The sequence below is a fragment of the Rhinolophus sinicus genome, linkage group LG02 (assembly GCF_036562045.2).
Source record: "Rhinolophus sinicus isolate RSC01 linkage group LG02, ASM3656204v1, whole genome shotgun sequence".
NCBI classification, from domain to species: Eukaryota; Metazoa; Chordata; class Mammalia; order Chiroptera; family Rhinolophidae; genus Rhinolophus; species Rhinolophus sinicus.
Genome location: NC_133752.1, coordinates 109101287 through 109171391, shown reverse-complemented (window position 1 = coordinate 109171391; position 70105 = coordinate 109101287). Strand labels below are relative to the sequence as shown.

Below are 70105 nucleotides of genomic sequence, written 5' to 3'. Positions count from 1 at the left end.
TTTATTGGGGAACAGTGTGTTTTTCCAGGATCCATCAGCTCCAAGTCAAGTCGTTGTTTTCAATCTAGTTGTGGAGGGTTTCCATATACTTTTGATTTTTTCACTTACTTATAGGTCTGATCAGGTATTTGTTGCCTCGATAGCCAATGTGTGACGGGAAGAAGAGTTCCTACTAACAGCAGAAGCATAACTGTGGCCTTGGTTGTTGTTCACCTGGTGACTGTATAATCAAAGTTGACTTCATTCACTGTTTCCTGGCAGGAATCTTGTTTAGACAATTTTCCATTTTGTAAGGACTATTTTATTTGATACTAGAGAAGGTAACCTGTATGTCTATTTAACTTATCACACGTAAGCTGCAGGACAGTGTAATGTGCTGAAAATACTTGATAGAGTGAGTCCCCTACTATTCTCTTTGCATCTGAGTGAATAACAATATAGACCGCACTGGACACATGGATATCTATCATTGTGACAGAGGGAAGACACCAAGGTCAATCCATATCTATATGTCACTGAATGTAGTAATCATATCCTTTTTTTTAAAGATAGCAATAATTTTGGATATTTTCCAATGTTAATTTCTGTCGTTGGAAATCCACATGAGATCCTCTTTCAAAAGGCATCAATTGACATGCTTGCCTTTTACCTTAAGTCCTTTCCCTGGGATTAATTTGTAGAATCAGATTTTGAGTCACTTTTTTTATTGGATGAAATGTGTGCAATCAAGAAAACTGTCTATTCTAAAATCATCATTTGTACACATAGCATAAAAATCAAAAGAGTCTTATTTGCCAAACTTGTCTCTTCTTCGCACTAGTCTTCCAGTTAGACTCCCATCCCAGCCTCTTGGTTCTAGGTGTGGCCATGGAATGAGCAATGTCCACGTAAATGCAGGTGGAAGTGAGGTTTGCCTTGTGCAGGTCTGACTGTGAAAAATGTCACCCATGAGGTACTATTTTCTCCTTTACAGAGAGCAGGATGAAACCAAGCACCACAGCCATATTTGAAGCCACACGATGATGATGACAAATCCAAAAAACTGAAGGTACCTGAGTTCCTGAATTTCTTTTTGGAGGTAAATGAATAAGCAGACTCACCTGATATTTGAAAGCCTGTGTTGAAATAAAGATACATTTGTGTAATGTTCCAACAACCAATATTTTCAAATTTATCTGTTACAGCAATTAACTTTAATTTATAGAAATCTGTAATAAAATAATGTACTGAAGAAAGAGTTCTGTTAAAAGTTTAATTTCTGAGGATGGATGGGGTGATAGTTGCACAGCAATGTGAATATATTTAATACCACAGAACTGTGCACTTAAAAATGGTTATGATGGTAAATTTTATGAAGTGAATTTTACCACAGTAATAAATTTTTTTTAAAGATTTCACTTCAATTTTTAGAATACCCTCTGAATATTTTAAAAGCTTAATGAAAATTGTAAATTATAAGATTATTTATTTAAGAAATAGAGCATGGTCTTCTCTCTAAACATTATTTTGGAATTTCAAGGTGTGCAATATATTTTAAATATAATCCCATGATTTTGTTTTCCGATATTTCATAGGGAATGCAAAAACATGAATTAGCCAGTAGCCCTTGTTTGGATGGTTGGGGAGCACGGAGGAGGGGAGGAGCTGGGAAGGGGTGGTTCTTTATATGCAGGAAGGGGCCTAGGAGTACGGAGCCTGTGCCTGCAGATTCCCAGTCCGGAGGGTCTGTGCTTGGCCCTGGGTACTAGTGGGACCCAATGTTGAGGGGCTGGGGTGACTCTGCCTGCCTGGGGACTATGCTAGGCAGTGGGGAAGAAGGAAATATGGCCCATCTTTGTTTCTGAGGAGATTCTCCATTCTGCTCCAGACACCGGCATCTTCTCCTTTCATTCCCACCTCTCCAGATGCTTCTCCACGGATTCGTTGCCAGCATAGACTCCTCTGCCTGGGGTTTAAGGTTTGAAGTGCATCATAGCTCAACTTTGGGCCCTTAATTTTATCTCTAACTTTAGTGTCTGAAATAGAGTCATCTCTGGTGTAGGGGTAAAGTCATCTCCCATGGCCAGGTCTTGGGCTGGGATGATGTCTTCTGGGATGTGGAAGTAGGATGTTCTTTCTAGAACACTTGGGTTGATGTGGGTCCTGGTCAGGTGGCTCTATGGTAACATAATGAGGCTGAGCCACTTGTGTAATTTGAATGCAATGTCGGTTCTAGGAGCTTGACTTGTGAATATCTTTTATGCCAAGGGGCTGTGGATGCATAGCTAAAGGTGTGGTTCCCATCTATCATACTGTCAAAATGGACCAAAGCACCAGAAGCCAAGTGGCACAATGAAAACATCCCCTAAGTGTGACTAAATCTGAAAGTTTTCAATAGTCCAAGGTTTTGCCCAGATGGCTAATTAGAAGTGTACTGTTACAAATAGGTTTTAAATCATATGGACTGATTTGGGTGTTGCTAATAGGACATGAGGTTATTTGCCAATTAAAATATCTGTGGCTGAGTTTAGAGCTCCAGCATTAACTTGTAGGCAGGGCCTCCAATGTGGCCAGTTACCATTGCCCTTTGCCTCAGTCGTTGGCTTGGTAAGTGATGGGCAAGTTTGTGAGGTCTTTGGGTTATAGGGTTTATGTTAGCCAAACTTAATGGCATGTGGGCCTCAGCATCTGCCATGTTTAACTGAAACAATGTCTTACTTGGAGAGTTTGGGCCTCTGGACTGACCAATGAAAGCACCTGGAACAATAGCACCAAGGTCACAGCCAGCAGAATGGTGTGCAGCTGCACTTGACAAGATTTTGTTGTCTGAGCTCATTTTCCTGCGGCATGTATTCTTACCAAGGAAGGGTTGTCTGGTTTTATCATTATGGGATATGGTGTTGATTTAATTATTATCTCTGACAGTGATTTTTATTTACAAAGTGAAGTTTTTTATCTCCCTTTTTTCGTATTCCACAATCTATGAGAATGGATCTGGACAACTAATTTTAATTTCCTGGAGGGGATCAGAAGGAGAGTTCAGATTAATTATTGACCTATTATAATTAAATATTCAGGAAGATGTTTTATTGTTGTTGTTTTTGGGGTCTGGGGTTTTCTTGGTGTGGGGGCAGAGCCCCAGAAAGTAGTTTCCAGGCTCTTGGCCTCACGTGGAGGGGTGCTGGCTCGGGTAGTAGATGGCCATCAGCTGTGGCTGATTGGCCGTCAGCTGTAGCCATTGAGCCATTAGCCACTAATATAACTGCTGCGGCTACGAAGGAGAGCCGAGGAGAGTGGAGGAGAGTGAAAGAGAATCGTCGGTGGGTTGCAGACAAAATGGACAGCAGGTCGCACGTCCAGTGAACCCAGCCTCCAGTGAGACCGTAGTGGTATGACTCCCCTACCTATGGCTCCGTGGGTGTTCCTTTTTGGCCTCACCATATCCTGCGTTCTTGTGTGGGGAGTGGGAGCAGAGACCCCGCCTGACACCCTGCACGACAAATGGCGCAGCGAGCAGGGTATGGTGTCGGCTGAAACTCCCCGGAATGTACTGGAGCAGTTTACACGTATAAAAGCTCAGCTTCGTAAGCGGAGTATGGTGCCGGCCAAAACCTACCAAAGCATGGTGGAGCGGTTTGTTCGTGTGCGAGCCCAGCTTCGGGAGGCCCATGAGGAGCGACACCGGGAACGGGAGGCGCGGTCTGCCTGGGAGACTCGAGCCTCCAGCTGGCACACCACCTTCTTGGGCATAGAAGACGGTGTCCTCCTTTTGTTGATCTGCTGCGGCCTTAGGATCCGAAGCTTGTGGATAGCTTACAAGGAGGCCTCCACCCACTCAGACACCTGCCACGGTGAGCAAGATTCCGACCAGGTAGGAATGGCGTCTGACTCTGGGCAGGAGGATGTATGGCCCCCACATAGTATATGGTGTTTGGTGGCCACTGTTCTCAAGAGTTGGACCCCCAAGGAGGGGTGGGAGGACATGGACGGCTCTCCGGCCAGTGTGGAGAGGGCCCTGCGGGCTCTGGCTGAGCGGTTGCCGGAGGAGGAGAAGGCTACAGCCGGCCGCGTGTGCTGGATGTTCCTCAAGGCCTTGAGTCTCAACACAGAAAATAGGCTTAATGAAGTGGCCTGGGTGCCAAACCAGGTGTCCCGGTTGGAAGCGCTGGAAGCCCAGGTCCACCTGTTAGAACAGGGGCCCCAAGGTGGAGACTCTGAGGCAGAGGCGGAGGAAGCAAGTGGAGACAATGTAGCTCCCAACCCCCAAGCCCGGCCAATCTTTAAGCAAAGGGTAAAAAAACGAGAGCAACCTTTGGGCCCCGGGGGCGTTGTTGCCGGCAACCCAGCTGTGACTGAGTTCACTACCTACACCCCTTACACTCCCACTGAGTTGCAGGAGCTGGGGAGGCGGTACAGACAGCGCCCTGGAGAGCCAGTCTCGGCTTGGCTGTTACGTTTATGGGATGAGGGAGCAGACAACATTCTCTGCTCCCCAGGCGAGATGGAAAAGCTAGCCTTCGTGACAGTGCATCCGTCCCTGCGACAAAGGTTACAAAACTGCCATAGGTTGGCCAACAACCAGGGCAACCATTCTCTAATGCCGTGGCTCACGGCTGCGGTACGCACCGTATGGGAACAGGCTGGCGAGCTGCCAGACACTGTGAGTCAATGGCAGTCATATACAGAACTTACACAAATAATCCGTGAAATGGGTATGAGACATGCTATTTTTAACCTCAACATGCAGGGCCCAGATGACGAGCTTTTTACTGCCAGCATGAGAGATCTGGTTTTGGACACTGCACCTGCAAGTGCTTTTGGATCCTTGGTTGCTATTCTTACACCGTATGTAGGGCGACGGATCCATGAAGTTACAACTGCCATGGCCACCCTAGGGGATGTTGAAAGCCGGAGGCGAAGGAAGTTAAGACAGGAGGTCCGCACAGTTGCGACCTGGAAGCCCAAACCAAAGGTAAAGGGGCGAGGTCGCGGGCCTCAGAGAGTAACACGCGCACAGATGTGGCATGACCTCGTGGCAGCAGGGGTTGATCAGGAAAAAATAGACCAGCAACCCAATGCACTCCTGCTTGAACTTTGGAAACAGTTGCGTCCGGAACAACAATTCCGGAGAAACATAAAGGAGGAGTCTGGCAAAGCGCGACCCGTGTCCCTGCAGGACTTCATGCAGCCGCTTGAGGCCGACTCCTTGCAGCTTGATTAGGGGTGGGGCCAAGGTACCCAGTCAGAGGGGACAAGCAGGGACCGGAGGCCCCACGTGGAACTGTCCATACATTGGTCCCCTTCTAATGTGCAGAGGGTTTTGGCCCTAGTTGACACTGGTGCTGACTGCAGTCTCGTTTATGGGAACCCAGAACTGTTCCCCGGACCAGCAGTCTGCATTGATGGCTACGGGGGAAAAACTGTGACTGTGAAAGCTGTTTCCTTACCACTGGGTATAGGAAGGCTTCCCCCTCGTACCTACAAGGTTTATGTCTCCCCCGTTCCGGAGTATATTCTAGGGGTGGACGTGCTACATGGCCTCAGCTTACAGACGTCGGTGGGAGAGTTCCGTCTCCGGATCCGGGTGGTGAAAGCGGTGACACGCGGGCATGCTCACCACCCTCCTCAAGCGTTGCCACAGCCCTGGCGCGTGGTTACAGTGCGACAGTACCGCCTGCCAGGAGGACAGGAGGAGATCGGTCGTACAATATTGGAATTGGAGAAGGCACATATTGTGAGGCCAACGCACAGTCCCTTTAACTCCCCAGTATGGCCTGTCAAGAAGCCAGATGGGACCTGGCGAATGACTGTGGACTATAGGGAGTTAAATAAGGTGACGCCACCCTTGCACGCTGCAGTGCCTTCAATTCATGATTTAATGGATCGTCTGACTGTCCGCCTGGGGACATATCACTATGTAGTGGACTTGGCCAATGCTTTTTTCTCCATTGACATTGCACCCGAGTGTCAAGAGCAGTTTGCTTTTACGTGGGATGGGCGTCAGTGGACTTTTCAAGTCCTTCCGCAAGGATACTTGCACAGCCCCACTATCTGCCACGGGCTTGTGGCCCAGGATTTGGCACAGTGGGATCACCCATCCTCTGTGGCCTTGTTTCATTATGTTGATGACATTCTGTTAACCTCAGATTCTCTTTCTGATTTAGAGCAAGCAGCTCCCTCTCTTCTCCGCCACCTGAAGTCACGCGGCTGGGCGGTGAATGAGGAAAAGGTCCAAGGCCCTGGCTTATCCGTCAAGTTTTTGGGTGTTGTGTGGTCGGGTAAGACAAAGGTTATACCTGAGGCAATCATTGACAAAATACAAGCCTTTCCCCGGCCGACCAAGGTCTCCCAACTGCAGATGTATTTGGGTCTGCTAGGATATTGGCGGGCGTTTGTACCCCATTTAGCACAAATGGCAAGGCCCTTGTACAATATGATAAAAAAGGGGGCCTCATGGGATTGGACTGAGGCTATAGAGCAAGGCCTTCGTTGCCACGAAACGGGCAGTGCAGCAGGCACAGGCTCTGCAAGTAGTGGACCCAGGCCGCCCATTTGAACTTGATGTTCACGTAACCCAAGAGGGGTACGGATGGGGCCTCTGGCAACGGCAGGAGCGTCTCTGGTTGCCAGTGGGATTTTGGTCCCAATTATGGAAAGGAGCGGAGGTCCGCTACTCTCTAATAGAGAAACAGCTGGCTGCTGTGTATGCAGCCCTAGTGGCCACAGAAGCCATCACAGGAATGGCACGCGTGTTGGTTAGAACAACGTATCCTGTCCAGGGGTGGGTCCGTACGTGGACCCAGGGACCCAAAACGGGGGTGGCACAGACCACCACCATCGCCAAGTGGGGTGCCTACTTGGAGCAACGTAGCACCCTTAGTTCAAGCCCTTTGAGCACAGAGCTACAACAGGTCCTGGGGCCTGTGGAGCTTGTAGCCCAGGCTGAGCCAAGTGCTCTGCCTAGAGGGGAGGACTTGGAGCCCTCGCCCTACAAAGAAGGACAGTCCCCAGTACCTGAGGATGCCTGGTTTACCGATGGTTCTAGCCGAGGGGCTGCAGCTGTTTGGACGGCTATTGGTGTGCAGCCCAAAACAGACACCATTTGGTTTGATACTGGGATGGGCCAGAGTAGCCAGTGGGCTGAATTACGGGCTGTGTGGATGGTGATCAGCCACGAGCCTGGGCCCCTAGTTATTTGCACTGACAGCTGGGTGGTGTTCCGGGGCCTAACGCTGTGGCTGCCTACATGGAAACACCAAAACTGGTTGGTGGGACACCGTCCACTGTGGGGTCAAGCCATGTGGCAGGACCTCTGGGACCTAGGGCAGAAAAAGGAGGTGACCTTAATGCATGTCACAGGTCACTCCCCCTTAGTGTCCCCAGGTAATGATGAAGCAGACGCCCTAGCACGGGTACGATGGTTAGAGCGGGCTCCTGCCACTGATGTGGCCCATTGGCTGCATAGGAAATTACAGCACGCTGGAAGCCGAACCATGTGGCAGGTGAGCAGACGCTGGGGCCTGCCTTTGAAATGGCAGGAGATAGCAGATGCCTGCTATGACTGTGCCGTCTGTGCCCAGGACAGCCCCCAAAGGCGGAGGCTCCCCTGGGAGACACAGCAGATTATGCGAGGGAGGGTGCCCCTCACTCGCTGGCAAGTGGATTACATTGGACCCCTGCCTAAGGCCCGCAATGCGATATATGCATTTACAGCAGTGGACACTGCTACGGGGTTGATGTTTGCTTGGCCCTGTCCAGCTGCGGATCAGCGGCATACAGTGGTCGCCCTTACACGGCTGTGCGCCCTCTATGGGCGCCCCCAAGTCATTGAAAGTGACAGGGGTACCCATTTTACGGGGCAAGAAGTGCAGCGCTGGGCTGCCAGGATGGACGTGCAATGGTTGTTTCACACCCCGTACAATCCGCAAGCAGCTGGCATGATTGAACGTTATAATGGTCTTTTGAAGCAAGGTCTCTGGGTGTCAAAACACCCTCCCACGATGCGTGACTGGGCCTCGCGTCTATGGGACGTCCTGAGAGTCCTGAATGAGAGACCACGGAAGGGAGGGCCCGCGCCAGTAGAAGCTCTGCTACATCGAACGGCCGCTCCCATTCAATTACAAGTTACCACCAGTGAGACTCTGTTAAAGCCAGGCTACGGCAGAAATGGAACATTTTGCTGCCAGCACCCACATGCTTGAAAGCAGGGGAACGGCAGCAATGGACTTGGCCCTGGCAGGTCAAAGCGCCCCACTGTCGGTGGTTGGGTCTGATAGCCCCATGGGGGGCCGGTTTGACTCATGATTTGCAAGTGACGCCAGGGGTGGTGGCTGAGTGGCCACCTCAAGTGACTGTAGTATACAGAGGTCCCGATACCGGGATGATTTTGCGAGGAAACTATGTGCTCTCACTATGGCCTATTATGGGGTCCCCTGTTCTGTTACATGTTGAAACTATGCAAGGGACCCCAAGCACTGCCATAAAGGTTTGGTACCACAAACCGGGAAAGGTGCCCGTGGCAGCAACCCTCCTTTCCCAGGACAAGAAGCTGGCATGTATCCTCCCAGATGGAAGGGATTTGCCATTGTTGGTTCCTAAGACTACCGTTTCTTTTCGTCCGTAGGTGTCAGTAGGCTAATATGGCACAGGGACCCTCGCGGAAGACGCTTGTCACCTAGATTGTGAGGCGAGAACCTGTAGGGGTGGAGTGTGGGGACAGAGCCCCAGAAAGTAGTTTACAGGCTCTCGGCCTCACGTGGAGGAGTGCTGGCTCGGGTAGTAGATGGCCGTCAGCTGTGGCTGGTTGGCCGTCAGCTGTAGCCATTGAGCCATTAGCCACTAATATAACTGCTGCGGCTACGAAGGAGAGCCGAGGAGAGTGGAGGAGAGTGAAAGAGAGTCGTCGGTGGGTTGCAGACAAAACGGACAGCAGGTCGCACGTCCAGTGAACCCAGCCTCCAGTGAGACCGTAGTGGTATGACTCCCCTACCTATGGCTCCGTGGGTGTTCCTTTTTGGCCTCACCATATCCTGCGTTCTTGTGTGGGGAGTGGGAGCAGAGACCCCGCCTGACACCCTGCACGACACTTGGGTAGTGTAAGTTTAGGCTCAAATTAGTCCCATATAAGACCACTACCTGGCACATAGGACAATCTACAGAGTTAAAAGGTCCCAGGAGAATATTCACCCTTGATCTGGCCTCCAGCTCTTATGGGATGGGGACAACACTGAAAATTTAGAAAGATAGGGGGAGCCATATTAAATCGCTCTTTATTTACATGGAGGCAAAAAATAACCCCCTTTAAATATAGGAAAGGGTGATGTGAAAGTATTTTTTAAAGTTGGGTTATTAGTCAACATTTTCCAGAGAAGCAGGCTAGCAAATCCAAAAGTTACAGGGAGGGCTAGCAGGCTGTAAACCAGGGGAAAGAGTGCTATATTCCAGTCTAAAGGCAGTATGCTGTACAGCCAGGAAGGGCCAATTTTACAGATGAAATCTGAAGGCTGTCTGCTGGATAATTCCCTCTTGCTGGGGGAGGCTGGTGTGGGGGCAGAGCCCCAGAAAATAGTTTCCAGGCTCTCGGCCTCACATAGACAGGTGCTGGCTCAGGTAGTAAATGGCCATCAACTGTGATTGGATGGCCATCAGCTGTGGCTAGTTGGCCATCAGCTGTAACCAGTGAGCCATTGGCCACTAATATAACTGCTGTGGCTACGCTAGCGGAGAGGGAGAGAAGAGAGAAAGAATGGGGGCTAGCAAGAGGATGGCGGCTGGGCTGGCAAGCGTGGATGGCGGTTTGCGGACAGTGTGGATCCAGCCTCCAGTGAGAGTATAGTGCCGCCAGAGAGAATATAGTGGTATGACTCCCCTACCTATGGCTCCGTGGGTGTTCCTTTTTGGCCTGGCCATATCCTGCGTTCTTGTGTGGGGAGTGGGAGCAGAGACCCCGCAGGCCGCCCCGCATGACAGATGGCGCAGCGAGCAGGGTATGGTGCCAGCCAAAGCTCCCCGAAGGACGGTGGAGCAGTTTGTGTGTATGAACACTCAGTCTCAGGAAGACCAGGAGGAGCAGCTGCCGGAGAGCTGGACCCCCGTGGAGGGGTGGAAAGATGTGGACGGTTCCCCAACCAGCACAGGACGGAGAAAGCAAAGGTCGTTGTGGCCCTGTGGGCTGGGAAGTTCCTGCTCAGGCAGCCCAGATGCAGGACTTATAGTCCCAGGAGGTAACACTTGCTGAGTCCTCCATGGGAGATGAGGGTGAGGTCACGGTCGTCCCTCACTCCCAGGACAGCCCTGGCGAATGACTATGGACTATGGGGAATTGCCTTCCATCCCTAATTTAATGGACAACTTAACTGTTTATTTGGGAACTGCTGTTAGTGGAACTGGGGGATATTTGCTTTTGTCTCTTGACTGGCCGCCATTGAGAATATGTAAGCACCTTGATTGTGAGTCGCTGTTGTTCCAGCAGGGTACCCCGAGAGGCCCAGAGAGAGTGGCAGTGCCCTGAGAAGCCCTGGCTGTGTCCAGGAAGTGTGGCTGTGCCCACAGAGTGTGGCAGTGCCCTGAGAGCCCTGGCTGTGTCCAAGAAGTGTGGCTGTGCCCACAGAGAGTGGCAGTGCCCTGAGAGCCCTGGCTGAGTCCAGGAAGTCTGGCTGAGCCCTGAAGATGCCCTGGCTGTGCCCAGGAAGTCGGGCTGTATCCCAGAGAGAGTGGCAGTGCCCTGAGAGCCCTGGCTGAGTCCAGGAAGTCTGGCTGTGCCCTGAAGATGCCCTGGCTGTGCCCAGGAAGTCGGGCTGTATCCCAGAGAGAGTGGCAGTGCCCTGAGAAACCCTGGCTGTGTCCGGGAAGACAGGTGGTACCCTAAGAAGTCCAGGAAGTCTGGCCGTGCCCAGAAGTACTGGTGGTGCCCTGAGAAACCCTGGCTGTGTCCGGGAAGACAGGTGGTACCCTAAGAAGTCCAGGAAGTCTGGCCGTGCCCAGAAGTACTGGTGGTGCCCTGAGAAACCCTGGCTGTGTCCGGGAAGACAGGTGGTACCCTAAGAAGTCCAGGAAGTCTGGCCGTGCCCAGAAGTACTGGTGGTGCCCTGAGAAACCCTGGCTGTGTCCGGGAAGACAGGTGGTACCCTAAGAAGTCCAGGAAGTCTGGCTGTGCCCTTAGAAACCCTGCCTGTGCCCAGAGAGCCTGGTTGTGTCCAGGATGTTGCGTTCACCTCCAGACTCCTCGCACAGGTCCCCTCGTGGAAGACGCTTGTCAAGTAGATTGTGAGGCGAGAGCCTGTAGGGGTGGAGTGTGGGGGCAGAGCCCCAGAAAGTAGTTTCCAGGCTCTCGGCCTCACATAGACAGGTGCTGGCTCAGGTAGTAAATGGCCATCAACTGTGATTGCATGGCCATCAGCTGTGGCTAGTTGGCCGTCAGCTGTAACCAGTGAGCCTTGGCCACTAATATAACTGCTGTGGCTACGCTAGCAGAGGGAAGAGAAGAGAGAAAGAATGGGGGCTAGCAAGAGGATGGCGGCTGGGCTGGCAAGCGTGGATGGCGGTTTGCGGACAGTGTGGATCCAGCCTCCAGTGAGAGTATAGTGCCGCCAGAGAGAATATAGTGGTATGACTCCCCTACCTATGGCTCCGTGGGTGTTCCTTTTTGGCCTGGCCATATCCTGCGTTCTTGTGTGGGGAGTGGGAGCAGAGACCCCGCAGGCCGCCCCACATGACAAATGGCGCAGCGAGCAGGGTCTCCCGCATGACAGCTGGTCTTTTTGTTCTACTCAGGCCTTCAACTGATTGGATGAGGCCCACTGACATGAGGGAGGGCAATCTGCTCTACTCAAAGTCTATTGATGTAAAAGTGAATCTCATCCAAAAACACACTTACACAGAAACACCCAGAATAATGTTTGCCCAAATATCTGGGCCCCTCCTGGCCAGCCAAGTTGACACATACAATTAATAATCACAGTTGCTGTGAGTTAGTCAAGGGGCCTTGAATTAAGAGGTATTTAAGGCCTGGGGTGGGAAGAGACCCATTAATCAGACTGGAATCTGAAAAAGAGCTATTCGGGGAGACCATATATCTCTTCATTAAACCAGCTCCCTGGGAACTATGAGGAACATAAAGGTTCTACTTAATACCTTTTTAAAGAGTCCAGCACTGTGTGTTCTGAGAAGTGAAATTTGTGCTTTGGTTACTACCAGTGATGTCGGTAACTCTGAAGGGAATAAGGAGCATCCTGGCAAGGCCTTGTACGTGGCCTGAGCATATGTAAATTTTGATTTATATTTTGGTGTCTGTAAGGCAGGAGATTCCAAAGTACTTTACCCTGAAGAGAACAACTCTCAGGCAATGGCCGAAAACTTTGTAATAAGTGTGCAGATGGGGTCATTTGTTGGCAGTGCTAAGATGACTGCCTTAAGTTTGATCATTTATTTTGATCCCTGGTCCCGTCCTTTGTCAGGGATATCTTGGCTAAGGGCTAGAAGGAAGCAACATTCCACTGAGCTCCACTTGTGATGGTGGCAATGCTGTAGATTTCATTAATATTCTCTCAATTCATCTCAAGGGATGCCCCAGCTATTCAAAGGGCTTGGAGGAGGGGTGACCTCCTCTGGCACTGTGGCATCTGGCAAGGGAGAGAGGACAGGGGAGTCCAACTGCTCCTGCAAGTGGAATATGCCAGAAGGCCCAGGATTGCTTCCATTCTGTCTTAAGGGGGACTTAGTAGCTGTGCTGAGCTCATGGGGTGCTTTTTGTTTAAAATAAAGCAAGACTGGGCTGTTACATGGAGAAGCAGTGGGGACAATCACCCCTTTATTAGGTCTTATATAAGTTCTACACCTTAAAGGCCCTGTTTTAACTTACATTGGGCCATGTTAACTATTTTAACTGGAGGTCCATGTCATCAAGCTAATTTATAAATACCAAAGACTTATTTTAATTACTCATTGCATTAGAGGACTGATGTCTAATATGGGATATTTTAGGGCAATGGGTACTATGACTATGGAAAATTTAGGCAAGGCTATAGTTAAAGTGAGGCATACCTATTTTTCTCTGTTTTATATGTAGTGACTTTCCTAAGATTATAGGGGGTACAATGTTTAAATTTAGTGGGATCTCCTGGTAGAACTGTAATTTGAGCCCCAAAATTGATTAAGACCATGAAGCTTTGTCAATTGGTACATCCTAGCAGATGTTAAAGATAATTTAGAACCTGTGCTGTTGAGGCACAAAAGCCAATCAGTGACCCTTTTATTTTTTTGTCATATAAATTCTTTTAGTAAATTTTTCATTTACAATTGAGTCAAATTATGGACCTTTATAAACACACGCACACATATGTCTATAAAATTTATTTATCTATTTACTTTTTATTTTCTACCCTGTATCTATGTTTGATTTTTTTTTCTTTTTTTTCTCCTTTGTTTGTTCATTTTAGGCTTTTAGCTGCCTGAGTCTATGATTTCTAGTTTCTGTCTCTGATTAATAACTCTATGCGTGGACTTTCTAGGCGCCCCCGTACACAGTCATTTCCCTTTCCAAATCTTCCTGTCCACTTCCCAAGGACTGGGATTTGCACTTGGAGAGCTGTAACAGCCTCTTCTTTGGCAGTGCAGTTAGCCTCTGCTATGAAGTACAGTCCCTTTGCACTGCCTTTTTGGATAAAATGTTTTAGAATGGCTTCTATTTCTAGGTAGATAAAATTTTAGTTTCTGTTGTAGACTCTGTCTGTCCCAAATTATTTTGACTCTTTGAGTGTTTACCAGGTAAATGCTTGGTGGTCCCAAGTGGCCGTCTGTAGGTGGTGGCCTCTCTTTTCAGGGTGTCCTAATTGACCTTTGAGGGGTCTAGATCTACTTTTCACAGAGCCACAGTGGCCTCATCATTATTTAGGGGCTCCAGCTTTTGAGCATAAGGCCCTTGGTGTGCTGGTAAGCAGCAGAGCTCAGAAAAGGCTGTGAGCATTGGCCAGTTTTTATTAAAAGGCCCACGAACATTGTTCAAGTTCTACATTCCTGAATCAATAGCATGCCTTCCTCAGGGGTCTTAGGAAGGATAGGGATGGTGTCCCCCACTTTCCTTTTTCATTAAGCTTTGTGCCACTGGTCTCCATCTGTGGGATTTCTTCTACACTACTGAGCTAGGTAGCTAGACATACAACAACATAACGATCACGACCCTTACCACAGGACCCTGGGTGCCTTGGTCGCTGGGATGCCCTCATGTTGGCCCTGTGAATGGCTGGAGACAGAGTAGCCTCCCAGTATACTGTGGAACAGGCCAAAGAAAACAACTCTATTACAGAATGTAAACACTTTGTTGGCCCCACCACCTGTCAGTGTTGCCTGTGAGGCTGCTCAGACCCATCCCATGGTACCTGGAAGGAGCCATGCTTCACTCTCTTCAGAGGAGCCTTTCAACAGTCAGAAGCAGCCAATTCATTTGAGCTGCCCCCAGGTGCTCTATCCTAGACACTTGACAACTTGGCTCAGATAGGAACTATGGGAAGACTCTGTGTGCAAGTTCCACAATTTGTGGAGGGTATACACAGCAACATCTGGGAGGCAATACAAAGCAGCTGTGGCCACAGTAGTCACAGGCCAGCTAGCAGTGAACCTGCCCTGGTTGCCACTGCCATCTGGAAGAACCTGTTAAGAAGTCAGGAGCAGTCTAGTAACATGTCATTTGGTTTGGACCAAACCACCCTGCTTGCTGGGACAATTGTTTCAATAGGTTTTATTACATTATTTAGGCATGGTAAGACCAATAGATCAGGGGAAAACTGCCTATTTTACTTAACGTTCCCAATAGAGGAAGTACACTTTGTGTGGGGGCAAGGGGTGGGGTGGTACACAGAGAATGACTGAAGGTGAGGTCAGGAGGCAAATGGAGAGGGTGAACTGTGGGCAAAGCCTTTATGATTTTTTCCTTGGGAAGGAATAGATAAAGCAGGGTAACCAGGTTTAGGATTGGCTAGTCTAAATAATTTCAGAGGGCTCAAGGACATAGGAGCTGTCCCTAGTTGACCGGTACCTGGTCGCGAGGTGATTAGGGCAGGTGGATGGTGCCCCAGAGTGTGAGAGCCCATGAAGGAGGTGGTTGGAGGTGTGGCCTTAATTGGCTGCTCAAGAAGGGGGACTAACTGGCCTCTAACCAGGGCTTCAAAACCAAGTCAAGACAGCATTTATAAAAACTATATTACAAGAATCAACTGGTCTTGCAATTTGTTCCACCAAGTGCTCTGTAGTGAGTTGAATAGTGTTTTCCCCCAAATTCATGTCCACCTGCAACCTCAGAGTATAATCTTATTTGGAAATAAGATCTTTGAAGACACAATTGAGTTAAGATGATGTCATGTTGGATTAGAGTGGGTGTCGTGCGGGGGACCCTGCTCGCTGCGCCATTTGTCGTGCGGGGTGGCCTGCGGGTTCTCTGGTCCCACTCCCCACATAAGAATGCAGGATATGGTAAGGCCAAAAAGGAACACCCACGGAGCCATAGGTAGGGGAGTCATACCACTATGGTCTCACTGGAGGCTGGGTTCACCGGACGTGTGACCTGCTGTCCGTTTTTCTGCCAACCGACCAACGACTCTCCTCCACTCTCCTCGACTCTGCTCCTCTACTCTCCTCGGCTCCCCTCCGTAGCCGCAACAGCTACACCAGCGCCCAATTGGCTAACTGGCCACAGCTGATGGCCATCCACCAGCCGAGCCAGCACCCCTCCACGTGAGGCCGAGAGCCTGTAAACTACTTTCCGGGGCTCTGTCCCCACAGTGGGCCCTATATCCAGTGACTGTTGTCCTTACAGCCAGAGGAGAAGACACAGAGGCACACAGAGAAAGCAAGCCATGTGAAGATGGAGACAGAGATTGAGAGGTATACCCACAACCTAGGGATGACAAGGCTGGCCAGGAGCCACCAGAAGCTAGGAAGAGGCAAGGAAGGAGTTTTTCCTAGAGCCTAAGAGGAAGCATGGCCCTGCCAACAACTCAATTTCAGACTTCTGGACTCCAGAATGTAAGAGAAAAAATTACCAAGTTCGTGGTAATTTTATTTTTAAAAATCTGTATTAAAAAAGTACAGATTTTGATACCAGGAAGTAGGGTACCCCTATATCAAAAGTACTTCAAAATGTGGAGCTGGCTTTGGAATTGGGTAATGGACAGAAGCTGGAAGAATTCTGAGGTACTGATAGAAAAAGCCGAGAGCCCCTTGAAGAGAAAGTTGGCAGAAATAAATATGGAGTTAAAGGTAATTGTGGTAAGAGCTAAGAAGAAGTGAGGAGCACTGTAGAGAAAGCTTCCATCCTCTTAGAGAGTACATACACTGTCATGAACAGAATGTTAGTAGAAATATGAATGTCAAAGCTGCTTCTGGTGAGGACTTAGGAAATGAGGACTGTCATGCAGGGTGGCCTGCGGGGTCTCATCTCCCACTCCCCACATAAGAACGCAGGATATGGGGAGGTCAAAAAGGAACACTCATGGAGACATAAATAGGGAAGTCATACCACTATATTCTCGCTGGCGGCTGGGTTGGAGACACAGGGAGCAGGAGCCACACGATCCGCAACCTGCCTTCCACTTCTCTGCCAACCAACCCCACTTGCTAGCTGCAGTCCGTTGTGCTAACTGCAATCCACGCTTGCTAGCTCAGCCACTATTTTCTTGCTAGCCCCCATTTGCTGCCAGCATAGCCGCGGCAATTATATTAGTGGCCAACGGCTCACTGGTTACAGCTGACGGCCAACTAGCCATATGTCATGCGGGAGACCCTGCTAGCTGCGCCATTTGTCATGCAGGGAGTCCTGTGGGGTCTCTGCTCCCGCCCCCCACACAAAAACGTAGGATGTGGCTAGGCCAAAAAGGAACACCCACGGAGCCATAAGTAGGGGAGTCATATCACTATATTCTCACTGGCAGCATCCGCCTCTCTGCAATCCGCTCTTGCTAGCTCAGCCACCATCTTCTTGCTAGCCCCCATTTTTCTGCTAGCATAGCCACAGCCGTTATATTAGTGGCCAATGGCTCACTGGTTACAGCTGATGGCCAATTAGCCACAGCTGATGGCCATCTAATCACAGTTGATGGCCATTTACTACCTGAGCCAGCACCTTTCCATGTGAGGCCGAGAGCCTGGAAACTGCACTCCTGGCTCTGTCCCCACAGTTCCTTTTTGGCCTCACCATATCCTGTGTTCTTGTGCAGGGTGTGGGACCAGAGTCCCTGTATGACAGCAAAATGCAAGAGGAAAGAAGTAAATTGAGGAAGGGACAGATAAGAAAAACGAAGCCAGTGCTTGATGATTTGTGAGGTTCTCAGGCTATCCAGACTACCAAGGATACAAAAATTATAAAATTCACTGTCGGAAAGTGTGCTCTGGAAATAGGGCTAGGGGTGTGGCTGGACTGTAAGGGTGAAATTCAGGGAATCAATAACGCAGTTAGACTTAGCTAGTTTGCAGTTTAACTCACCACATAGCTCGCTGTCTATTATAGATAGCTGTAATCAGACTGAGTTTGTTTGCAGTTTGATCCATCCTGATATTCAGCTTTTTCCTCTTTGTTTCTTCCCTTACTGATTAACTGAAGAACTCTGTCTTCCCTTTCTCAAGGCTACCCATATCTTGTGAATTCATTTAATTAACAGAATCCTAACCTGAAGAGAGTAATTTCTTAATCCTCACACACCTGGACACCGGAATTCAATTAACTCTCTTGCAGTATTTACTGGTGACGCATAAAGTCCCAGGCCGAGGTGGCCGAGTCCAAGTCCGGAGTCCGGAAATAACATCATCTTCAAACAGACTCGACCCCAGGAAGTGATGTCAGCCCTCAAACCTGACAAACTCCCCTTTTCCTATATAAGAAAACGCTAACCTGAAGTTAGGTGCAGTTGTCTATTAGGTGCATTTGCCCCAGCAACTCCCCCTGTCTGTGTTTCTCTCATTACAACCTGTAGCAGCTGTCCTCTTTGGATACTACCATGGGCATTTTCTCTCTGTCTTAACTGTAATAAAACCATTCTTTGCTCTCCCACTTTGTAGAGTCTTATGAGAATGCTTTCACCTTTTGCAAATGACCAGGGGTTAATTCCACAGCAGAACATAGTTTTTTTCCCTTATTTTGGTCTCTGCTATTGTCTTTGGGTTTTCCATAGGACTTCTTACATAGCTTCAGAGCCTTGCAGTTCTTTTTTTTTTTTTTTTTTTTTTTTTGTCTTGTTCTTTTGTTGCTTTTGGTTTATATACCACATATCAGTGAAATCACATGGTTCTCTGCTTTTTCTGTCTGACTTGTTTCACTCAGCATTACTCTCTCAAGATCCATCCATGTTGTCACAAATGTTCCTATATCATCTTTTCTCACTGCCGAATAGTATTCCATTGTGTATATGTACCACAACTTCTTTATCCATTCATCTATCGAAGGACATTTTGGTTGTTTCCATGTCTTGGCCACCGTAAACAAAGCTGCAATGAACATTGGAGCACACGTGTCTTTATCTCTAAATGTTTTCAGATTTTTTGGGTAGCTACCCAGGAGAGGGATTGCTGGGTCATACGGCAATTCTATTCGTAATTCTTTGAGGAACCTCCACACTGCCTTCCATAACGGCTGCACCAGTCTGCATTCCCACCAACAGTGTATGAGGGTTCCTTTTTCTCCACAGCCTCTCCAACATTTGTTACTATTTGTCTTGTTGATGATAGCCATTCTGACTGGGGTGAGGTGATATCTCATTGTGGTTTTGATTTGCATTTCTCTGATGATTAGTGATGTTGAGCATTTTTTCATATGTCTATTTGCCATTTGTATGTCCTCTTTGGAGAAATGTCTCTTTAGTCCTCTCCCCATTTTTCAATTGGGTTGTTTGTTTTTTTGTTGTTGAGTTGCATGAGTTCCTTGTATATTCTGGATACTAGCCCCTTATTGGAGGCACTGTTTGCAAAAATCTTCTCTCATTCAGTTGGTGGCCTCTTTATTTTGTCGATGGTTTCTTTTGCTGTGCAGAAGCTTTTAAGTTTCATATAGTCCCATTCGTTTATTTCAGCTTTTACTTCCATTGCCTTTGGAGTCAAGTTCATAAAATGCTCTTTGAACCCAAGGTCCATAAGTTTAGTACCTATGTTTTCTTCTATGCAGTTTATTGTGTCAGGTCTTATGCTTAAGTCTTTGATCCATTTTGAATTAACTTTGGTACATGGTGACAAATAGCAGTCCAGTTTCATTCTTTTGCACGTGGCTGTCCAATTCTCCCAGCACCATTTATTGAAGAGGCTGTCTTTGCTCCATTGTATGTTTTTAGCTTCTTTGTCAAAAATTATCTGTCCATATTTATGTGGTTTTATTTCTGGGTTCTCAATTCTATTCCATTGGTCTATGTGTCTGTTTTTCTGCCAATACCATGCTGTTTTGATTATTGTGGCCCTGTAGTACAGGCCAAAGTCAGGAAGTGTGATACCTCCATTACAGTTCTTTTTTCTTAAGATTGCTTTGGCTATTCGGGGTCTTTTGTGGTTCCAAACAAATCTGATGATTTTTTGTTCTATTTCTTTAAAATATGCCATTGGGATTTTGATGGGGATTGCATTGAATCTGTATATTGCTTTGGGTAATATGGCCATTTTAACTATGTTGATTCTTCCAATCCATGAGCACGGAATGTCTTTCCATTTCTTTGTGTCTTCTTCAATTTCTTTCAAAAAAGTCTTATAGTTTTCAGCATATAGGTCTTCCTTTTGCAATTGCAACAAAAAGAATAAAATACCTAGGAATAAACTTAACCAAGGATGTGAAAGACCTTGCAGTTCTTTAGGCTATAACCCCTATTATAAGAACAAAACCTTAGTAGTGTGATGGGAAGGGAGGGGATGAGTGTTCTATAATCCTGTGATTAGGTCTCAGTCTTTTAGTGAGCCTGTGCCTCTGGTCTGTGACCTTCACAAGTGCTCCTCAGCTTTTTTTTTTTTTTTCCCTTACCTTTATGTGACAAAGAAAGGCTAGAGGGAGCTGAAGTTGGGCATTTACCTTCCTCCAGGTTGGGTAGGCTCTGGTAACATACTTTCCTTAAGGATAGGACTTTGTTAAAGAGAACTGAGCACTCTGGGAATATTTCAAAGTGGTCACTTTTCCCCTCCCATTGTCAGACGCACAAGGGTATTTCTCTAGTCTTGACCCTGAGAACCTAGTAGGGTTCCTGGGGCAAAACCCACAAGAGGGTGAGTGTCAGTTAGCCTTTAAGTTTTCCTGCCAGGTGCTGGCTCAGCGGCAGCTTCTGAACCTAGTAAGCTATGACTCTCAGTATTCGATATTCTTTCTAGTTTTCAAGGCAGTGGTTTGCCCTGTGGCTTCAATTTTCTCGTGGATCTAAGAAGAGTTGTTGAATTTTAGTTTATTCAGTTTTTCTCTTGTGAGGACAGGAGTGATGAATTCCAAGCTCTTTGCATGTGTTAAAGAAAAGAATTCAACTTAGAAATCTAATTGGCTTTATTGAGCGATTCATGAATCGGGCAGCGTGCCATCTAGCAACTAGAAGGGTGCTCTGATGAGCTGTACAAAATGGAAGGATTTTCTAGGCAGAGAGAGGGTGACACTAAGAAGTTACGAGTGGATCATTTCAGGCAAGGACACTGTGGGGACAGAGTCCCATAGAGCAGTTACCGGTTAGCCATTAGCCACTGATATAACTGCCATGGCTAAGTTAGCAAGCGCGGATTGCAGTTAGCACGGCGATTGCAGTTAGTAAGGTTGGTTAACAGAGAAGTGGACGGCAGGTTGTGGATTGCATCGTGTGGCTCCTGCTTCCTGTGTCTCCAACCCAGCCGCCAGCGAGACTATAGTGGTGTGACTCCCCTACCTATGGCTCCGTGGGTGTTCCTTTTTGGCCTCACCATATTTTGCGTTCTTGTGTGGGGCGTGGGACCAGAGACCCTGCATTACAGGGAGTCAGGGAGGCCTTATAATGCAGATCTTATCAGGTCTTATAGGTTTAAAATTCCACTCCTGGGAGAAGCTGAAACTGCAATTAGGAAATTTTGGTTGGGTGACATAGCAAAAATGGCTCCATTTTGGCCTGTTTCTATTTTTAACACATGCCAGACCAGAAACCATTGTGTCCTATTTTACCGTTCACGCTTAAAATTAACATGATTATAAAAGTAGAGCAGTTCTTCAACTAATGTCCCTTTCAATTTAATGGTAATAAGATGCTGTAGACTCTTAACTCTTGTTTGTATCAATTAGCCTATGGTAACATTGGTTTCCTTATATGATGTTTCACTGCAGTTCCAAGAACTTATCATCTATGTTAAGTAAGAACTTACTGTAATGTCTCCCCCCCACCCCAACCCCGGAAAGTCTGTACGGATAAACGAGTGTTGTGCACTCCTGGGAGCGGGACCCAGCGTCCCTGATTAACTGAGCAGACCAGGGGGAAGAGGTGGAACGCTGAGGAAGGCATTTATTGACTCCTGTTTGTAGGTTTGGCTCTTCTTTGGGTGGGCAGCTTGCACGTGTGACGGGAGAGGGGTCATTTAAAAGTTTGAAGCTATTTCCATGAGGGAGTGGCAAGTTGGGATTGCTCAGGTGGAAAGAACGCTATACACTGAACCACAAGGGAATAAAACCCCGCAATACTACAGAAAGTTAAATTGTCAGGGCCCTCTTCCAACCTGCTCTCCGCAGTCTCTTGAGGTGCGCCTGACTTGGCTCAGCTCTTTTCCGCCAATCCCCTCTGCTTTGGGGGGGCGGCCCACCCGCAGGTGTGTGGGAGGGGCCCAGCAGGGGTCGCCTCTACAGGGAGTTTGACAATGAATTTTGAATATTTAAAATATTCTTATTTAATATTTAGATATTTATAACATTGTTCACATCTGTAATGTATATGGTATGTAACATAGTTGAGCCATTGACAGAGAAAAAAACTAGCTAATGATGTGATGAATATGGACATTTCAATCAAAACACAGAACTTGGGGCCCAGACCTTCCCGGGCTTCAGTTTCTCCAGGTTTAAATGGAAAGACCTGAGGTGTTTTACTGCCGAGAGTCACGAAAAACAGGCTCCTAGCTACAGCTTCTGTTCCCATACCGGGAGTCGAACCCGGGCCGCCTGGGTGAAAACCAGGAATCCTAACCGCTAGACCATATGGGAACTGCCGAGTTGGCTTTCTCTTCGAAGTATTACATCATTTGAGGAGGCGCTCACGTTTAACAACGGCACACCAGCAGGCTTGCTCCGCCTCTGCGTAAATTCGTGCTGACTGCGGCTGCGCGAGCCGCAGCTCCTGGACCGCTTCCTCCGGAATCGGGAATCCGGTAATACACCCGGGCCAATCCTGGCGCGGGCAGTCTTCCTGAGCTGGAGCCCTTGCGGGTTGTAGAGCGTTGGTTGTCAGTACCATGCGTGTTTGCAGACCTCGCCGGGAGCACGGCCATACCCGAAACTTAAAACTGTAAATGCAGGGAGGCTATTGCTTGACTTTCGACATCAACTGACACCAAAAGTCTATGCAAAGGGCCCCGCCGGGGACCCGGGTTCCACGTGAGTTCCATGAACAGCAAAAAATGTGGTGTCTTGTATTTATTTTGCCTTCTAAATCTCACTGGTTAGCGCTTCGTTGGTAGCTGAAATTCAACCTTTGTGTGTGCAGAGCGGGATGTCTTTTTCTCCAGTCATGGGGTTTCCACTTGAGTGCTTCGTTTAGGGTTTTCACTGACAACTAGAGCTCAACATGGCCAAAAACCAAAAATGATCCCCCCCATTCCAAGCGCAAACCTGTCCTACAACGATTATAGCATATGTTAAAGGTTTAAGAATTAAAAGTCTGGTACCTGTGTGTTAGCTGACAGTAAGAGCAATGAAACAATATGGTATGGGTATACACTGGGATTAGATGAAAGAAAAAGGTGGCATCTCAAATCAGCAGAAAGGGTGGATTCAACAACACAATATGTGGACCTATGGTAGAAAAGACAATTGGATGAAGGACTCACCTCACACCTGAACTGAAACTGTAAGTTCTTGAGAAAAATTGGAGAATTCCTGTATCATCTATTACATTTATAACCTCAAATCCAGAAATCATAAAACAGCTGATAAATTCAACTCTATTAATAAAATTGACTAAAGAAACACACGAGTTTGGTGATGGTTACTATAGCTTTCACTTTAATTATGTTATTCAGTTGTTTTTTGTTGTTCTGTTCTTTTAGCTAAAAAGTTTTTTAAAAAACCACTGTAAGCAAAGTTAAAAGACAAACTGAAAAAACTATTTACATCACTTAGTATATTATGAACAAAGGGCTAAATTTCCCCAAGTATAAAAATTAGCTCCCAGGAACTGATAAAATATCAATAACCCAGTAGAAAAATGAAGCAAGGACACAGAGTTCTCAGAACTGGAAATATAATTGGCCCTTCAACAAATTACATGTTCAGCTTCACTCCTGGAAGGATAAAGGCAGGTTTTTAAAACCTGAAAGGTCTCTTCCTAGAATTCATTTGAAAATCTAGGTCATATTTTTTTCACTTTCTGGCTTAAAACCTGCCAAGGGCTGCCCATCTACACAGATGTTTGTATTTTTTATTCATGTGGAATCATCCTCTTCTGATCTGTTAGCCATGCATGCTTTTTTTCCTCCATCAAAGTCAGTTTTGACAATCTAGGGCAGGGGTGTCCAAACTGCGGCCCGCGGGCCAACTACGGCCTGCAATCCATTGTTAATTGGCCCGCAACAAATTCCCAAAATAGTTTACTTAAATAAACCAGGTGAGGCAATACGTACTTCACCTCGAATGAGTGGCCCGGCTGCTTATTTTACCACATATGGCCCTTGGTGAAAAACGTTGAAAAAAGTTTGGACACCCCTGATGTAGTGGAACCGAAGCACCTACTTCTTGTCCTTCCCGCCACAGCTGTGCAGCATGTCACCTATACTGATTTATGCTGAGGTTGTTCTAGTTGTTCACTAGCGTAAGCTAACCTAACAGCTTTGCACCTGTCCTATACATGTGTCCTAGAACACAGGACTAGAAGTGGTTTCATAGTGGTGACTTTCAATATCCCTCAGTTTGCCTCTTCAAACTTTCACACCTAACAAAGTTGGAAACACGCAGACCAGAGACGTTTTACAGAGGGGAATTCAGGCGGGGGGAACAGGGACAGGAAGGCCTAGACAAGGCAACCACACGGAAGAACAGCTGTGCTCATGGCCTGCCTCTGGCCACAGGTCAGGCGGCCCCGGACTCCAGCTGCTTGAGTGTGTCCTGGAGCCCCCGGAGCTGGCTTCGACCCCAGCTGATGCGGATCTGAAGGCTGGCCATGTCTGCAGCCAGCTGCAGGCCTAGAGGAAAGGGAGAGATTGTCACCGTGGTATCTGTGCTGTGACACACGATGGAGGGGACTCTGCAGAGCCTCAGGGACTGGAAAGGCTCCAGGCCTCTCTGGCCTTTGCACGATTCCTAACACTCCAGGTACAGCGTGGCACTAGCTGCTTTAGAACCTCATGGGACCCACACCCTTACCTCTTTCAGGTCTTTGCTAAAACGTCACCACACCTCAGAAAACGTCCTTGGCCCCCTTCTATCACCCACCAGCAGCTAAAAATCCAGATCATAACACTGTCTCATGCCCTTATTTTCTTTCTTCCATTATCACAGTTCCTTGCTGCTCTTGCCCTCACTCCCTACCCATTTTCTCTGCTCCACACGCTAGATTCACCTCAAGGTAGCTTTTGGCTGGTGCCTCTGCTACCCAGTCCTCTGGCCAGTACTGTCTCCAGCCTACCTGCATAGTTGGCCACACATCTGATCCCCTCCATCCAGGAAACACTCTCCTCCTGGCTTCTGGGACACCTCACCCTCTGGGTGTTGCTCCTGCTTCACTACTGCTTCTCAGTCTCCTCTAATGGTTTCTCACCTTCCTCTTCCTCACTTCCTGTCCATATTCCAGGCTCTCTGCGATCTTACCCCACCTCAGCTTTAATGCTGCATCTATGTCAGCAACTGGGGAATTTAAACATCAGTGTTATATGGTGGGCTCCAGAATTTCTCTCTCCAGCTCAGGCCTCTTCCAAATTCCAGATGATATGCTCAAATGCCCACTCAGGATCTCCAACACACAGCACTGGGAACACACCCACACCCAACTTCTTATGTCCCCTCGGCTGCTGCTCTGCAGCCTTCGCACACCAGGTGAGGGCAGCTCCATCATCCCAGGTATTCTGGCTGGACACTGTGGGCTCATCCTTCACTCCTCTCCTTTCCTTATTCCCAAACTGATCTGTCAGCACATCCTGGGGGCTTCTGCTCTCAACACACACGGGTTCCTTCACTTAGCCCCTCCTTCAACTCCACTTGCATCTCAAACCTGGATGCTCCCTGGCACCTGCTTCATCCCTCTTGCCGCTTCCAGCCCAGTATGCACTGTCACCCTGCTAGCCCACCCCGTCACTCCCAAAGTCCTCCTCAGGGCCTACACAGCCCTGCGTCCAGTCCTGTCTGACCTCAGCTCCAGGTACTCCCTGTTGCACTCCAGCCCACAGGCCTCTTCTCTGCCATGCCAGACCCTATGATCTCACCTTTAGGCTTTCGCCCTGGCTGGTCTCTCCGCCTAGAACACTGTTCCTCCAGGTCACCCACAAAGCTCCCTCCTTCATGTCTTCAAAGAAGCCTTCCCAGGCCACCCTTCTTAAAATAGCTCCCTCAGCCCACTTCTGTCCCACTCCATCCACCATAGCCTCTTATTTTTCATAACAATTCCCATTACTTATCTGCAGGTTGTCTTTCTCCCCTCAAGTGTATAACATTCTATAAGGGATGTTTGTCCCGTTTGTTTCCTGCTATATCCCCAGCACTTGTATCATAAGCCTGGACCATTGCCAACACCCAATAAATGCTTTTAGAAAAAATAGCAGGTATGCAACAAAAGTCTGCAATGGAGAAAATCTGCAAAGCCCTTTGAAGACTAACCCCAGCTTTAGCATTAGCGCTCAAGTGCTCCCAGTAGGTAGAAGGTCCAAGTTTGGACCAGGGCTGCACGGCTGACACAGAGTACACTCACCCTCCCGGAAGCTGGCTTGGGCCTGCCGCAGACTGTGGGGAACCAGGATTCCAAACCAGTTCAGAGGGTCCTGGGGGGCTGGGGAGGGTTCTGGCTCCGGGGTTCTGGTGAGGCCCTTGCGCCTGCGCAGAGCTACAGAAAGAAAGGGTAGAGGTTGGGGTCTTGTTACCTGGCCCTTGTCTTCCAGGTCACAATGTTGAACTTGATCTAAGCTCATGATTCTGGAAAATACTGATGGTTGGAAAATCCCTCCAGCCTTTTATGTTCTGTAAACCAGCTTACCACAAAGAACCACCCTTCCCCACCTTATGATTCAGGTGAGGGTCTGTCCAAAATTGCTCATTACTCTCATAAAACCAACAGATGACACCCTTGTTTACCTGTGACAAAGCCACACACTGACTTTTCCCATTTTGCCTAAACATGCTCAAAGGCCAGACAGCCTCTCCAACTCTGTGTTCTCTGTCTCATGAATGATTAGCAAAGATTAAAACTTTGTTCTCCTGAAACTAGCTAGACAGAGATACACATTTTCTGTTCATTAACTGAGACTTGCCCTGATTGGCAAACAACCCCAATTGTAAAGAACTTCGCCTATAACTTGTCTATTTCTCCTTACAAAAGTCAAAGCCAAAACCACCTGCTAACAGTCTGATCTTTAGATCTAGGGCACTCTCTCTATCGCAACAACCTGAATAAAATCATCTTAATTGCCCTGTGCATTTTGTGTTTGCCATCCAGAAAGGGCCAAGACGTAAAGGAGAGGGCGGCTCACCTGCCTCGCGGGGACCCACGTCCTCTGGAGTCTGGGCGCTGGCTCTTACCACCCGAAATTTCTGGAGACCGTTTTGCGTCTCGCTAAAGAACGAAAAGGGAGAATGGACGTTGACAGTCCGGCCTGGGACACTGCCCGCCCACCCGTTCCGCCGTGCAAGGCTCCTCCTCACCTGGTACAGACGCAGACCTGGGGCTCCATGCGAGAGGCATACTGTAGGGGCCCTACCGACTTGGTACCCATGGCGTAGCGAGCTTTGGAGAGCGAGAGCCAGCCCTGCGGAGAGAGGAGAGGCGGTGAAAACTCAGTTTATCTCGGTGTGCCAGCCCGCCCGCCTGCCCGCCCACTCCAGGCTTCCACCTCCTCCACCCGGGCGTTCAGCGCCGCCCGCTTCGCCTCCAGTTCCTCCAAGTCCCGCAGCAGCTGCAGGAGCAGCGAGTCCAGCTCGGCCCGTAGGTCCGGTGCCGCCATGGGCCCGTAACACTCTGGTCTGGAGTCAGCCTCCTTCCAGGTCGCCCAGTCACCGCCCTCCGTGCGGGTATTTTGGCCAATAGCCGCGCGAGATCCGCCCCCGAGGGGGCGTTCCCAGCTGTGGGCCCACAGTGTGGAAGTCACCCGGTCACTGCTTTTAAAGGCAAGCGTCTTTTGAGTAGCATTTCGGAACTGGTTAGCCGCTTTTACCGTTTAGCACCCAAAGCGGATCAGCCAGTCAGACAGTCGGCGAGAGCTGTGGGTGGTTCCGAGTCGCTTCTGGAAGCGGCCGCTTTAAAAGTAGGGCTATCGCTGTGGCGATGGAAGGAGGCGTAGCAGCCATTTTAAGGGAGAAACGGCTTTAAATTTAATTCCCGAAGGAGCCGGTAAGCGACCCCATGGTCAAATGTGCTGCTTTTACAGTCGTTGCACTATTTGGAGCCGCCAATACTATTTTAGCGGTTCGTCATCTTAAAGTTGGGCATCCGGCATAGTGGCGATAGAAGGTGGTCACTGGCCGACATCTTCATTCACGGCTGTCCTAGACCACGTGACATCTTGACACTCTCTCCGCCTATTGGTTGGTCCAGTGAGCGTGCGCTTCCTGACTGACCCATCTTAACACTGGGCATCCTTGACCGCTGCTACTTTTAGTGAAGCCTCTAACGACCCTCTTGGTTGAGGGCGGAAGTGAGGGCTGCGTTGCGCAGGCAGCGCCTGCAGAGTTTCCTGGACCCACGTGGAAGCGGCGTTCAGGATGGTAGGGATGTTTGAGCTCTGGTTTTGGTGGTCGGGGGTTCGCGGAGGGCTGGGGACGTGGCCTCTGAGCTCGGGGGTGGGTGGTTCCAGGGCCCAGGCGTGCTTGGCGAAAGAGTGGCTGACCTGACCTGCTGTTCCCCAGCTGCGCCGTGAGGCCCGCCTGCGCCGCGAATACCTGTACCGCAAAGCCCGCGAGGAGGCGCAGCGCGTCGCCCACGAGAGGAAGGAGAAGGTGCGGCGCGCTCTCGAAGGTACTGCCCCGCCGCTCGGCGGCGCCAGACCAGTCTTTAGAAAGATTGGGTTTGCATTTTAAAAACCCCAGGGAAGGAGAGACCAAGTGGTATAAAACGCGTTTAATTAGCTTTTCTTCGTGGTAGTATGGCCGGGAACATCTTTTCGAGTATTTGTTGGCCATTTTCCTTGCCTGTTGGGTCTTCCTGTTGCCTTGCAAAGGTACTCTCCGTAGGATGGTATGAATTACTTGTGCTGCAGTATCCAGATTTTACAGCTTGCCTATTAATTTTGTTTACAATGTGTCTAGTTCTCAAATTTAAAATTATTACCACGGTCCTATAGACACTCCCCACATCCCTATAGATATTTCCCACATCTCTGTGGTTTTTCATCATGCTACCTTTTTCAGTACAAGGTAACAAGCATATCTTACTGTCTTTTGGCGGTATTATGATTCCCTTGCATTTTTAAAGTGTTAATCCGCGTGAAACTTAATTTTATTTGCGTTGTAAATTAGGAATCTAACTTTGCAATGTTTTCCCCACGTTCTGTTTGCTATACAAATGAAGAGTCTGTCACACATGCCTGATTTTTAGTTATCCTAATAGTGTTAGTTTTTGTGTCGGTGAAGTTTTGTTTCCTGTCTGATGGTACATGGACTCAATGTCTCTGATTATTTTTAATTCACTTTGATGTTCCTAGGTTTTAGATAAATAAAGTGTCTGGTTTTGTGTACATATGTTTACGTTAAGCATATTAAACACCTGTGACCTATCCGCCCACCTTAAGAAATGAAAAATGATCATCATACAGAAATTCAGGGATATTTTCCACAACTTACATGATCACAATATTGAATATTGTTTAGAAATAAACTGTTTCCTTGCTTGTCTTTGCGCTTGTGTCATACTTCTTTATATTCCTAAATCATAGTGGTCGATTTTTAGTTTTAAAGGTAGATTGTACATATTGTTTTGCAGCTTTACGTTTTTGTTCAGCAGTGTTTCTAAAGTATGTTGAGTGTAGTGGGGGTTTCCTTCAGGTGAATATCTTCATGTGCAAGAGTTCCTCCAGGGCACACTGGAAAGAATGCTGGGTCCAAGGGTATTCTCATGTTCAACTCCATACTGCAAAGTACACATGCCTGTAGCCTGCCCTTCGGCTGGCTGGAGCTTCAGTTCACAGAGCATTATGATTAGCAGGAGTTTTTGTTAGAGGGTTTCAGGATTTCTGGTCCACCTTCATACAGAAAGAGCAGTATGTATTCTTTAAAAATTAATTTGTTAATTTTTTTTCTAACTACAAAAGCAATACATGCTTGTGATTAAATATTTTAGAAAGCCTTCAAGCCATGAGACTCAGAAACCATAGAAAATGAAATCTGTAACCATTGTTAATAGCATGTAGACAAAAATAGTTTTGTCTCCCCACCCCCACCCCCAATAATTATGTATCATCTCTCTGCTCAGAAAGGAGTAAGAACGGTATTTTTTCCATCAAGTTTGTAAGCTACAGTGTTGTATTAACTGAGGGCTCCATGCATATGTCTCACTTGCCCCTCTATCTTCCCCTGCAGAGAACCGCCTGATCCCTACCGAGTTACGCAGGGAGGCTCTGGCCTTACAGGGATCCCTGGAATTTGACGACGCTGGCGGTGAAGGTGACGTTCCCCGACATTGGGCCACCTCCTTCCTGCACTCAAGCCCACTGGACTCCATGTCTTTTCTCAAGCACCTTGAGAAAAAGCTTTGCGATTCCTGATCCTGGAACTGTGCCCCAAGAGTCCTCATGGCTCTGCACCGATGGCACCTCAGGGAGCTCCCAGTTCCGTTTAGAGACACATACAATATTACTCTCTGCTTTGCTTTGTCTGTTAATTGTTCCCTTCACTGGAATGTGAGTTCTGCCATGGCAGGATGCTGTACATTTTGTTCACTGCAATTTCCCTAGCGCCCAGCACTTCACTGGCATCCAGGTGCTTCACTCATTGCGTTATTCAGCAAATACGAAAGGAATCACAGATGTTACAAATAACTTGTTCTAGAGATAGGAGTCTGTTCCCTTTGATCTTAATAGAATCTGACTTATGGTGACACGATAGCCACTAGCCCTGTGTGATTTAATACAGCTTCCATAACTGAAATTAAATCAAATTGAAAAATTTGGTTCCTCAGTCATACTTGTGCTTGTAGCCAATGTGGCTGGGCCCACCCTCTTGCCTAGGGTGGGTGTGGAATATTCCATCACTGGAGGTACTTAGATGGTGCTGTTATGGATGGATTCGTCCACCCTCAAGTTAGTGTTTCACTTCTCAAGACATTGTCACATTCTCGCTCATACTTCTCACAGGTGTGACCAACCATGTGGATGACGAGTATCGATGGGCAGGGGTTGAGGATCCCAAGGTCATGATTACTACCTCCCGAGACCCGAGTTCCCGCCTCAAGATGTTTGCAAAGGTACCAATAGTGGGGAGTGAATGGGAGACACCCAGTTACCGGGCCAGGTCCTAACCAGAGCCCATATGCAGGAGCTGAAGTTGGTGTTCCCAGGCGCCCAGCGCATGAACCGTGGCCGCCATGAGGTGGGGGCACTGGTGCGAGCCTGCAAAGCCAACGGGGTCACCGACTTGCTGGTTGTCCACGAACATCGCGGCACACCTGGTAAGGCTGGTGGGTGGGAGCAGGCTGTCTGCTGGGGTGGCGTCTGAGAGCAGATGTGGTCTCTGACGGCCTGCCTGGCCCCACCAGTTGGGCTCATTGTCAGCCACCTGCCCTTCGGCCCCACTGCTTACTTCACACTGTGCAATGTGGTTATGCGGCATGACGTCCCCGACCTGGGCACTGTGTCAGAGGCCAAACCTCACCTCATCGTGCATGGCTTCTCCTCCCACCTGGGCAAGCGGGTGAGTCTTGAGCCGCAGGCATGGGACAAGGTTGGGGGCAGGGGTTGTCAGGCAGGGCATTCCCCTCTTCTTCCCTGTGCTCCAGGTCTCTGACATCCTTCGTTACCTGTTCCCTGTGCCCAAAGATGACAGCCACCGTGTCATCACCTTCGCGAACCAGGATGACTACATCTCCTTCCGGTGTGTCTCAGCTGGGCTCTGGGGTGATACCCTGACCTCTGTGTCCCTGTGCTGTTTGTTGTTGACTCACAGCTGCTCTCTGCCTCTCGCTCTTGCCCACCTCCCCAGGCACCACGTGTACAGGAAGACTGACCACCGTAACGTGGAGCTGACCGAGGTTGGGCCTCGCTTTGAGCTGAAGTGTGAGTTGGGGGCTTTATGTCATGTCTGGTGGTGGGGACATGGTTGCTGTATAGGTGACAACATTCCTGTTCTCCTCTACTAGTGTACATGATCCGCCTGGGCACGCTGGAACAGGAGGCCACAGCTGATGTGGAGTGGCGCTGGCACCCCTACACCAACACTGCGCGCAAGAGGGTCTTTTTGAGTGCTGAGTGAGCCCACTCTTCAGTCAGGATGTGGACTTGGACCCAGGAAGTGGGGGAGGTCAGAATAAAGTCTCTGCCACACCCCCTCTTTTGCCTCTGAGTAGCTTGGACAGGCCCGCTGTCAGTGAGAGTGTGGAGGACTGTCCGTGGTGCCCCCTCAGGAGGGGACCTGACGCTCAGGGACACTCAGGCCTGCTGTTAACACTGTGTCCAGGACAAGGCAGCCTGGTGTGCTGGCTTGCCCCTGAGCCACCAGGAGAGGTTGATGCTGCCCCTGAGAGATGTAGTGCTGCTTTCAGTTGGGAGTGCAGGTCCTGTGCTAGCTCGTCATCTGGGAGGGGGCATGGGTGCAGTTGGCAGGGCCTGTTGTGTTTGCTGCGAACGAGCCTGAGACTTGGGACTGACTCAGAGGACGGGACCTACTCAGTGCTCAGCAGGCTCCCTCTGCCTGTCCCGGTACACAAGCACACCTTTCCATTCACTAGGGACACAGTGACACTTTAGGGACTACCCACCATACATACCTCTAGCTCTTGTCAGGGAAGGGTTTATCTGACGTCACACAGGAGGGCCAGGGCTGCCCAGGAGAGACTGGGGTCTTCTGGCCTTGTCACACTCATCCACTTTGTCCTCCCTCTCTGCCCACTTCCATTGTCTGTACCCAAGGGCCCTGGTTTTACACACAGTGGGTGCCAGGACCCTACAGGATGCACACAAGTTGAAATCCATCACACCAGATGGAGACAGGCCTATGGAGAAACAAGTCAGGCAGGGCACGAGGGGCGAGGCCTCTGCAGGTGCTCTGAGAGCTACATGATGGCATGAAGTAGCAGGGGCCACCTGGCTGACCCAGGCAAAGACCCTGCAGTAGACAGTGCTCTTCAGGGCTCCAATGAGAGTAGGGGAGCGTATAGTGCCCACTGGGCTCAGCATTCAGAGAGAACAGGATGGGACCTAACAGGATGGCTGTGACATCTGGCTGCGCTAATACTAGTACAGTGAATTCCTTCTTCAGGGCCTCTCCCAGCTTGCCACAGCCTCACTTCACAAATGAAGACAATGCCATTAAAATATTTTGTAAGTCATGGAAATTCCAAAATACAAAAGGAGAGTAGTATGATACCGTGCCACAAACTGAATGGCTTAAAACAACACACTTATTCCCAGTTCTGGAGGCCAGATGTGGAAGATGAAGGTGTGGGCTCCACCCCCAGCTCCTCCATTCCATTGCCGCTTCAGCTTCTGGTGGCTGCTCCTTGATGTTCCTTGGCTTGTCACTGCATCACTAGTCTGCCTGTGTCTTCACTTGGCTTTCCTCTACTGTCTGTCAAGTCTCCACTGCATGCCTCCTACAAGGACACTTGTCATTGGATTTATAGCCCTTCGTAAAATCCAGGATGACCTTCATTTCACATATGCAAAGAACTATTTTCCCAAATAAGCCCACATTCACTGACTCTAGGGATTAGGCTGTGGGCATATGTTGGGGGCCACCATTCACCCAACTGCCTGTCCCCATACTAAAGGCGGGCTGCAGTAGGTGTGGGCCTCCTGCCCTTCCTGTCCTGTTTGCTTGCACCTCATGCTGATGTCACAGAGCCGTGACAAGACTGCGTCTGCCGACAGAGTGCCTAGGTTAGTGTCAGTTGGTTTCCCAGCACACAGCAGGCCCTTAGTCACGTGTTTTGTTTTTTAATGTGAACATAGACATATGTAGAGCGGGACTTGGCACTGGGGACCAGCTGCTGGCCAGGGACAGACAGAAAATAAGATGTAAACTACTTATGCACTTCTTGTGGCCTCCACTGTGTTAAGCATTTGAGTGTAGGTCTTTCCAAATCCTCAGAGAAGCCGACACCTCAGGCTCACCGACCTTGTTGGACTTTATGAAGGGTAATCAGGTCCATGTGTGCTCAGCAGTTGTGTTTAGCCGTTGGGGATGGGTGGCATCGAATGCTGGTGACATTGTGGGGAAACGGGTCCCCTCATACTCTTCTGGTGGAAGAACCTGTGGGTAATGGCTTTGTGAATGGCAGTTTAGTATGGTGGTTTCAGCATTTAAAATGTGGCTCTGCTTAAGTCACCATCCTAGGGTCACAGGGCTACTCCTGGGGCCATCCTGGACACAGCCGTGCCTGGATGTTTGAGTAGGGGCATTTGTGAAATGAGGCAATGAAATAACAGTAACTGAAGAGAGAAACAAGGTGGGGGAAATGTCCACTGGTGCCTTGTGTGGGCATAGGTAATGTCTTGAGGACTCATGGGGAGCCTTGGATTTGAGGGGTGGCACAGCATGCAGGGATGTCTGTCCATCTTTGCACTTTTCGAGGTAGAAATCAGTACCTGTGTAGTTTGGAAATGGAAAGGACAAGGGAGGAGACCGAGTAGGCATGGACTCTATTCCCAGTGCGGCATTCACCAGGGCCCAGTGGTGGCCCAGAGCAGGTGGCGCTTGTGCTCAGAAGCCCCACATGTCTGCAATTGACGTCTCAAGTTCTAGGGTTCTTCTCAATAAATTCAGAAATACTAACAACTGGGGAATCCAAGTGAATGGGCTTAGGGGAGATCCTGGCCCTATTTTTGTACTGAAATTCGACATCATTTCAAAGAGTTAACTAAAATCTTAAAGGGATTACTGTTAATCTTGTTGGGTGACATGGCATTGGGGTTACTTTAGAAAATGTCCTTAGCCTGTAGTTTTTACAGACATGGTGAAGTATTTGGGGGAGAAATACAAGCTTGGTACTTGCTTGAAAATGCTTCAGCAGAGGGAGAAAAAAGTAGCTGAAGCAAAATAATTGAGGTGATGCAGACGGGGTTTGTTGTATTTCTGCTTTTATGTGCATTTTAAATTTTTCATAGTAAAAGATTAAAAGGAAAATAATTACAAATGCTTTCATATTTTTGTTTCGCTTTAAATTACTAAGTTTTTAAATAGAAAGATCCAGAAGGAGACATGCCAACCATTAATAATGGTTGGAAGCCACTGAGAGGTAGAGGCAAGGGATAATGGAGATGTTTATTCCACATCTTTGTATCTGAAACTTTTAGGAGAGAGGATGTATTCTCTCTTGTACAAAAAGAAGTAAAAATGCAGGCTGACAGGAAGTGTCTTTTTGGCTGTGGTCCACCAAACTGGTTGCAGAGCCTCCTGCCTGCCATCCTTCATTCTTCCTTTAGGGTGCATTCCTAGAATTGGAATTTCTGCTCCACGGGGATGCTCAAGTCTGAGCCTTTAGATATTTACTACCAGTAAGTTTGTAGCAAGAGACCATTTTTATCTATCAGATTGGCAAAGCTGGACAAGATTAAATATGGTTGGTAAGGGTATGGAGGACAGGACCTGTAATAAGTTAGAGCTTGGGAGGGAAATTTCCTAATGGTATACCCCTACAAGTAATAATGTGCATCCACTCGTTGATCCAGTAGATGGACCTTTAGGCGTGTGCATGACACGCACACTCCAGTGGTGACTGTGCAAGGATCTGTCCCATGTTTGTAGCAGCAAACGCAGGGAGGCAGCCTAGATGTCCATCGGCAGGACTGCAGTTCCGTGAGTCAGGATGCATCCCCTGCAGCCATTAAGAAGAAACTCAAGATAGAATTGAATAAGCGTGTTGTGAACGCCATGTGTGACACGCTCCCAGTGTGCAGAAGAGGGAGGGCCTGTGCTTGTGGACCACGATGGCATGATATCGGCAGGGTGAGCATGCCACTGGTGCCTTGGGGGTTGGGTGGCACACTGGGGATCCAGGGAGGAGGGAGACGTCACTGAAATGCCACTGTGGGTAAACATTTCTTGTTGGCCACTTCTGTGAGCTGCCTTCTGGGTTTTCTGCCCACTTTTCTTTGGCATGCAGGGGAGGCACTTGGATTTTGTCTTTGGCTTTCCAGAGTTTAAAGATGATGCAAATACTTCTCAAATACTGATATTTCTTTAAATCGTAAAAGTAACGTACCTTCATGTTAAAAATAAAAAGCATACAGGAGCATATACATTGAAAAATAAACCACCTTTCTCCTCCCCATGCCCCCAAGAATCCAGCCTTACTTTCCAAAGAATATTGACTACTAACTTTTTAAAAATCCAGCCAGACATTTTCTATTCATGGTATTTTTTTTAACCCAAAGGGATCATGCTGTGCACACAATGCTGAGACTTGCCATCTCTCCCTCTAATGATCTCTTCAGGGTGCCCCGGGGTCACCGAGCATACTTCCAGGTTGTCTAGGAGATCCAGTACTTGTGGCTCCACCTCCTTGTAATGGCTGCACATTTAAGTTGTTTCCTGTTTTTATTTACTACCACAAACATTGCTTCAAGAACGTTATGGGATTTCAGTCTCATGGGATATAAAATAAAAAGCAACAAACAAACTCATAGATACAACAGAATGGTTGGTGGTTACCAGAGGGAAGGGGTGTGGGGTATGATCAAGAGGGTCAAATGTGAGGTAACATAGACTTTGGGTGGTGAGCACATGAGCACACGTGTCAGACGTCATATTATAAGGTTGTACACCTGAAATTTATATGATGTTACTAACCAGTGTTATCCTAGTTAATTAAAAAAAAAATCATTGAACATACTTCTGTGCATTCTCATGCAATTATATCTGATGAATAACTTCCTACAAGTGGAATTTTGTCTTTAAAATGATCATACATGCTGCTGAATTGTCCTTCACGAGACTGTCCTGGCCACTACGAATAGATCTGTTTCTTGTGTCCTTGCCAGCACTGGGCACTATCAGACTTGTCATTTTCGCCAAGCTTTAGGTGCAAAATGTTTCCTAATTGAATTTGCATTTCTTTAATTATGATGAAAGTTGTGCATTTGTTCAAATGCTTACTGGCCATTTGTGTGTTCTCTGTGACGTGTTTGCTCTTTTTATAGAAATGATTGTTCACCTCTCTACTGGTTGATTATTTTAAATCTTTTAATGGTAGCAAATTTCAAACATAGCAGATGGACGTGCAGGAGTCCATGAGCCCATCTATGTTGACCAATCTGGTTTCCTTCACAGCCTACCCACTCCCTACATCCACTCCACTCGCTTATTTTGAAGCAAATCTCAGACATCATTTCATTCATAAATGTTTTCATATATCTCTAAAACATAGGGACTCAACAAAAATCATACCATGATCACACATAAAAAATAAACAATTATTCAAATACATATTTTTATGTATCATATATTCCAAATATATTATTTCAGCTACTTAGTGTTGTTTGTCCTGAGTACAGGGCTAAAGTTGGGCAGAGATGCTGCAAGCCAGGATGCAGGGTGGCTTGACCCTGATGAAGGTGCTGCCCGCTCACTGTCAGGACACTGGAGGTCACAGGAGCCTGAGCTGTCAGCTCAGAGCCAGGGCTGAGTTGGCTGCCTCCAAAGGCGCATGCTCCCTTCTGGAGCTCACTCTGGGTGATGCCCAGGCTCAGCCCTGGAAGAGGGGGCCCAGCCCGGGGAAGAGTTGGGATGAACATATTAAGGATGTCATTTTTTAAAAATAGGTAAGAATGCTTTTTCCTTCCCTGCAGTTCTGCTGCAGGGCAGTTCCTGAGGGTGGAAAGCTGGCCTCTTCAAAGAGCAGGTGTGGTGGGGGTTGGGGTTGGCAGTGCAACAGAGAAAGAGTAGGGTGGCTTTCTTCGTGGGTTGTGTCCCCCCCAGCTCTGAGCTGCTGACCGTTTTCCCAGAAAGGGACCTGGAAGGATCTTCCATTCAGAACACAAACCAAGAACCTCTGAGGAGAGAGGAGGCTGTAACCAAAGCCCTCCCAAAGGCAGTTAGCTCCAATCACGGAAGCTGCCACTTTGTAACTGGAGTCACATTTTTCCTACTTGCCGAATGCCAGATTTGTGGATGGGCTATAGCTCAGCAGCCCAGACCCAGCTGCAGGTTCTTAATAAAGGGAGCAGTGGGAGAATATTTTTCAATTTTTTTTCTGCCCTGTACTGGCCTAGCAAAGGAAGGCAGAGAAGGACTGTTAAGTAGAGATGTCAATAATCTCAGAGTATCCCCCCCACAACTTCTCAGATTAAGGTGGTGTCTGCTAGGTTTCTCCACCATAAAGTTAGGATTTTCTCCTTGGCAACATGAAGGCAGGCTGGATTCCTCTCAGCACTGCGAAAGCATCCTTGAGTACATTCCAGCATCCAGTCCACTTGGCTCTGTTGAGTGGCCAGTTCAGCAAGCACTCAGGTGGCAGACTGTCATGTGGCATGTAGGCATCAGGGTGCTCAGCATATGCAGGGCCATGCCATCTGCACCCAGTGCACAAGACTGCCGCCAGTAGGGTGAACAAGAGAGCCACCAGAAGCAGCCCATCCCACTGCAAGAACACAGCTTGTAGTCCTCTGGGAGAAGGGAGAGGTGGACCAGCTGAGGCTGGTGTGGAGGTTTTAAGGCTCTTTCCATTCCCCACACCCAGCCTGAGTGGAAGACAAGCCAGGAGAGTTTGAATGTTTGGAGAGACGGAGGGATGGTCAGGAGGGCAGGCAGGTTAAACAATGAGGGGGGGCATGGAGTGAGGGTGAGCATGCAGCCAGAAAGACATCCAAACCAGCAAGAAGCATGACAGGTGGGCCACAGCCTTGGCCACTTGTGTTTACAGCCCATGAGATCCCAGATAGGCAGAAAGATCCCCAGGAAGACAGACTTCTAGATGGAGTCCTGGGGAGATGAACAGACTCCAGCAGGACAGCCAGACAAACGGACAGATTCTTGGACAAATGGTAAGATGCTTAGCCAGACATCTAGAAAGACCTGTGGCCTGACACATGGATGTCCCCCTTACTCCACGTCCAGACAACCAAAATACAGAATCCCTCAAGGACAGCCCCCCCCCCACAACTGGACAAAGAGACGTTATCCCAGTGGAGAGGTACCCCACCTACCCAGTCAACTAGCCAGCCAGACCTTTAGCTTGACAGACTTAACCTCTGCCAGTAAGAAAGATCTCAGCCTATGAGGAAGCCAGGCCCTTGGCAGGATATACAGAGAGATCCCCTCAAGTCAGATGGATAGACAGACCCTGAAGTCAGGTGGACAGATACACGTCACCCTGTCAGACCAACAGAGCCTACACCCCTAGGTGGACAGAACATCCCCAGCTAGTCAAACCCCTGTTGCTGGGTCAGCCTCCCTTTCAGTCACTACCATGGATGATAGGGATGGCCCACTGATCCCTCAGTGTCACCTCTATCCCCAGGTACCACCAGTTTGCAGTGACCATTGACTTTCAATGACATCTACTACCACCAGGGTCCACAAAGCGCTTTCATGATCCCTCAGTGACTTCCCCATTTGCTCATATGCACTAGTCCCGAATGACTGCCATTAGTATCCATGAGGACTCAGAGACACAGGAGTCTCTGTGACTCCTCCAGTGACCTCTTATTTTCTCAGAGTTTATAGATACATCTGTATCCCACCTCCCTGACTATCCAACAAGCCATGACCATCCACGAAATCTCAGTGATTCCACCGACATTCACTATTGTGTCCTGAGTAGGAGCCCTCAGTGACCTCCCTGACTCTCTTGACCCCTCAATTACTTAAACTAAGACTCCAAATCCCAGGAGCCCCTCAGTTACTTTCACTGTCTTTTACTGACCTCCCAGTGACTGCTGTAACATCAACTGACAGTCCCCAGAAACATCCACGATCTCCTACTGGCCTCCAATGAATTCACTATCAATGTCCATCCCCAGTGATTCTGACCACCTTTGAACCCTCAAAAATGAAACTGACAAATGGAGTCCACAGTGACCCCCAGTAACTCCTCAGTAAACGAAACATCCCCACTGATCCACTTTGACCTTTCAGTCACAAACCAGGGTCAGCAAACCACAGCAGGCAGGCCATGGGGGGAAAAATAAAGAATATTTTTGTAACACATGAAAATTACATGAAATTAAAATTTTAGTGTCCACAAATGAAGTTTTATTGACACACAGCCACACTCCTCCCTTTATATATTGCCTATGGCTGCTTTCACACTGCCATGGCGGAGTTGAGTAGCTGGCACAGACCACAGAACAAAGTCCTTTAAGAAAGGGTTTGCCCATCCCTACCTTAAACATCATTCTGGTAATTCCCTAATGAATTAAATCCACAACATGAACCAATGACCCTGTTGATCCCTCAATGAAAAGGTACACCTCACCCACTGGTCACCTTTCGACACCTCAAGGACCTCAAACTGGATTCCACAGACACCCTCTCCATTGACAACTCCCTTCCCAAAATTCCTTCCGTGACCCCGGGAAGGGGCTGGGCTAGCCTACCTGCCCAGGACAGTCCTACGCCATGCCCCTGGGCTCCTATCTGCTCTTTCCAGCCTCTCTTTGGTGACTCCGGAAGCTGGGGCAGCAGCTGTCCTCTGGCTTTTTCCTGCACATTTTCTGAAGCCCAGGGTGTGGGAAGAGAAAAAAAGAAGCTCTTTGAAAGTGTTGATACCACCTTGTCCCTGGAACCCATTTCCAGGCCTCAGTTCTGGGTTTCTCCGTAGGTATATGCAGATTGAGATCCTCAAACTGTGTTTCCCAGAAAATAAGACAGGGTCTTATATTAATTTTTGCTCCAAAAGACGCACTAGAGCTTATGATTTTTGTCATCCTGAAAAGTCATGCTAGGGCTTATTTTCCAGTTAGGTCTTATTTTTGGGGAAACAGGGAAGGACTGGATCCTGGCGCTCCCAGCTCCTCCTAGCCCAACCTAGAAAAAGGACCCTCAGGAAATACTCGGATTCAGGAACATCTGCTTCCACTCGGTCTTTCTCACAGCACGGGTACCCGTGTGCCCGTGTGCATTCCCCCCCACCCCCCCGCGGTTACTTTTCCGACTTCCCTTGTACCACACCGGAACTCACAGAGCGGGATGTCCCCCACCCCGGGGTCCCCGAAGCAGAAGCGGCAGCTCCATCGCGGCGCCGTATCCACTCACAGCTGCCGCGTGCCGCCACTCCCCTCCACCCCACCCCCAGCCCGGCTCGCTCCCCGACGCAGCCTAGCCCCCAGGAGATGGGCCGGGGAGCCGGGTGAGCGCGCGCGGCCACCCACCCAGCTCGGGCACCATGAGAAAGGTGGGCCCCGGGCGCGGATCCCGGGTCCAAGCGGGAGGAAGTGTCCGTGGGACTGTGAGGCCTCAGTCGCCGGCGCGGCGGCCACAAAAGAGGGAAGCGCCAGCGCTGGACTCACTTCCCCAGCCCAGCGCGCGAGGACCAAGTCGGGAAGTTGCCTCCGGGGTCTGGAAGCTTGTGAAAGAGGCTGGGAAGGCTCTGAGTGTCATTGGCCAAGGGGCGCCGGCCGCTGCGCGCTCCCATTGGCTGGCGAAATCGGAGGCGGGGCCTCGACCGCGAGCAGCACCCGCTGGGGCTGCGAACTCCGGGCGCAGCTGCCCGACTGGACCCAGTTGGCCGGCGGCGCCATGAGTCGCAGCTTGGACGTGGCGCAGAGCTTCCTGGAGCACTTGGAGGCACTGGGCGACCGGGAGGGGGCGGTCCTCGCCGGCGAGTTCAGTGTGAGTGGGCGAGTGTGGACGGCTGCGCGGCGCGCGCTGCGGCTCCTCTCCCTGGACGGTCCGGTCGTCTGTCTTGTGCGCCCTGCCTCGCTTTGCCTCTGACTCTCTGTCTCGTCTCTCTCTCCCCCTCCCTCCCTCCCTCGCTCTCCCTCTCTCCCTCCCTCTCATTACCTCTCTCCTTTCCCCCTCTCCCTCTCCCTCTCCCTCCCCCTTCCTCTCTCCCCCTCTCCCATTCTCTTACCCCCCTCCCTCTCTCTCCCTGTCTCCCTCTCCCCCTCCCTCCCTCTCTCTCCCTCCCCCTCTCTTCTCTCCCTCTCCTCTCCTCTCTCTCCCTCTCCCTCTCCCTCCCTCTTCCCCTCTCCTCTCTCCCTCTCTCTCCCTCTCTCTCCCTGTCTCCCTCTCCCTCTCTCTCCCTGTCTCCCCTCCCCTTTCTCTTCCCCTCTCCCTCCCTCCCTCTCCCTCTCCCCCTCCCTTCTTCCCCCTCCCTCCCTCTCCCTCCCCCTCTCTCCCCCTCCCTTCTTCTCCCTCCCTCTCTCTCCCTCTCTCCCCCTCTCCCTCCCTCTTCCCCTCTCCCTCTCTCCCCCTCCCTTCTTCTCCCTCCCTCTCTCTCCCTCCCTCTCCCCCTCTCTCTCCCTCCCTCTCTCCCCTCTCTCTCCTCCCTCCCTCTCTCCCTCTCCTCCTCCCTCCCTCTCCCTCTCCCTCTCCCTCTCTCTCCCTCCCTCCCTCCCTCTCCCTCTCCCCTCTCCCTCTCTCCCCCTCTCTCTCCCCCCTCCCTCTCCCTCCCTCTCCCTCTCCCTCCTCTCCCTCTCCCTCTCTCCTCCCTCTCCCTCTCCCTCTCTCCCCCCTCCCTTCTTCTTCTCCTTCCCTGTCCCTCTCTCCCCCTCTCCCTCTCCCTCTCCCTCTCCCCCCTCTCCCTGTCCCTCCCTCTCCCTCCCCCTCTCTCTCCCTCACTTTCCCCTCCCTCCCTCCCTCTCCCTCTTCTCCCCCTTTCTCTTCCCCCCTCCCTCCCTCTCCCTCCCTCCCCCTTCTCCCTCTGTCTCTCACCCTTTCTCTCCCTCTCTCCCTATCTCTTTCGGTGTCTAGAGTGTCTACTCGCCTAGAGGTCTCTCAGTTTTTCTCTCAGTAGCACCTCTCTCTCTGTCGCTCTTTATCCCTGTCTACGTCTTCAAGCTCTAACCACAGGGCCGCAGAGGGCGAAGTCCATTGCCGGGCTGGGAGGGGCCGCACGCACCCTCAGGCCCCTGTGCCGGGATCGTGTTCCCCGAACCTTCCGGCTGCTGGGTGGGGTGGGCGGGGCAGGCGCGCACCTGCTCCTGACGACCCGGCGGTGGTCTCTCACTCCTGTGGTCAGTGGAGGAAGCGTCTGGGGAAAGAGGAACCTAGAGGCCCTGTGGCAGCGAGGGTGTGGACGGATCGCCACACAGGCTCGGATCGCCTCTGTGACCTTGGGGCGCTTTACCCCTCTGGCCTCGGTTTCTCCTTGGGTGAAATGTGGATGCTGAAGACTAAACTGGCCTGAGGATGAAATAACTGGTGTGGGTAAAAAGCGCTTCGCACATCTTGCGCACTCACTCTGTAAGGAGTCTGTCACTAGTTACAAATATTCTAAACATTACATGGGGCAGTGCAAGCCCTGTGTAAGGAACGCTAATATAGCCTCATAAGCATCGTTTACTACACGTAATAAGATGTTTTAAATATAATTTATGTAACAGAAACATGCAAATATGTAAATGCAACATGATGACATATATCAAATTTAGGAATATGAGATATACAATAAATATATAAAAATAAGTTAGATACATTCAGTACAATAAAAATAGGTAACACAAATTTATGAAATAATTGTATTAATAAATATAAATATATAGTGATTATGTAAAAATAAATATAAATTATAATTTACACAAACATAACTTCATAAAACAATAGAATAAACATAAATGCAACATATAGAATTATAATTTATAAAATAAGCAGTTATCCAATAAGTTCCTAAGTAAATATAACATATATAACAGATAAAAGTGTAAAATAAATCTAAATAATTTACACAAATAAAATAGATACTTTAATGAGAAATGTACAATAATACAAAGTATATAATTTATTCAATATGAAAATGTGCATATTAGATGTAAGCATATAACACCCGGGTGGTATATGACGTCATGCCCATCCAGGTCTCAGTCCAGTCTGGGGCAGTAAGCAATGCTGAGGACCTGCTCTAGGGTGGGTGGGTGATGAGCAAGGCCAGCCCTCTACACTCACAGGAATCTTTGGGCCTCTCTAGGCCTTGGTTTCCTCATCTGTATAATAGAAATATCAACAGTAGTACCTACTACACTAGGGTGTCCATGAGGGCTTGCATGACCTGATGGGCATAAGTAAAGCACTTAGAATGGTGGCTGGCACCCAGTGGTGGCTTAGCAGGAGTTATTGTCATCATGATTGTGAATACCTGATAATGATGGTAATATGCTGTTTTCTAATTATAATAATCTAACAGTAAAAATGTTCCTATGGTATCTTATTATATGAGTAATGTTATACATTGTAATTCATACACATTGCATATTATATATCATGTTTTTGTTATATTAAATACATAATTTATCACAATCATTGTATACAGGGTAACACGGATTAAGTCTGTACAGGGTGGATGCTGAGAGGTCTGAGTTCAACTCTCACTGTACCACTTCCCAGGGTGGGACTTTGTGCAAGTCGCTCAAAAAAAAGTTGTGCTGAGCCATGTGGTGCCTCAGCTTTCTCACCTGCACAATGCAACATCAATAATAGTACCCACTTGGGAGGGACCTTGTGATCTAATGCTCTTAGCACAGAGCCTGGCATAGGGAAGGTGCTCTGAGTGGCAGTTGTTACTGTATCATTGTAATTAGCCGGGCCCTGTGCTATCTGGAGCCTGCACTCCCCTCTCACAAGCCACAGCCTTGTGTCTCTATGAGAACTCTGACCTGGCTCCTCTCTTCTCCTCCCTCCCTGCACTCACTCCCGCCAGGACATCCAAGCCAGATCAGCTGCCTGGAAGGCTGGTGACTTGTGCTCCACGGAGGCGGGCAGTCAGCCAGGAAACGTGAGGAAGAACCGCTACAAAGACGTGCTGCCCTGTAAGTCAGGGCTTCAGGGTGGAGAGCCACTTTGCACCCCTACCCCACCGCAGACCTTGTCACCACTGGCCCCCAGGCACTTCCTCCCCAAGCCTGACTGGGTCACAGCCCAGTGGGGTACCTTTGTGGAGTCCCTGCTGGGTGCCCGCGGTGATGGGGAGTGGGGGAGGACGCGCCCCCTTCTCCACCAGCTTTCATCCAGAAGGCTGGCAGGGCCTTGATGCCCCTGTCACCCCCAAATTCCACGTTTCTCATCTCTCTTGATGGCAGATGATCAGACACGAGTGATCCTCTCCCTGCTCCGGGAGGAGGGACAAGGCGACTACATCAATGGCAACTTCATCCGGGTCCGGCTGCAAGTCAAGGAATGGGCGGATGGGGTGGGGTGTCAGCGGGATCTCAGTAGTGAATTTGGATTTTACCAGGGCACAGATGGAAGCCCGGCCTACATCGCCACACAGGGACCCTTGCCTCATACCTTGCTAGACTTCTGGCGCCTGGTCTGGGAGTTTGGGGTCAAGGTCAGGTTTGTGGGAGGGTGAAGTGGGGCCTTCCCTTTGCCCTGTTTTTCCTATCTCCTAACCCAAATCGCCTCCCTCTCCTGTTACCCCTCTTGTCTAGGTGATCCTGATGGCATGTCGAGAGATGGAGAATGGGAGGGTAGGTGTCCCTAACCCCTAGAATCCATGCCCTCGTTCAGGGAGGAGGCAGGAAAGTCTTGCTAGCTCCTCTCTGATCCCAGGACTCCAGGGCCCAGTTGTTGCAGTGACCTGACTGCACTGTAGCTCTGTTGGAAGCCCACTATTCCTCTCTTTAATTTTTTGTTGATCTTTTCCCTTTTATTCGTGAGGCTCATCTCTCCAGTGTTCACTAACTCTCTCCTGCTGGACTTCCCATCCCATTCCACAACACAGACCATAAGGCCCTATACTGTGGCTTCCCTGTGACAGCTCTCTCCTCTCCATCTCTTCCCTTCATTCACTCCACTCTAACCACTCCTGCTTTGCTGTTCCTCAGGTGCGCCCTGGACTGCTCTGCCTCATGGCCTGTGCCCTGGCTGTTGCCCTCTGAAAGAGGGGTGTTGGAATCTCCAACTCTGATTTTAGAGTTCTCGATTTTCATTTCTCTTAAGTTTTTGCTTCAGGAATTTTAAAACTCTATTATTGAGTAAGTGTAATACACAGTTAGGGTTATGTCTTTCTGATGAGTCAATCCCTTTTCCAATATATAATGTCCTTCTTTATTGCTAGTACTATTCCTTTTTCTAAAGTGTACTTTGATTTTAATACATAGCTATTTAAATTTCTTTAGATTAGCGTATGCATAATATATCTTTTCCCATTCTTTTACTTTTTAATCTATGTTCATCTTTATTTTTAAAGTGTATTTCTTGTAGGTGGCATATTGTAGGGACTTACTTTTGTACCCACCCTGACAATCTCTGCCTTTAATTGGAGTATTTAGTCTTTAATGTAATTATCATTAATGTTGGGTCTAAATCTACCTATCATCTTGCTATTTGCTTTCTATTTTTTCCATCGGTTCTTTGTTCCTTTCTTCTTTTCTGTCTTCTTTCAGACTGAGAATTTTTATGAATCCATTTCATAGTCATTATTCACTTATTAGTTATACCTCTTTGTATTATGTGCTTAGTGGTGGCTTTAGAGGTTTACAATATACATCTTTAATTTACCACAGTCGACATTCAAATAATATTGTATCATTTCATGTAAAAATGTGAGAACTTTACAGTAGCATATTCCAATTTACCCTTTCCGTGCTTTATGCTATTGTTACCATAGGTTTTAATTCTAAATATGTAATATACTCCACGATACACTATATTATTTTTACTATAGATTATCTTTTTAAAAAAAGGTTTATTGAGATGCAGTTCATCCATTTAAAGTGCAATTCAGTTGTTTTTAATCTATTCCTGAGTTATGCAACCATCACTACAATAACTGTTAGAACATTGTCATTACCCCATTAGGAAACCCTGTATCCATTAGTATTCACTCCTCAATTCCCACCAACCTCCACTCTAGGCAACCCCTACTCTAGTTTTGGTCTCTCTAGATTTGCCTACTCTGAACTTTTCATATAAATGGAATCATATGCTATGTTCTCCTTTGTGACTGGCTTCTTTGACTCAGCTTAATGTTTTCAAAGTTCCGGCACATTGTAGCATGTGTCTACTTCACTCCTTGTTATTGCTGAATAATACATTCCATTGAATGGATCTGCCACCTTTTATTTATCCATTCATCAGGTTATGGAATTTGAGCTGTTTCTACTTTTTGGCTATTAGGAATAATGCTGCAATTTGTGTGCAAGTTTTTGTGTAGAAGTATGTTTTCATTTCTCTTGGGTATATACCTAGAAGTGGAATTGCTGGGTCACTTAGTAACTATTTTTAACATTTTGAGGAACTGTCAAACAATTTTCCACAGTGGGTACATCATTTTACATTTCAACCAGCAATGTCTAAGGGTTCCAACTGCTTTACATCCTCACCAACCCTTTTATTGTCTTTTTTATTATAGCCATCCTATTGGGTGTGAAGTGATATTTGTCTTTTTTTAAATTGTGGTAAAATATGCATAACATAAAATTTGCAGTTTTAATCATTTCAAGTGTACAATTCAGAGACAATAGGTACATTCACAATGTTGTATAACCGTCACAACTATCAATTTCCAGACCTTTTTCATCACTCCAAACAGAAACTCTGTACCCATTTAACACTTACTCCCTTTTCCCCGTCTCCCAGAATAGAGGCTATGCTTCTGGTAGCCTCTATTCTACTTTCTGTCTCTATGAATTTGCCTGTTCTAGGTCCCTCATAGAAGTGGAGTGAGACAATACTTGTCCTTTTGTGTCTGGCTTAGTGCACTTATAATATTTTCAAGGTTCGTCCATGTTGTAGCAGGTATCAGAATTTCATTCTTTTTAAGGCTGAATAATAGTCCATTGTATATATGTACCACATGTTGTTTATCCATTAATCTGTTGATGGACATTTGCGTGGTTTCTACCTTTTGGCTGTTGTGAATAATGCTGCTATGAACATTGGTGTATAAATATCTGTTTTGAGTCCCTAATGTCAATTAACTTGGGTATATACCTAGAAGTAGAATTACTGGATCATATGGCAATTCTGTGTTTAATTTTTGGGGTTTGTTGTTTGTTTTTCTGGTTTTGTTTTATCCTAATGGGTGGGAAGTGGTATGTCACTGTAGTGTTTCATGTGCTTATTTTCCATTTGTATATCTTCTTTGGAAAAATATCTGTTCAGATCTTTTGCCTATTTTTTAAGTGGGTTATTTGTTTTTTTCATTCTTGAGTTGCAAGAGTTCTTCTGGATACAAGTCCTTTATCAGTATATGATTTACAAATATTTTTCCCATTCTGGGGGTTGTCTTTCCCCTTTTCTTTTTCTTTCTTTCTTTCTTTCTTTCTTTCTTTCTTTCTTTCTTTCTTTCTTTCTTTCTTTCTCTCTCTCTCTTTCTTTTTTTTTTTTTGTTAAACTTTTATTTATTTTAAGTGTGTTTTTCCAGGACCCATCAGCTCCAAGTCAAGTAGTTGTTTCAATCTAGTTGTGGAGGGCGCAGCTCACACTGGCCCATGCGGGGATCGAACTGGCAACCCTGGTGTTACGAGCATCGCGCTCTAACCAACTGAGCTAACTTGCCGCCCCTCCATTTTCTTGAGAGTATCATTTGAAGCACGAACTCTTTAATTTTGAGGAATTCTAATCTATCGTTTTGCTTGTGCTTTTGGTGTTGTATTTGAGAAGTCATTGTCTAACCTAAAGGTCATAAAGATTTACTCCTATGTTTTCTTCTAAGTGTTTTATAATTTTATGTCTTATATTTAGGTCTGTGATTCATTTTGAGTTAATATTTGTGTATTGTGTGAGGTAGGGGAGCAAATTCATTCTTTTACACATAGATATCCAGTTGTTTCAGCATCATTTGTTGAAAAGACTATGCTTTCCCCATTGAATGGCCTTTGTATCTTTGTTGAAAATCAATGTAAGGATTTAGTTCTGGACTCTCAATTCTATTCCATGGATTGACATGTCTGTGTTTGTGCCAGTACCACATGGTTTTGATTATTGTAGCTTTGTAGCAGGTTTTGAAATCAGGAAATCCGCCAAATTGTGCTTCTTTTTTCAAGATTGTTTTGTCTATTCTCAGTTACTTACTGTATAGAAAAGAGTTAACAAAGCATGCAGAAGTGCTTATGCTTAAAAAGGCCTTCCTGCAAGGTTGTCTCATAGCTGGAAATTGGATTTCTAATAAGAGTGGCTCACGGTTTATACAAACAATATGATTTATGTGAACACTTGCTTTGGTACAAGTTTTGCTAGTCAGAGGGTGCCTACATATGATGTAAAGTGCCCCAATAAAAACCCTGGGCACTGAGTCCCTAATGAACTTCCTGCGGACATTTCACACATGTTGTCACAGCTCATTGCTGGGGGAATTAAGCACATTCTGTGTGGCCCACTGGAAGAGGATCCTTGGAAGCTGGCACCTTGTTTCCCTCAGACTTCACCCCATGTGCCTTTTAGCTTTGCTGATTTTATCATATCCCTTCATTGTAATAAATCACAATGAGTACAATTCTATGCTCAGTCCTATAAATCCTCCTCGTGACTCATCAGACCTGAGGTGGTCTCAAGTACCCATGACACACCTATTACCGTTAGCATATTGATGTTAATATCAATTTGCCAATATCTTTGGAAAGCCTTCTGGGATTTTGATAAGGATTGCATTGAATCTGTCTATCAATTCGGAGATATTGCCATCTTAATATTGTCTTCCGATCCATGAACATGGATGTCTTTCCATTTATCTAGGTCCTCTTTAATTTCTTTCAGCAATGATTTGTAGTGTCTAGAAGACTTGCACTTTTGTTAAATTTCTAAGTAGTTTATATATTTTGATGCTATTGTAAATAAAATGGTTTTCTTAATTTCATTTTTCAGTTTGCTTATTGCAAACCAAATAGTTTTCTCTATATAGAAATATAATTGGTTTTTCCATATTGACTTTGTATACTGCAACCTTGCTTAACTCACTTATTAGCTCTAATTGTGTGTGTGTGTGTGTGTGTGTGTGTGTGTGTGTGTGTGTATTCTTCAGGGTTTTCTATATATATAACATTATGTTGTCTGCAAATTGAGATAGTTTTGCTTCTTCCTTTTCAGTCTGGGTTTCCTCCTTCCCTCCCTCCCTCCCTTTCTTCCTTCCCTTCCTATCATCCTTTCTTTTTCTCTGTTCCTCCCTCCATTCCTTCCTTCCTTAATGTCTTTTTTCCCAATTGCACTGGCTAGAAGAAAGTGCAAACACCCTTGTCTTGTTCCTAATCTTAAGGGAAAAACATTCAGTCTCTCACCACTAAGTATTAGGTTTGCTGTGAGTTTTTTGTTTTTTTCTTTTGTAGACTTTTAAAAAAATTATGATAATGAATTTCCTTTCTATTTCTAGTTTCTTTCATGTTTTTATTATGAAATGGTGTTGAATTTTGTCCCCCAAATTTTTGCATCTATTCAGGTGATCATGTGGGTTTTTTCTTTTTTCTTTTTTTAATTAACATAGTATATGACATTGATTGATTTTCATATATTGAACCAACTTTGCATTCCTGGGGTTAATCCCAGTTGGTCATATTGTATAATCCTTCGCTAGTATTTTGTTGAGGATTTTTGTGTCTATATTCAGGAGACATTGATCAGTAGTTTTCTTGTGATGACTATGTCTTGTTTTGGTATCAGAGCAATACTGGTTTCATATAATATGTTGGGAAATGTTACCTCTTCTTCACTTTTTAGGAAAAGTTTGTGAAAGATTGCTATTAATTTTTCCTTGTTTGGTACTATTCACTAGATGAATTTTAAAGATGTTAAAAAATCTCCTAAAGATTTTAAAAATGAGGAATATATATTACATTTAGCCACACTTTTTATCTTTTTTTTACTCTTCATTCTTTTGTGTAGATCCATATTCCATCTAGTATAATGTTCCTTTTGTGTGAAGAGCTTACTTTAATAGTGCTCATAATGCAGGTTTTCTTGTAATAAGTTCTCTCAGCTTTTGTTTGTTTGAAAGTTTTTTTCTTTTTTCTAAATTTCATCATTTTTAGGATATCACACCATTGACCTCTGGCTTGAAGACTGTCTGACAAAATTCTACTGTCATTCTTATCCTGTTCATACTCAGCATGTAATGTGCCTTGTTTTGTGAGATGTTTTTAAGATGTTATCTTTATCATTGTTTTTTTCAGCAATTGATCATGATCTGCATTGGTGTGGTTTTCTTTATATTTATATGATTCATTGACCTTGGATCTATGGGTTCATAGTTTCATCAAATTTGAAATTTTTCCCAGCTATTATTTCTTCAAATATAGTTTCTCTTCTCCCCTCTCTCTTCTCCTTCCAGACACATGCATTAGACCACGTGATATATTTCCACAGGTAACTGATTCTCTGTTCATTTTTTTCTGTCATTTTTTTCTCTCTTTTCCACGTTGAGTAGTGTCTATCACTATGTCTTCATGTTCACTGATCTTTTCTTCTGGTATCTCATCTGTTATTAGACAGTGGATTTTTCATTTCATATACCCAGGGTGCCAAAAAAAATGTATACAGGTGGACACTTTGGTCCACGTTGATCAAGCAATAGTTCGCTGTAATCAGAAGTGTCTGGATGCTGATGGTAACCACTTTAAGCACCTCTTGTAATTGCAGAAGTCAAGTGTAAATTATATTCATATTTTGTTATTGGTATATATATTGAGTATTACAATTTTAATACAGTTTCCCTTTCTTAAAATGTGTATACATTTTTTTGGAACTCTCTGCATTTTATTTTGCCTCTCTAGAAGTTCTATTTAGGTCTTTTAAAAAGTCTTTGATTTCATTTTTCATTACATTCATGTTTTACTTTTCATCTAAGTATATTTATATTTATAAAAGCAATTTTAAGGTCTTTGCTTCTTTCATCATATCTATTGAATCTTTTTCTACTGATTTCTCTCATGGTTATGTATCACATTTTTTTGCTTTTTTGTATGTCTAGTAAATTTTTATTGGATGCTTGACTTTTAAATTTTACATAGGTAAGTGTTGGATTTTGTTGTCTCCCTTTAAAGAGTGTTGGACCTTTTTCTGGAAGGCAGCTAAGTTACTTTCAGATGTTTGATCATTTTGAGGTTTGTTTTTAGGCTTTTTAGGGCAGGTCTAGAGTAGACTTTATTCTAGAATTAATTTTGTTCTAATGTGTGGTCCTTCTGGGTCCCCTACTGAATGCCCCTCAGGTCTCTCCACTCTGGCTGGAGGGAATGTAAATTATTTTTGTCCCATTGTGAACTATAGGAAGCATTCATCTTATAGGTCTCCAGTTATTATTCTTTGATGGAAAGTTATTCTTGCCTTGCCTCATGGGGTTTGACATTATACGTATGTGCTCAGATTATTATTCAGCTAAAGACTCAAAGTGAATTCTATGTCGACCTCTGGAGTTTTTTGCTTTTGTTTGCATCACTCTGTTCTTTTCAGGACTCTGTCCTTAAAATCGTAGCTGCCTTGGCCTTCTTGAGCCATGATCTTCGGCTTCTCAGCTCAGTGGGATCATTGGACTCTGTGTCCGGCAGCCTGGTGACTGCCTCACAGCAGTAAGCTGGAGCGGTCACAGGGTTTGCCTCATGTCTTTCCCTTTGTTCAGTGATCACAGTCCTATAATGCCTGTGGTCCAATGTCTGAAAATAGTGATATATATATAGATCCCAAAAATAAGCCAGACAATCAGCTCTAATGCATCTTTTGGAGCAAAAATTAATATAAGACCTAGTCTTATGTTACATTATATAAAACCCGGTCTTATAGTAAAATAAAAATGGGTCTTATATTAATTATATATATATATATATATCTTAGATTTTTTGTTGCTTACAGTAGGAGAATATTCTGGACTGTCTTCCTCCTGCGTAGTCAGAAGCTCAAGTCAACACTGAGTCTGTGTGTTTAAACTGAGGAGGCTCTGGCCTTTATTAGAGCTGCAGCTGCCTGTGGTTTCACCAGCAATGCCTGGGATCCTGTGGGGTGCAGATGTATTGAGTTGGAACTGTGAAGCAGTCTCCCCCTCTTCACTCCCTGCCCTTTCTCCTTGCCTTTTACAGAAAAAGTGTGAGCGTTACTGGGCCCAAGAACAGGAGCCACTGCAGATTGGACTTTTCTGCATCACCCTGGTGAGCTGGGCACAGGTGGAAAAAGCATTTAATGGAGTCTTGGGTATTATGGAAGCTTTCATGGAAGATTCTCAGAGTGGAAAGCTTTTGGGCTGGGCCCAAAAGGACGAACAGTTTTCCCACAGTCCCCTCACACTACAAGGAACTCTCTAGTATTAACATGCAAACTGTCATAACTCAATATATGCATTGCTTTTGCATTTTAACCATGATCATGGTTATGTCTGTAAATAATAAATCTTTATGTCCCTTCCCATTTCAAAACAACTCAGGAAAATCTCTCACCTGAAGTGATGCATACAGTTGGTAGTAAAACTTGTTTTAGATTCAAAGAAATCTTTTTTTCACTGTCAATGAGCTTATTTAGGTTTTTAATCGTGGTTTCTCTTTCTACCCTCTGTCAAATGTTTCCTTCACAACAGCCATGAGGGATGCTTGGGCTAAATTAATTTTTTAAAGTATGTTCTTTGTATTTGATTTTATTCAGAAATGCATTGTTTTCTGTAAATGTGTCTTCGGGCACTAGTAATCTTTTTTCTCCTCCTGTCCCCATCCTCAGGCCAGGGAGACATGGCTGAATGAAGACACCAAGCTCCGGTCCCTTCAGGTCACCTTCCAGAAGGTATTGAAAGGAGAGGAAGAGGTTCCCACATGGGGAGAGCTGTTTCCTGTCTGTTTTCTCATCTGTAAAATGGGCATTAACAGTGGCATCCATCTCCTCACTTATTGTCTGTTGGATTCAAAAGGAAGATTTTAGAACTGGGCCTGACATGTGGCCCAATAAATGCTTTCCTTTCTTTTTTTTAATATGCTTTGCACACTTTTCTTGTGTTTCAGAAATCTCGTTCTGTGTACCAACTGCAGTATATGTCCTGGCCAGACAGAGGGGTCCCTAGCAATCCTGACCATGTGCTTGCCATGGTGGAGGAAGCCCGTCACCTCCAGGGCTCTGGCTCCAGCCCCTTGTGTGTCCACTGCAGGTTAAGGAGATGGGCTTTATGGGGGTCTGGTTGAGACAGAGGAGCCAGAGGGTGGGGGCGGGAGGCTTGGAACCTGTCCTGCAGTGTGAGTGCCTAAGGCCACAGTTGCGCATGCCCCATCACCTGAAATTGTTAGCATTTATTGACGGCAGTCTGCCTGCTGGGAAGCAAGCACACAGTTGATGCTCAAGAAATGTAAGCAATTAAAAAGTTTTTCCTTTTAAATTATAATCTGAGGATTCTGGGAATCCAAAGGTGATGCAGGGGATCCCCCATTAGGGCCCCCAGGCCCAAATGCCCACCTGAAAGGGGCTGTGGGCAGACCCCCACCAAACTTGCTCTTCTTGCATTTCAGCGCGGGCTGTGGGCGAACAGGCGTCTTGTGTGCGGTGGATTATGTGAGACAGTTGTTCCTGACCCAGGTATGAGGAGGCTGAGCATGCGTGCCTGTGTAGCGTGGTCCCCTGCCCACCAGGGCCTGCCTGCTCATGGGCCCCATCTCTCTGCCCCAGATGCTCTCACCTAATTTCAGCCTCTTCGACCTGGTCCTTGAGATGCGGAAGCAGCGGCCTACAGCAGTGCAGACAGAGGTGTGAGCCTCAGGCTCCCCCCCACCTCCCCCATGCCAAGGACACATCTCTCCTCCTTTGTCTTCCCTCCTTGATGACCCCTCTTCCTCCTCCAGGAGCAGTACAGGTTCCTGCACCACACAGTGGCCCAGATGTTCTCTTCAGCACTCCAAAATGCCAGTCCCCAGTCCCAGCACCTCAAAAAGGTACCAAGACCCCCTTTCATCCACCAGCACCCTCAGACCAGGACCCAGAACACAGGTCTATGACCACCACCATCGCACATCCAGCCCTGGCCTCCTTTGGGGGCCACGGACTGACTCACTAGATGTCTACCTTTGACCTCCTTCTGGCTCCCTTATCAGACTGTCCCCTCTTCAGCTTACCCCCACAGTGATCTCCATCAGGGCCAGTTTTCTTGAAGCCTCATGACCTTAACCTCCTGTCTTTTCCAGAATTGTGCCCCATTCTATGACGATGCCCTCTCTCTCCGGACTTCCCTGGCCCTTTCTGCCATGTCCTGCCCACCTGGCGAGGTCCTCAGGTACCCAGCTCCAGCCCCTCATTCTTCCCTTTGCAATTTCTCACACTCCTGCTCCCTTTCCTCACCCTTGAAACACCAGCCCCGCCCTTACTGTTCCCTTCACCAAATATTCATTCGTCCTTTCTTTGAATTGAGCTCTGGGAACCTGCCCCTTTAGACCTCCTTAATCCCAGAGATCCTATTGCCTCTGCCTCTAAGGCTAGCCCTGGGGTCCAATGTTAACCCTTTCCTCGCTCGCCCAGTCATTCATTCATTAATTCAGCGAATATTTTTTGACGCCACCCACTTGTCAGGCCTCCTGTCTGGTGCTGCGGACACGGAGTTGACCCTCCTTTGCAGCAGAAATTACACCCCCTCGTCCTTGAGACTAGCTCTCCAGTTTGAGGCTATCCTTTCCTCCTCTTTAGATGCTACTTCCTCATTCTTTTATCCAATAAACAGTTACACAGAAATGACCGTCCCTCAAAACCAGTTCCTTGCCCCATTTCCCTGCCAAGCTGGCCCCTTCCCTCCTTCACCCACCTATCTTGCGGGGAGCTGGAGACAGGGAAACAAGAGCCTGTTATACAGAGACCTTGCCCTCTCCCCCTAGACCCGTCTGCTCCCCGCCCCCAACCTTGCGCCGCCTGGGGCGGGAAGGAAGCGAGGGTTTGCGGGCTGAGCACTCTTCCCCCACCCAGCCCTCCCTCAGCTCAGCGGTTTCACTTCCTCCCTGCCTTCCCTCCGGTAGGAGCATCTCAGCGCCGGGGCCCCGGGCCCTCGCCATGGCTGACATATACGCAGTGGTGCAGAAGCGCGGGGCCCTGGCGCGCACCGGGTCGGGGCCCGGGGCGCAAGGCACCGAGGTGACGCCGCTCTACAGCCAGGTTATGCCTTCTGCCCGGCGGCCACAGGCGCCCGCGGAGGACGCGCCAGGGGCGCTGCCCTGCCGCGGTGAGTCGGCCTGGCGCCGGGCTGGGAGGGCCAGCTCCTACCTGCTCCTTCTCGGGACCCCATCCTGCGGGACCTCCGCCCACCAGGCCGGACTGGCCACCGCCCGGGGCTGCTGCCCGCTGGTTGTCGCGCCCGGAAGTGTCCCGGTCCAAACCGTGGGCCCGGGGCTGGGTGCGCTTCTCTAGGGATGCCACCTCGTCTGGGCGGCGGTCTTGGACCTGGCGGCGCCCCAAGTGTACACCCCTCAGGATGGGTTCAGCCCCGCGCCCCCAGCCAGCCTTTTCCGACCCGATGGAGGTCTTTGCCCTGGGCTGGTTCTGGCACTCCACGGGCAGCGCGAGCTGATGCGTGGGGGATGGTTTCCTGCCTGCAGTTTCTGCTGATCCCAGTCCTGCTGGGCCTGGCACCTACGAGGATGTGGCCGATGGATCTCAGACCGGCGGGCTAGGTAAGTCAGACAAAACCCGATTAGTTGGGACTCTGCGACGTGGACTGAATCCCCACTGTATGGGGTTTAGGGACGGTGGCCTGGGGCTCAGGCTCTCAGAGCCCTGTGGATGGCACTGCAGTGAACCAGGATTGCCGGAGGCTGGGGGATGGCCACCCACAAGTTGCCTACCTATCCACATCTCCGCTTCTTCATGAGATCCACCGTGCCCTTCCTCTCCCAGGCTTCAACCTGCGCATCGGAAGGCCTAAAGGGCCTCGGGACCCGCCTGCCGAGTGGAGCCGGGTGTGAATGCTGTGCCCAGGCCTGCCTGCTTCTCCACGTGGTTGCCTGGACTGCTGAGGCCATGCTCTGCTGTGTGAAGTGTTGGGCGTGGGAACGTTGGGGCTGCATCAAAATAAAATTTCTCAGGGTGGGAACTGTGGGGGCTTTGTGCCAGTGATTATAGAATTCAAGGCTTGAGGCTGGGGGAGGCAGTGGGAGATAATGACTGGGGAGGCTACACTGAGCAGATTGAAAAATGAACATCAGGAATGGGCCCAGCCCGAAGGGCCCCCCAGTTGTGAAGGAGAGGATGAACAGATAGGCTTCTGGAGACTGCCCCCATTACCACATAATAGACTAGTTCATCTCAGTGTCCAAGCCTCCCTCAGTCAGACATTCAGCTGATGACAGGGAGATGTGTGGACCCTGAGAAAGACTGATGGACTCCCCTCCATTCAGAAAGATCCAAGCTAGGCATGACAACAGCCAAGCGGGCTGATTTCAGACAGACTGGTAAAACGATCTTTAAAATGGGCAGGCATACAGATGGACCCTGACCTCGACAGGCAGATAGCCATACACCTACACAGCCAGACCTTCAAAGCGTCAGTCCACAGCTGGATGGATGGATATTCAGCCAGAGAGATAGACAAAAGAACGGCCTGACAGACCACCCCCAGCACAAGAGACCACCAAAAGGATGGACCCCCTCTCCCAGTGAGGTAGCCAGACAGACACCAGCCACATGGATCACTAGCTGGACAGATTCCCAGACAGATATAAACAGATCCCTCCTAAACAGACACACAGGCAACCTCTAAGCTAGCCAGACACACCCTCAGGTGGGAGGACAGTCTCCTAACTAGCTAGATGGATTCCCAGACAGACAGACATCAGCCACATAGACCCTTGATTGCACAGACAATGCTTGGTGGCAATGACTTAGTTTGTCAAGTGCTGTAAGGTCTCTGCAACAGAAATCAGCTCAATCAGCAGAAACCAGGAGTTGCAAGGAAACCTAGGGATTCTCCAGTTTAATGGAGAACAGGAAGCTAACATTACTAAACTCTCAGGCAAGAACGGGAGCTAACCTTGATGGAAAGAGGCAGGAGGGAGACCCTGGGGCTGCTGGTAACACAGGAGCGTCAAGGTGTATTTAGAGGCCCTAAATTATTAAATGAATACAAATAGCTAACACTGACTTAGTATACACATAGACTGCCTTATTAATCTTCACAGCAACCCCACAGTAAAGGTGGCAAGAAAAATTCTGAGATGTCCTAAATTAAATTACAGTAGACAGGAGATTAAGAGAAAGAGACAAGAATGATTAACCAGTTAATAGCTGTGGGCCAACTAACAATAGACTGCTCACATTCCTGAATGTAAGTTGGAGCTTTGAATCACCTTCCAGGGGGCTATCTAAAAGGAAGTAACAGACCAGACCCCACAGCATCTCGCTTAAGCATCTCGCTTAAGCATGAACTTTCAGGACTGTTGCCCAGCACCAATCAAAAGTAGTAAACGTGTCTTCCTTAAAGACTGTGCACCTATCCTAGAACTGTCCCCCACCTTCACCTTTTCCTGCCCCCTTATCTGTAGCCGATGTAAATTTCTTTCAAAACAACTTACACGTTTATTTCTCAAAACATAATGTATAAAAGAGCCTGTCAACGTCAGGACGGGCGGACAGGTTGCCTTCTCCAGCTCGCCCTGCTGCTGGTGGTTTAGCCTGCATGGCCCAGGCCTGTCCTTTCCTGGCTAGCATGTGACTCAATAAGCCTTTCTTTCAGAAAAGCTTTTGGCTGTGAACATTTTTGTTTAAGGAGGTAATGTTTTATCCCCATTTTCTGTAGCCCAGTGACAACTGCAATCATTTAATGTTTCTTTAAACATTTAGGCCTGGACCATAATGGTTAATAGCTTGGAGTCAGTCACTGACTAGTGTGGTCTTGAGCAAATGTCTTCATCTCTCTCTGGTTCCGTTTCCTAGTCTGTAAAATGGCGACAATAGAGTTACCTTTATCCCAGGTTTGCCACATAGGTGATTGTTCAGAGCAAGAATGAACCTGGATTTTTACAATAGGCATAGAAAGGAAGATTTCTTATTTTTTCAGGGGTTATCCCCACCATAACACAAAATTCTATGTACTCATAGTTGGAATAATAATATCGAAAGCTCTTCCTAAGACCTAAGTAAATGAAGATAAATTTGAATATGTGTTCTCCTTCTTTAAACCCAGTGGCTCTAGTCTTTGATAACAGTTGCATTTTAAATCAGTGGGCAGAAAATGGTTTATTCAACATAGGTTATTGAGATAAGTAGTAATTTAGGAAAAAAAGTTTGAGCCATGCATCATAACTTTGGAATAAATTCCAAATGCATCAAAGATTTAAATGTAAAATATTAAACCATAAAAGTATTAGAAGAAATTATGGGAAAATGTCTTTATAATCTTGGACTGCGGCAGTTCTTGCAAACTATGGAATAACAAATCAGAAACCCAAAAGAAATATCAATAAATTTTAATGCATAAAAATATTCCAACCTCACAAAAATCATCATAAGCACAGTCAGAAATGTCAATGTAAGAAACATCCAAACCTGTAGAGGATTTTTATGAGTTTACTTGAGCCAAACTGACAATTGCCCAGAAGCAAAACCTCAATGGATGGAGAAAATGCTCTAGAAAATGGCAGTTTTGCATCTTATTTTATACATTAGACTAAAAGTAGGAGCTGTAAGGAAGTTTACATGAAATCCATTGCTGGTAGATTAAGAGGGCAGGAAAAAGCAAAACGGAAATCTCAGGGATTGGATAAAAAATAAAACAGACACATACATTTTTTACATTGGTAGGTACAGGATAGTTAATATTTACAGCACATAGATGTGGTATTTGGGTAACAAGATAACAAGGTGAGGTTTTGTGGTCTCCTGCCCTGATGCTGGTAGGTTGTGTCCTGAGGAGTCTGGAAAAGAAGATTACTCTGATCTTTCAAAGGCATGTTATCTTTGAAAAGACAACAATGGACAAGCTCACTTAAGGTAAAGATTGACAGTTGTCAAGAAAGCTATAGGCCTAGAATGACCCGCTTTTAGTTAGGAATTTTTATGTTCAAACCTTCCTATGTGGTTACTTTTAGTCTCTGAGTTTGTAGTGCCTGCCATGCTGGCCTCCCCTGAGCTTGTCAGTTTAGTTTGTGGCCCTTCTTTTTCATCCATAGAAAATTAATGACAAACTTGAAAAAAATTTACAACTGAGATCAAACAAAAGGCTTAATTTTCTGAGAGGTAAGAGCTCCTGTGAATCAATAAAGGCCAAAAAAAACAAAAACAAAAACAAAACCTCAAAATAAAAATGTGTAATGATGGCCTATCTCATGTGTAATAAAAAAACCATGAAAATCAGAGCTATACTGAGATAGTCATTCTACTTACGTTAGCAAAGATCAAAAAATTTAATGCAGTGTGTGGACTGAGATATGAGGAATAGATGTTCTCATATAGGGCAGGTGGGGGTATAAATTCATACCTCTGTGGAGAACACTTTAACAATATCTGTTAAAATTAAAAGTGCATGTATTCTTTGAACCAGAACTTTCATTTCTAGGCATTTATCTTACATGGGTAGTCACAGAACTCCAAATGACTATTTCACCTGGCCGTCCACTGTATTACTATCTGTAGTAACAGAATATGGGAAGCACTTCAAATTTTATTGCCAGGGTCTTAGTGAAATAAATGCTACAATGGAATATGCAGCTATAAAAAAAAAGGAATGAGAACACCTCTATGCACTGGTGTGGACAAATCTCCAAATCACATGGCAAAATAAAAATAAAAGTATATTAACTTCTGCTAAAATTTATTTTTATATGAACATACATAAATATGTTTTTCCTTGGGTATGCATCAAATATCTTTAGAAAGAGCACAAGGAACTTGACAGAAGACTGGACGTCTGGGGCCCTGGTCTCAGTCTCCCTGCCTTCCTTTCACTTCTTCAAACTCTCCACACTCAGCATTTGTGTTTGTTGTCCCGTCTCCCCAGCGCCTTGAGTGACTCTCTGGCCCTTGTGTGCACCAAGGTCCCTGATGGCACTGCTGTGGTGCTCTGGGGTCCCCATCTAGCTCTGTCCCCCCTCTACTCAGAGTGAGGGCAGGCCTGCCTCCACCTGGCCACTTCCTTGGTTGACCAGAAGTGCCTTGAAATGAATTCTCCCTTCCATCCAAGGGCCTTCTTCATTCAGTGAATAAGGTGCTGTTCCTCATGCAGGATAACAGAGGTGTATATTTCATGGGCTCTCAGGAGGACTGAGCTTCAGTGGCCTGTGCTGGGAGGCAGCATGTATCACACCCTTGACGGTCTGCCTCTCCTTTCCTGTCTTACTTCCTCCCTCAATCTCCCAGATAAGCAACTTGCATTCAAACGCTTGTGTCAGTCTGCATCTGGGACCCCACTTCCTGCTCCAGGCACTTCCTTGCCTCATTTCTCTGTTTCCTCAAAAGAGCTGATTCCATGCTGTGTCCCACTCTCTTCCCTCTCTCCTCTTCCTGCTGCTCTTGTGAAACTGCTGCTAATAAATCCACAGCATTCTCTGTGTTGCTAAGTCCCAGGCCAGTTATACCCATCAGTCATCAGTGTTTGACTCTCTCGAAACACTTGGTTCACTTGGATGTTTGGACCCCACAGTCAACTTCCTGGCCTCACTGCCATTCTTTCATCATCTGTTGCTGTTTGTTCCACACTGCCCTGACCCAGGGCTTGGCCCCTGGTCCTCTAGTGATTGATCCAGCAAATATAGGGCACGGAACTCCATTTCTCAACATCTCCACTTGAACATCCCAAATTTCATATTTCTAAAATTGAAGTCATGATCTTCCTACTCAAACTGACTCTACTGAGAGTGGAGCTCCCTCATTCCCTTCCTGTCGTCCAAACCTTTCGGCCATCCTCCTGTGACACTTACGTAAGCTGTTGGCAGATCCTATCAGTTCTTCCTTCACTAGACTCTGGCCACTTCTTTACCTCCTCTGACATTACCTGCTCTGCCAGCCCCATTTCCTGCCTGGATTATTGTAAGGAATAGAATATATGAAGGTCTGCCTGCGAACATTTAGGGATGTAAACTCTCACAGTGGCTGGGGTACGTGCTTGGCCGTGGAAGGATTGGCTACCCTCCCAAGGACCAAGAAAATATTTACAGGATGTGGAGCCTGGCCTTCGCCTTCGCGCAGGTGGGCTGAGCTCCGATACATCTAATCTCGTACCAAGGACTGGCCCCGGCTCCTAGCCAGATCCGAGACCAGTTCCTTGTGTTGCTGACACGTGTGCTTATTGGCTCCTTGCCGCTGTTGTTAGTGAAGTCCTCAAAACCCCAGAAAGCCGAGGCAGGCACAACAGTAGTTGTTGTACTCCGGCCTCCTCGGCTGCTGCAAGATATTCCTCCTGTGCTGATGACTTTACTTGACTGGGATTTCGCCCACACTGATGAAGGGCCGGTGCTGTTTCTGCGCATGATGTTTCACCCGGGCTGTTGAAAGGCCGTTGCTGTTTCTACAACGCTAATTGACTGGGCCCTGGTGGTATGATGAATTGCCTTCTTGCTTGTTAGTGGTATGATGATATATCCCTAATCTCTGTCTTGTCTTACTTACTTTCACTTTGTAATAAAACTCTTTAACCCCTTCATCCTGGCTTGTGGTGGTGTGTCTTGTGTATCGGGCCTTGAAATTAAGTCTGTGCACAGCAATCGATAATACTTATAGATACAAATTGGCGTATTTGGCAGGACACACACGACCACCGAAACAATGCCCCTGTTTAAAAAGAAAAGTGAGGTGACTTGTGTACCTTGTGATGTTCCCGGATGGGAAGATCCTCAGTTTGCTTCGCTGGCTAAGGAACGGGCAATAGGGATGGTTTAAGTAAAAACTGGGATGGCAAATTACAGACTGCCGACCCCCTCGGTTGCTCCAAGTGCTGAGGACTGTTCCTATAGAAAAAGGAGGGGAATCGGTTGCTGTGGCAAGGCGAGGTGGATTCTGCTTACTGCTTATCACCGCATGTGTCAACGTGTTAACACCTTAGTTGAAGAAAAATGTAATCTGGAAAAAGAGAATACTGATTTACAAGGCATGATGGCCATGCTACAATATCAGAACTATATTCTAGGTGATCAAGCCCGTGGCTATCAAACGGTAGCTAAGAAAGCTGCTGTGCGGTGTGCTCAACACAAATATAAGAAAAGGAGAGGTAGAATTCGGGTGCCCTGAAAAGAAATGTTTCAAGCCTTATTAAAGGCCGGGATGAGCCTGGACAAATTGGATGGCATTCCTACTAAAGATATGTGACAGCTGTACGAGGACAAAGTAAAGTGAACAAACTGGGTAGAAGTCCAAAAGTCAGAGACTGAACCCATTCCCCTTATGGTTCCTTCCCCCTCTACCACACCTGATGGAATCTATCCCTTTGAGGATTTGTGCAAATTTGAATAGGATGGAGGCTAAGCTTCGGTATCCCACAAATTAAAGAAATACACCCATGGGACTACCGCCCTCATATACAAATAACACTACATTGGAAAAATGGGTCCACTACAGTGGCTAATGCACTTGTGGATACTGGAGCGGAGGCCTCTTTAATTTATGGGAACCCAGCCAAATTTAAAGGAACCCCAGTTACTATTTCAGGTCTTGGTGGCCATGAAATTCCAGCTAAACAAATTAAGGTGATAATGAGCATTGGTGATTTGCCCCGCCGAGAATATTCGGTGGTAGTAGTCCTCATTCCTGAGTATATAATTGGTATTGATATTTTAAGGGGAATGTCCCTTAAACTACAAGATGGGACTTATCATTTTGCAACCAGAGCTTTGCAAATGCATTCTGTAATAGTAGGCAAATCACTCATTGACCCCATTCATCTCCCTGAGCCCACAAATATTATCACGAGTAAACAATATCGTATCCCTTGTGGGCATAATAAAATAACTCAAACCATTAAAGACTAATGCTGGTGTAATAATTCCAACTACTTCAGCTTGGAACAATCCAATCTGGCCAGTAAGGAAGTCAGATGGGTCTTGGAGATGACAGTGGATTATAGGGAGCTGAACAAGTCACTCCCCCACTGACGGCTGCCATACTGGACACTATCACTTCAATTGAGCGTATTCAGTCTCATCCCGGTACTTGGTATCTGTTATTGATCTGACTAATGCTTTCTTTACTATTCCCATTGATCCATCCCAATGGGAACAATTTGCCTTCAGCTGGCAGGGGCGTCAATTTACCTTTACTAGGTTGCCCCAAGGCTACAAACATAGCCCTACCATTTGCCATCGACTAGTTGCTGAACATTTGGATGAATGCAACATTCTCCACCCCTCAGTTTTAATTGCTCGTTATATAGATAATATCCTAATCCAAGCTTCCACTGAAGATTCTGTAAGATATTGTTTAGAACAAATTGTAAAACATTTAAAAAAGAAAGGTTGGGAAATTAACCCTGACAAAATCCAGGGGCCAGCCCAGGAAGTCAAGTTCATAGGAATACATTGGAATTTTAGGCATAGGGCCATCCTTCCAAAAGCCTGGCAGAAAATTTTAGACTTTGCAACACCCCAGAATAAGAAGGAGGCTCAAAAATTTATAGGCCTGTTTGGCTAGTGGAGAAATCATATTCCTCATTTAGGTCAGATTTTACAACCTCTGTATAGAGTTACTAGGAAAAAACATAAATTTGACTGGGGAGCTGAGCAGGATAAGGCGTTTGAAGCAGCACAAGCTGCAATCCAAACAGCCTTAGATCTGGCCAATAAGAGAAGGACCCTTAGAATTAATGGTTACTGTGGACACCGGGTATGCTAACTGTAGCTTACGGCAAAAGCAGGATGCCAAGCGCGTCCCTCTAGGGTTTTGGGCCCGAAAATTACCAGAGGCTGGACAGAGTTATACTCCCTTTGAACAAATTACTCGCTGCTTACTGGGCACTAACTGAAACTGAACAGTTAACAGTGGGACATAAGGTGAGCTTACGGCCCTGAATTCCTATAATGCAGTGGATTATGAGTGACCCAGTGTCCCATAAGATTGGACACGCCCAAGAGGCCAGTATTATTAAATGGAAATGGTATGTACAAAATAGAGCCAAAACAGGCCCAGCTGGAATATTATCTCTACAGGAGTTAGTTATTGAGGCCCCAATTACCAATGATGATTTCCAACCAATAGCCATTGAAAGAACTGAATCTCCTGTAGTATATAATCATGGATATAATTCCCTTTCTGCCGAACAAGAGGCATGCCTGGTTTACTGATGCCTCTGCCAAATATATCGGTAATACTCGGTACTGGAAGGCTGTAGCCTATAACCCTGTCACCAAAATGGTGTTAGAGACTAGTGGAGAAGGGAAAAGTAGTCAATTTGCTGAGCTGCAAGCCGCTTATCAAGCTATAAACTTTGAAAAGGATGGACAGTGCCACATTTTCACTGACTCTTGGGCTGTGGCCAAAGGTCTGAGCACCTGGATGCCTAGATGGGAAAAGGACCGTTGGAAAATCTATGACAAGGAGTTATGGGGTGCTGATATATGGAAAGAAATTTGGGAAATTGCAAAAACCACTAACATCTCTGTGTTTCACGTAGATGCACATGCTAAGAAAACCTCGGTGGAACATGAGTATAACGCTGATATCTATATTGCCTCACAGCAATTGCTGAAGTAGAGTGTTCCACTCGTATAAGTGAAGAAACTCTGGCACTTGCTCGATGGATCCACCAAAAGACAGGACACACTGGTTCCGCTGCTATGCATAGGTGGGCACAGGACAGAGGGATAAGTGTTCCTACGTCTAATTTAAAGAGCACTAAGGAACAATGCCCCAGTTACCAATTGGATGAAAAATGCACCTTACCAAAATTAGTTACTGGAGAATTATTGTGGGGGCAGGCTCAAGCTCAAATTTGGCAAATTGATTGTATTGGGCCCTTTCCCCCTCCAAAGGGTGTTGTTATACTTGTACATGTGTAGACACTTATTTGGGAGTTCTGATCACCTGTGCATACAAGCGTGGCACACAGCTTAATACAATTAAGACTCTTGATATTCTTACCCTATATTATGGAACACCTCTACAAATTCAAAGTGATAATGGGTCCCATTTTAAAGGTAAAGAGATTACTAACTATTGTAAAAAGAACAACATTGAGTGGATCTATCATATTCCCTATTATCCACAAGCAGCTGGCTTAACAGAGTGCATAAATGGGTTGTTAAAAGAAAAATTACGCAAAATGGGCTCCATTGCTGAGCTCCATTAGTATTATAAGTGGAAAGATCATCTTTTTACAGCCCTACAACAACTCAATAATCTTGCTCTCAGTACAGGAGGTACTCCCTTATCTAGAATGATGACTCGCAATTTGCAAATACGAAAGGTCCATACTTTCTCAGCACTGCACTGGTGGGCAGTCCACCCCAATGCCCAAGCCCCATATGTGGGCACTACTGCATCTGCAGGGCATGATTTACATAATGTTGAAGAAATCTGGCCAGAGCCTAATACTAGCCAAACAGTCCCCACCGGAATTGGAATTTAAATTCCTAAGGGTTACTATGGTCAGATTGCTGCCAGGTCCAGCCTGGCACAGAAGGGAGTCCAAATCATGGCTGGAGTCACTGATGCAGACTATGTGGGAGAAATAAAGATTTTACCACATAATGTCTCAAAAGAAACCTTGCACTTTCTCCCAGGCACCAGGATTGCTCAAATATTGATCATTCCATGTGCCTCCACTGACTTTTGGGAGAAGTTAGATACTCCTCCTAATGCCACCACACGATATGGAGGCTTTGGCTCAACAGATTATGTGGCTGGTACCAAAGTTTGGGCCAGAAAACACACCACTTACCCTCCGAAGGCCGGAGAGGTCATAGCCCTAGGAGACAACAATGTAGTAGTTGTCATGTTCCCTGGGCAAGATCAACCTGAAATGTATCCAACTACCTAACCAATTGTTTTTATGAAATTAGCTCCTGATTTATGGCGGCCTAGTCTGGACCTGTTTCCTGGTTGTAGCTTGGACCCCTGGCGTACCTGTGCAGCTCCTCCATCATACAAGCCCAATCACATTCCATTGGAGATGGCGGAATAAAACTATCCTGTGCACACAAGATAACTATACCTGCAAAGAAAACCAACAATGTATTATAGCTAATGGAACTGTAAGAGCCACAAACCTCACTGGATGGATAGGAGACCACAACCCATATCATTTTGTTTTCTCTGGACCTCCACCCATTAATATAACTTGTTATATATCCACAATAACTAACCTGCTATGCTCTTTTCATGTTCTACCCATTATCAAGGGTAATTATTTTTTACAACCATGCATTGAAGGCACCCATATAGGTCCTAATAATAATAGCACTTATAAGCTTACAGATTGTATACCCACAGATAAAGGCTTTGCATGTAATGGTTTATTTCGAATGATAGAACCCTGTTTACTTTCTCACTCTGTTAATGTATGTACTCTAACGATTTTTCCCATAGCCAATTTCTCTGTCCTATATAAAATAGAACCACAGCATATATGCCTTACTATCTCTAATACTGCCGAACTAGCTGCTATGGGATTGCCCTCCCCTTTCTTGGGATGTCTGCAGCATCTCGAGTTGTTCCAATGGAATGGTGATATATTCTACTTAACGCCCGATCTAGAGGCTAATGTATCCCTTACTTGGATCCCCTGGTGGCTACAGCCTCCTGCTACCTATATACGCTTGTCCTTAGCTCGAATATTACAGAACCCTCAACTCTTGCAAACCCACCTAGATCATAATGCCCAGTCCCTCGCTGAACATAGGATTATCACTACCATTGTCAGTAATAAATTGAAGGGCCTCTCACATATTATAACCCAAGACTCCAATCATCATTGGTATTATTTTCTATTCACCAACACAACTGCGCATTAGTATTTTAATGCAATATTTACTCCCCTATTAATTATTGTGAGCATTTTACTGTTATTATGTATATGCAACCGTTGGATGTACTGTCGCATACAAAAAGTACACACTACATTCATGTTTCAAAACCGCTATGTAAACTATGCTTATGCCCCCACGCAGCCCTCGGGTCGAATTGTAAGGAATAGAATATATAAAGGCCTGCCTGGGAACATTTAGGGATGTAAACTCTCACAGTGGCTGGGGTACGTGCTTGGCCGTGGAAGGATTGGCTACCCTCCCAAGGACCAAGAAAATATTTACAGGATGTGGAGCCTGGCCTTCGCCTTCGCGCAGGTGGGCCGAGCTGCGATACATCTAATCTCGTACCAAGGACTGGCCCCGGCTCCTAGCCAGATCTGACACCAGTTCCTTGTGTTGCTGACACGTGTGCTTATTGGCTCCTTGCCGCTGTTGTTAGTGAAGTCCTCAAAACCCCAGAAAGCCGAGGCAGGCACAACAGTAGTTGTTGTACTCCGGCCTCCTCGGCTGCTGCAAGATATTCCGCCCGTGTTGATGACTTTACTTGACTGGGATTTCGCCCACACTGATGAAGGGCCGGTGCTGTTTCTGCGCATGATGTTTCACCTGGGTTGTTGAAAGGCCGTTGCTGTTTCTACAACGCTAATTGACTGGGCCCTGGTGGTATGATGAATTGCCTTCTTGCTTGTTAGTGGTATGATAATATATCCCCCTAATCTCTGTCTTGTCTTACTCACTTTCACTTTGTAATAAAACTCTTTAACCCCTTCATCCTGGCTTGTGGTGGTGTGTCTTGTGTATCGGGCCTTGAAATTAAGTCTGTGCACAGCAATCGATCATACTTATCAATACAATTATGCAACAGCCATTCTCAACTGGTCCCCTTGCTTCAGCCCTTCTTCCCTGAAGTCTGTTTTCACACAGAAGCAGGACTGAACCATTTGTGGCTGGAGCTTATCTGCTCAGGTCATGAAGCTTACCTGTTCAGAACCCTCTTGTGGTTCTCTTTTCACTCAAAATAAATGCCAAGGGCTGCTCCTGGTATCCACACACAGAAAGGCCTATGTCACCTCTCTAGCCATGTCTCTGAGATGCTCTTGCTACCTGACATCACTCCACCCAATTTTGGAAGACAGTTCTGGCTCTCTAATATTCCTGCATAGCCGGGCAGAGCACTAATTAGCTTTGCAAGGGTGACTGAACAGCAAATTAAAGACAGACACTGTCCAGGATGGCAAAGTCCTCTCTTCTGCAGAGTAGTCGGCTCTTCTGCAAAAAGGCCATAGATGCAAAGTGGCCCCCAAATGTCGAAGGAACCAGGAGACCAGTGAATGAGGCAGACAAGTCCAGCTTGTCAGTTATGAGTTTAACAGCGAACTTACACACAGAAACACGGGTGGGGAGAGGGGTCGGCAGCAGGACATGCAGGTCTCTGCCTCTCTCACCCCAGACCACCCGCTTACATTCCTGCTTAGGAGTGAACTTAGTGCTAGGAAGGGGATGCATGGGTGCTCGGGTAATGAGGGGACCAGATGCCAGGAGGACCTGGTGCCAAGGTGACTGACCTAAGAGATGCAAGGTATGATCAAACAATACAGCGAGTGTTTAAATTAAAAAAAAAAAAAAAAGTATTACAGTAAAAGGCACATTGCCATTAAACTGTCTCAAAATACTCCCACTCGCCTTGAACACTCTTATCCCATTGTTCTTGCCACTTTCTGAAGCAGTTCTGGAAGTCCTGTTTCGTGAGTGTCTTTAGTTGTGCTGTCATGGCTGCCTTGATGTCCTGAATCATTTTGACTTTGGGGAAGAACAAGAGTCACACGGTGCCAGATCCAGTGAATAAGGTGGATGAGTATACACCAAAATGTTTTTATTCGACAGAAACTGCTGTACCAGAAGCGACTGACATGGAGCATTGTCATTATGTAGGATGATTTACTGCACACTTTAAAACACACCTTCTCTCAACCAGAGCTTACACCTGATTGATTGCACTGAACAAGTTGAAACTTGTCACACACTGTTACTAAGCTTTGCCATGCCACTTCTCGCATCAAAGATCACTGCCTTTCTGTTGGATGGCACTCGGCAGCAGCATTCACTGTATTTTGTGATCACAACAGAAATGCTCCGTGTCACACACTGCTTCTTGTATGGCAACTTCTGTCAAATAAAAACATTGCGGTGTGTCTTCATCCACCTTATTCTCCGGATATGGCACCATGTGACTTCTGGCTCTTCCCCAAAGTCAAAATGACCATGAAAGGTAAACGTTTTGAATCGATTCAGGACATCAAGGCAGCCATGACAGTGAAACTAAAGACACTCATGAAAGAGGACTTCCAGAACTGCTTCAGAAAGTGGCAAGAATGATGGGATCAGTGTGTTTGAAGCGAGGGGGAGTCTTTTGAGGGGGATTAATGGTAATGTGTCTTTTACTGTAATAATTTGTTTTTAAATTTAAACATTCACTTTTTTTTTTTTAAGATTTTATTGGGGAAGGAGAACAGGACTTTATTGGGGAACAGTGTGTACTTCCGGGACTTTTCCAAGTCAAGTTGTTGTCCTTTCACTCTTAGTTGTGGAGGGTGCAGCTCAGCTCGAGGTCCAGTTGCCATTGTTAGTTGCAGGGGGCGCAGCCCACCATCCCTTGCAGGAGTCAAGGAGTCAAACCGGCAACTTTGTTGTTGAGAGCCCGCAC

General features: G+C 46.9%; 3 protein-coding genes and 1 non-coding gene across 10 annotated transcripts; 2 read left to right on the top strand and 2 right to left on the bottom strand.

The window, feature by feature from the left end:
* Positions 1-22060: 22060 nt before the first annotated feature.
* Positions 22061-22132, bottom strand: TRNAE-UUC (transfer RNA glutamic acid (anticodon UUC)). The gene has a single exon. It is a non-coding gene; the product is annotated as a tRNA-Glu (tRNA).
* Positions 22133-23121: 989 nt separating this feature from the next.
* VMA22 (vacuolar ATPase assembly factor VMA22) lies at positions 23122-27336 on the bottom strand. The gene is made up of 5 exons (XM_019718875.2): positions 27178-27336; positions 26990-27093; positions 26818-26900; positions 26043-26174; positions 23122-24324 (listed from the first exon to the last, which is right to left on the bottom strand). The coding sequence occupies exons 1-5, from the start codon at positions 27286-27288 to the stop codon at positions 24212-24214; spliced, it is 543 nt and encodes a 180-aa protein (XP_019574434.1). The 5' UTR covers positions 27289-27336; the 3' UTR covers positions 23122-24211.
* Positions 27337-27418: 82 nt separating this feature from the next.
* Positions 27419-31820, top strand: IMP4 (IMP U3 small nucleolar ribonucleoprotein 4). The gene is made up of 9 exons (XM_019718873.2): positions 27419-28048; positions 28190-28298; positions 29858-29941; positions 30631-30740; positions 30812-30944; positions 31032-31186; positions 31272-31366; positions 31475-31548; positions 31632-31820. Exons 1-9 carry the CDS (start codon positions 28046-28048, stop codon positions 31742-31744), a joined length of 876 nt encoding a protein of 291 aa, XP_019574432.1. The 5' UTR covers positions 27419-28045; the 3' UTR covers positions 31745-31820.
* A 9283-nt stretch (positions 31821-41103) lies between these two features.
* On the top strand, positions 41104-68172 carry PTPN18 (protein tyrosine phosphatase non-receptor type 18). 7 transcript variants are annotated; one of them, XM_074325086.1, is made up of 16 exons: positions 41104-41260; positions 44286-44394; positions 44820-44915; positions 45016-45054; positions 50850-50884; positions 52588-52656; positions 53216-53278; positions 53494-53636; positions 53992-54058; positions 54149-54226; positions 54322-54411; positions 54661-54749; positions 55480-55682; positions 56056-56130; positions 65114-65219; positions 66436-68172. In XM_074325086.1, exons 1-16 carry the CDS (start codon positions 41168-41170, stop codon positions 66440-66442), a joined length of 1362 nt encoding a protein of 453 aa, XP_074181187.1. In that variant the 5' UTR covers positions 41104-41167; the 3' UTR covers positions 66443-68172. The 7 variants fall into 7 exon arrangements, with proteins under 7 accessions (XP_074181187.1, XP_074181186.1, XP_074181185.1 ...); XM_074325085.1 differs by lacking the exon at positions 50850-50884 and adding an exon at positions 44665-44741 and having other exon boundaries at positions 53494-53621; XM_074325084.1 differs by lacking the exon at positions 50850-50884 and adding an exon at positions 44665-44741.
* Positions 68173-70105: the final 1933 nt, after the last annotated feature.

What these genes read in the sequence shown, in the direction of transcription:
- VMA22 (XM_019718875.2), bottom strand. Translation starts at nt 27,288, where the DNA reads ATGGCGGCACCGGACCTACGGGCCGAGCTGGACTCGCTGCTCCTGCAG. An exon ending in TGAACGCCCGGGTGGAGGAG is followed by an intron (nt 27,094 to 27,177) that starts GTGGAAGCCTGG and finishes CTCTCTCCGCAG; the next exon opens with GGCTGGCTCTCGCTCTCCAA. An exon ending in CCAAGCCAGCTTCCGGGAGG is followed by an intron (nt 24,325 to 26,042) that starts GTGAGTGTACTC and finishes CCTTTCCTCTAG; the next exon opens with GCCTGCAGCTGGCTGCAGAC.
- IMP4 (XM_019718873.2), top strand. An exon ending in GCCTCAAGATGTTTGCAAAG is followed by an intron (nt 30,741 to 30,811) that starts GTACCAATAGTG and finishes GCCCATATGCAG; the next exon opens with GAGCTGAAGTTGGTGTTCCC. An exon ending in GCCTCGCTTTGAGCTGAAGT is followed by an intron (nt 31,549 to 31,631) that starts GTGAGTTGGGGG and finishes CTCCTCTACTAG; the next exon opens with TGTACATGATCCGCCTGGGC.
- PTPN18 (XM_074325084.1), top strand. Translation starts at nt 41,168, where the DNA reads ATGAGTCGCAGCTTGGACGTGGCGCAGAGCTTCCTGGAGCACTTGGAG. An exon ending in GAGAGATGGAGAATGGGAGG is followed by an intron (nt 45,055 to 52,587) that starts GTAGGTGTCCCT and finishes TGCCTTTTACAG; the next exon opens with AAAAAGTGTGAGCGTTACTG. An exon ending in TTCAGGTCACCTTCCAGAAG is followed by an intron (nt 53,279 to 53,493) that starts GTATTGAAAGGA and finishes CTTGTGTTTCAG; the next exon opens with AAATCTCGTTCTGTGTACCA.